General features: G+C 43.7%; 1 protein-coding gene across 1 annotated transcript; it reads right to left on the reverse strand.

Annotated features, from left to right (window-relative positions):
* Positions 1-18,650: 18,650 nt before the first annotated feature.
* IREG3 (iron-regulated protein 3) lies at positions 18,651-60,317 on the reverse strand. The gene is made up of 14 exons (XM_086496040.1): positions 60,220-60,317; positions 59,883-60,053; positions 59,449-59,671; positions 59,307-59,370; positions 58,191-58,315; positions 58,003-58,092; positions 57,724-57,909; positions 57,573-57,647; positions 57,390-57,491; positions 57,194-57,296; positions 19,605-19,751; positions 19,413-19,519; positions 19,199-19,312; positions 18,651-19,109 (listed from the first exon to the last, which is right to left on the reverse strand). The coding sequence occupies exons 1-14, from the start codon at positions 60,300-60,302 to the stop codon at positions 18,822-18,824; spliced, it is 1,878 nt and encodes a 625-aa protein (XP_086352166.1). The 5' UTR covers positions 60,303-60,317; the 3' UTR covers positions 18,651-18,821.
* Between the last annotated feature and the right edge of the window lie 11,772 nt (positions 60,318-72,089).

The following is a 72,089-nucleotide window of genomic DNA, read 5'->3' on the forward strand; positions in this document are numbered from 1 at the left end:
GAGTTGTGTCACTTTCACCCGAGATGAGCTAGCATTGATAGTTGAAGGCACCGACCTATAGTTAAAGAGAGAGAAAGATATTTACACAACACAGTTGGCAGAGAAAGATGCAAAAATGACACGGCTTTCTATAGCCACCCAAACACCCCAACCCTCACAGGTCCGAATGGACAAAAGTATTCACCGCTTAAGCCAAGACGTTCAGAATCTGACACAGCGACTGAATCCTCTGTCTGTACAAGGGACACACATCAGTCACCTTGTCTTGCATCCAAATTTGGTCCCCTTGTCTACTTTGGATGCATCTTCATCTTCCCAATGTCCAGTTTGCTACAAGAATTTTGATGGATGGAGTGGATACTATACGTTGACATGTGGTCATTATTATCACTTCATCTGTCTTATTCGTTTGATGCAAAACAGTAGTCGATGTGCAATCTGTTCACATCAATAAAATCCATGTTTGAATAAGATGGCTTGCATAGAAAGTAAAGAAGGATTTCATTGCTCTACCTTTCTATGCAAGCCATCTTCGTGTATAATCTTTCGACATCTACATATCATTGTGCAAAGTAATGGTGATATTAGAGCACACATGAAAAAAAAGAAAGAAGGCATAGAAACCTCTCTCTCTCTCTCTCTCTCTCTCTCTCTCTCTCTCTCTCTCTATATATATATATATATATATATATATATATATATATATATATATATATATATATATATATATATATATATATATATATATATATATATATATATATATATATATCTATATCTATCTATCTATCTATCTATCTATCTGTATCGTTCTTTCAACCACCAACAACATATGGTGCCTTCGAAGCCAACTCCTAATCCTTATAGCCATGGCAGTTACCATGACATAGACATTGGAAAACCAGAGGCATTCAAAGGCAACATTCGCTACTGTTGGCACCTCACATTGTAGGAGTTTTCCCAATGTTTTACAAGAAAGGTGCTTTGAACTCATATCTTGTATAAAGAGAGATGTCAATCATGTTTTTTGAATTTAAGAATCTTTGAGGAGTTACGCTTCAACCAAAATACGTCGATGGACTTGAAGAAGGTATATAAGCTGAGTTGAACATACTCATATGAGGTAATTTCTTTTGCTCACAATGTTGAAAAGAAGATTTAAGCTCTAACAAAATAGGTGCAAGCCTTTATGACTCCATATATTTTTGTTGATCCTCACATAGCCATATGAATTGCTAATTGCACTCACTTATCTCTTTGATTTTGTATATCATCCAATCATGATCTACCTTTTTTAATGTAAGTTCATATCCTCAATCTCAGCACGATAATGCACGATCACGTCCACAACACACTCATCTTAGTGATTTCAGTGTAGGCATCATGGACATGTCATCCCCAAATTTCTTAATACTTTGGTAAACTATCTACAGGATATTTGGATGTGGATGAACATCAAGATTGAAGTTGTTGGAATTAGGGTTGCAAGGATGCACACACAGCTTGGAGAAGATGAAAAATCTCAAGGCACACAACAAAGAGTGTAATGCTTAGTGCACAAATAGAAAGATAAGTGAGCCCTAGAGTGATAGATGTATATAATGTGCAAGGTGAAAAACCTCCTAGTGAGGGAAAAAGTTCCCCGGTGGTCCTAAGTGTGCTCACACATATCACTAGCACATATGTGATAATAAACGCCCACTAGGAGTGACGCAGTGAAACGAGAGCTGGGACATAGAGTATAGGCAAGCACCATGCCCTAAGTACATGATCAATCCACAAAGGGAAGCAAGCTCAAATCTTTGAACTTCTCATGAGCAATGCTTTTGTGAGAAAATCTACAAGGTTTTCATGTATCGGCACATAAGCGAAGCAGATATCTCTTGGTGAGAGTATCTCCCTCACATAGTGTTAATTCACCTCAATGTACTTTGTGCGATCATGAAAAATTAGGCTCCTTGCAATATGCCAATGCACTCTTATTATCAGTGTATATGATCTTGGAAATGTCCTATCCAACACCCAAAATAATCCATAAGGCATCCGAGTCATACACATTTAACCGTAGCTATGAATATTACCATGTACTCAATCTCACAACTAGAATTGGTCACAATAGGTTGCTTCTTTCTCAACCATGATATGCATAAATTTGGCCTCATATTGCATACACAATAGGCATTCAATAGCAATGATGAAGAATGACATTATGACAACTTAACTTTCATAGTATTTCCATTGGAGAAGCAATAGGTTTGAAGTCCTCAAGTCCAAACTTACATAGTAATGTCTCTATGTATCTTGCTTGGCACAAAGCAATACCTCCATCACACTACTTAAAATGTATGCCCAATTAATGATGTAAAAGCGCCAAGTATTTCATCTTGAAAGTAGCATTTAATTCAGCCTTGAATTCAGCAATGTGTGTCTCATTCGGACTAGTAATAAGAAAATCATCTACATACAAAATGACAATAAGATGTATCACCCACGCATTTTATGTATATAAAGTGCTTTCAGTTGTGGATTGTTATGAAAGTCTTGTTTAACCAAATGACTGTCATCTTTCTCATACCAAGCACGAGGAGACAACTTTAACCCATATAAATCTTTCTTGCATTTGCACACTTTCTTTTCTTCACAAAATTGTGAGTGTGTGTTACATATTGTTGGAATTAGGGTTGAAGAGAAACACACACAGCTTGGAGAAGACAAAGGAAGCTCAAGGCACACAATAGAGAGTGTGTTACTTAGTGTGCAATGGAAAGATAGATCGCCCTAGAGTGATGGGTGTATATACAATGCACAGGGGAAAAAACCTCCTAAAGAGGGAAAAAATGCCCCGGCGGTCCTAGTGTGTTCACACACATCACTACCACATGTATATGGTAACAAATCCCCCCTGGAGTGATGCGGTCAACGAGAGATGGCACATGACTAAAGGGAAGTGTCATGCCCTGAGGACAGGATCACTCCACAAAGGGGAGTAAGCCCAAAGCTTTGCGGAAAGCTTCAAGCTTCTCACGAGACAATGCCTTTGTGAAAAGATCTACAAGGTTATCCTATTGTTGGAATTAGGGTTGCAGAGAAACACACACAGCTTGGAGAAGACGAAGGAAGCTCAAGGCACACAATAGAGAGTGTGTTACTTAGTGTGCAATGGAAAGATAGATAGGCCTAGAGTGATGGGCGTATATACAATGCACGGGGGAAAAAACCTCCTAAAGAGGGAAAAAATGCCCCGGCGGTCCTAGTGTGTTCACACACATCACTACCACATGTATATGGTAACAAATCCCCCCTAGAGTGATGCGGTGAACGAGAGCTGGCACATGAGTAAAGGGAAGTGCCATGCCCTGAGGACAGGATCAGTCCACAAAGGGGAGTAAGCCCAAAGCTTTGCGGAAAGCTTCAAGCTTCTCACGAGACAATGCCTTTGTGAAAAGATCTGCAAGGTTGTCCTGTGTTGGCACATAAGCCAAGCTGATCTCTCCTGCTGAGAGCCTCTCCCTGACATAGTGGTAATGCACCTCAATGTGCTTTGTGCGAGCATGAAAAACTGGGTTCCTTGCAACTGCCAATGCGCTCTGACTGTCAGTGTAGATAGTGTTGGCAGTGTCCTGTCCAACACCCAAGTCAGCCATAAGGCGTCTGAGCCATACACACTCAACCGTAGCTGTGAAGACTGCCCTGTACTCAGCCTCACAACTCGAAGTGGCCACAGTAGGTTGCTTCTTGCTCAACCATAATATACATGAACTGCCAAGCATGAAACAAAAACCACTTGTGGACACCCGCGTGTCAAAACAACCAGCCCAATCTGAGTCCAAAAAAGCATGTAAGTCTGGCGGCAATGATCCCCCCTTGGGATAAAACAAGCCAAGATGTAAAGTGCCACTAAGGTAGCGGAAAATCCTCTTGACAGCCTGCCAATGCTTGGACCCTGGGCTATGCATAAATCTGCTGACCTGTGAGACTGCAAACTGAATATCCGGCCTCGTGTTGCATACATAAATGAGGCAGCCAACAGCAGTTTGGTAAAGAGTGACATCAGCAGGATCGCCAGCATCATGTAGACTCAACTTCAAACCTGTTTCCATGGGAGTGGCAATAGGTTTGCAATCCTCAAGTCCAAACTTACATAGCAATGTCTCTATGTAACTTTTCTGACACAAGGCAATACCACCATCACACTGCTTAAACTGTATACCCAAGTAATGATGCAACAACCCCAAATCTTTCATCTTGAAAGTAGCATTCAAATCAGCCTTAAATTCAGCAATATGTCTCTCATTTGGTCCAGTGATCAGCAAATCATCAACATAAAGAACCACAATGAGAAATACATCATCCTCACGCTTTACATACAATGTGCTTTCTGTTGGACTGTTACGAAAGCCTCGTTTAACCAAATGAGTGTCAGCTTTCTCATACCAAGCACGAGGAGATTGCTTCAACCCATACAAAGCCTTTTTACATTTGCACACTTTGTCCTCTTGTCCTTTTATGACAAAACTGCGAGGCTGCGTTACATAAACTTCCTCAAATATGTCACCATTCAAGAAAGCAGTAACAATGTCTGATTGATGTACATCCCAACCAAAATGAGCTGCCAATGCACATAGAAAACGCACAGTAGTCATACGACAAGTGGGAGCAAAAGTCTCTTCATAATCTATGCCTTTTTGTTGTGCATAACCCTTTGCAACAAGTCGAGCCTTATGGCGATCGATCTCACCATCCGGCTTGCGTTTCAACTTGTAAACCCACTTCGTACCAATGGCCTTTTTGCCAGGAGGTAACTTCGTACCAATGGCCTTTTTTCCAGGAGGCAAATCACATAAAGTTCATGTGTCATTCTCTATAAGTGCATCATATTCTGATTTCATGGCAGCAATCCAATTTTCTCAATTTTGTGCTTCATCAAAAGACAGAGGCTCCTCAACATCATGTAAACTAGACACAGCCAAAGCATAACAATCTAATGCATAAGATGCATGGCGAGAGCCTGAACGAGTACGACTAGATAAAGGTGCATCCAATTTACTGTCACGCAAAGTGTGCACCAGCCATTTTGGCATACCTCTAGCCTGCTCATTTTCAGCCCTTTCCTCATCAAGTACATCATGTACATCTGCATCAGTGATAGGCTGTTCTAAAACATTTTCAGAAACCCCCATAGGCTGTACATTTGCCTCATTGGAACTTACATTCGTATTTCCACCACTGAAAAGAGGCAACAAAGTGTCATAAATGTCCTGTGAGCTTACATTACTGTCTCTACTACATGACAGCAAGGGCTGAACAGAGTCTTCCACAAACACTACATCCCGTGAAACCAGAATACGTTTTGTTTGCGGATGATACAACCTGTAACCTTTGCTTTCAGCACTATAACCAACAAAAATACATTTGACAGCCTTATCATCCAATTTTCTGCGCTGCACTTGTGGCACCAAAGCATATGCCAAACAGCCAAAAACACGCATGTGCTCAATAGAAGGTTTTCTATCATGCCATGCTTCATATGGAGTAATAGACTACAAAGCTTTCATAGGACACCTGTTAAGTACATAAGTGGCACACATGATGGCCTCAAGCCAAAAAGAATGCGGCAAAGCTTGACTTTTGACCATACATCGTGCCATTTCCGTTAGTGACCTGTTTTTCCTCTCAGCAACACCATTTTGCTGAGGTGTATAAGGCACTGTACATTGGTGTTTTATCCCACGACTAGCCAGAAATGCATTAAATTCATGAGACATATACTCCCCCCCTCGATCGGAACGGAGGGTGCCCATAGTACATTTTGAGACATTTTCAGCCATAGCCAAAAATTGTTTGAAGCACATAAAAACTTCGGACTTCGCTTTAAGCGGAAATACCCATGCATGCCTGGAGTAATCATCTATGAAAGTCACGAAGTACAAGTAATTGCCCAAGGACGGAGTTTGCATGGGCCCACAAACATCACTATGCACAAGCTGCAACCTGCATGTGGCCCTAACTGAACCATCCTTTGGAAACATAGAACGCTGCATTTTACCCAAAATACAGCCTTCACAAACATGTTTGATAGGTGCTTCAAGAGGCGGCAAAGAAGCAACCATATCAGATTTTTGCAAACGCAGCAAACTGGCAAAATTCAGATGACCAAAACGTGCATGCCAAAGTTTTGCATCTGAAATAGCCCTTGAATCTGCAACAGCATTTGCAAAATTTTGTCCACACTTGTCATACAAAGTGAGCTTATACAGCCCACGGCACAAAAGCCCAGATGCAACAATTTCATCACCACAACTGAGATCATGAACAGTACATCTGTCATCCACAAATTTGACTACAAGTCCAAGTCTAGCAAGTGCGGATACAGACAAGAGATTCTTCTTGATCCCAGGTACATAAAGTGCATCAACAAGTGTGAAGGAACTGCCATTAGCAGCAGTGAGCACAATCTTTCCAACTCCCTGAACTGGATAAGAGGCGTTGTTGGCACAAGTGGCTGAATTCCCATGAGGGACAGACTCGAGAGAGGTAAACAATTCACGATGTGAGGTAATGTGCTTTGTAGCACCACTGTCGAAATACCACACATGTGAATCTGCAGCAACTGACAAGCATGCATCATGGACAGCAGGATTGTAAGTGCACTCTGCGCTAAAAGCCCATTCTGCATCAACATCAGCATCACAATCTCCTTTCACAGAAGACTCAACAATGGCTGCATTTGTAGTGGAACCAGCATTTGCAGTGGAACCACCCTCTTTCTTCTTAGCCTCTTTGGCCTTCAACTTAGGACACGACTTGATCAAGTGATCATTGGCTTTACAATAATGGCAACGCATCTTCTTTTTGCCCTTCTCACCAGAATTGCCAGACGAAGTGCTGCCAGCAGAAGCATTAGAAACAGAATTTTTGCCACTCGCAGCAGAACCATAAGAAGTGGCTGCATTATTGTTACCACCCTTTCTTTGAGAAGCAATAAAAGCCTGTTCAACTGCACGCTGCCTAGTCCTGTTTTTTCTAGAAAGTGACTCCTGCAACAGCAATGTGTATAATGCATCAAACTTGACAACTTCAGGATTTCCTTGGGTCATCAGTCTCCAAGTACTAGCAAAAGTCTGGTAGGAATCTGGTAAGGCATCAAGAACAGTCTGCACAAGGGAACTGTCCGAAATGACTTCACCTGCAGAAATGAGTTGCTCATTGATATCCTTGACACTAGCAAGGAAAGTGTCCATATCATCTTCCTCATGCATAATCTTCGACTCTAGCTCTTTACGCAGCAAAGCAATTTTAGCATCATTGCGGCTTGCATAAAGACCTGCTAGAATATCCCAAGCCTGTTTTGCAGATTTTGCTGAACGGATGTGAGGAATAATGGTGCGCTTCACAGACAACGCAATGAATGCATGAGACTGCGCATCCATTACATCCCAACGAGCTTGTTCTGCCGTAGGCAAAACAACTCTAACAGCTGCAATCCTTGCAGCAAGACCTGCAACATCCTCAACATCGCCTACATCTTCAGAACCAGGACGTACATCAATGCCCTGCACAATGTTCCAGACACCTTTTGACACAAGAACATGTTGCATCATATAAGCCCACATAGGGTAGTTGTCCCCATCCAACCTATCCTCAGCAGCAAACATCTTGAACACATCTGTGTTGTTGTTGTCAGCCATGGTAAATGCTGCACCTGATGTGAAAACTGCCCGAAAATAGGAGAAATGGAGCGGGAACAACTTGTGCTATATAGCACAAACCGTAGAAGACTATAAGGCACCTGTTATGCAGAAAATGGCACTGACAGAAAATCTGCACAAAATGACGAAATAGCCTGTGCAGTACTGCCTGTAGTGGAAACGGAGGCCGAAATGAGCCCAAATCAAAATTCTGAGCAGACCAAGCTCTTCGAGCTTGCCCAAAATTTTTGTCGACCTGCGAACGCTCGCCAAAGCTCACTGAAATCGGAGAAAGTGAGCAGGCGTGTGCTGGAGCAGCTGGCGACTAAGCCCGGGAGGACGTGACCTGCTCTGATACCAATTGTTGGAATTAGGGTTGTAGAGAAACACACACAGCTTGGAGAAGACGAAGGAAGCTCAACGCACACAATAGAGAGTGTGTTACTTAGTGTGCAATGGAAAGATAGATAGCCCTAGAGTGATGGGCGTATATACAATGCACGGAGGAAAAAACCTCCTAAAGAGGGAAAAAATGCCCCGGCGGTCCTAGTGTGTTCACACACATCACTACCACATGTATATGGTAACAGTGTTGGCACATAAGCCAAGCTGATCTCTCCTGCTGAGAGCCTCTCCCTGAAATAGTGATAATGCACCTCAATGTGCTTTGTGCGAGCATGAAAACCTGGGTTCCTCGCAACTGCCAATGCGCTCTGACTGTCACTGTACATAGTGGTAGCAGTGTCCTGTCCAACACCCAAATCAGCCATAAGGCATCTGAGCCATACACACTCAACCGTAGCTGTGAAGAGTGCCCTATACTCAGCCTCACAACTTGAAGTGGCCACAGTAGGTTGCTTCTTGCTCAACCATGATATACATGAACTGCCAAGCATGAAACAAAAACCACTTGTGGACACTCGCGTGTCAAAACAACCAGCCCAATCTGAGTCCGAGAAAGCATGTAAGTCTGGCGGCAATGATCCCCCTGGGCTATCCATAAATCTGCTAACCTGTGAGACTGCAAACTGAATATCCGGCCTCGTGTTGCATACATAAATGACGCAGCCAACAGCAGTTTGGTAAAGAGTGACATCAGCAGGATCGCCAGCATCATGTAGACTCAACTTCAAACCTGTTTCCATGGGAGTGGCAATAGGTTTGCAATCCTCAAGTCCAAACTTACATAGCAATGTCTCTATGTAACTTTTCTGACACAAGGCAATACCACCATCACACTGCTTAAACTGTATACCCAAATAATGATGCAACAGCCCCAAATCTTTCATCTTGAAAGTAGCATTCAAATCAGCCTTAAATTCAGCAATATGTCTCTCATTTGGTCCAGTGATCAGCAAATCATCAACATAAAGAACCACAATGAGAAGTACATCACCCTCACGCTTTACATACAATGTGCTTTCTGTTGGATTGTTACGAAAGCCTGTTTTGACCAAATGAGTGTCAGCTTTCTCATACCAAGCACAAGGAGATTGCTTCAACCCATACAAAGCCTTGTTACATTTGCACACTTTGTCCTCTTGTCCTTTTATGACAAAACCGCGAGGCTGCGTTACATAAACTTCCTCAAATATGTCACCATTCAAGAAAGAAGTAACAATGTCTGATTGATGTACATCCCAACCAAAATGAGTTACCAATGCACATAGAAAACGCACAGTAGTCATACAACAAGTGGGAGCAAAATTCTCTTCATAATCTATGACTTTTTGCTGTGCATAACCCTTTGCAACAAGTTGAGCCTTATGGCGATCGATCTCACCATCCGGCTTGCGTTTCAACTTGTAAACCCACTTCGTACCAATGGCCTTTTTGCCAGGAGGCAAATCACATAAAGTCCATGTGTCATTTTCTATAAGTGCATCATATTCTGATTGCATGGCAGCCATCCAAATTTCTGAATTTTGTGCTTCATCAAAAGTCAAAGGCTCCTCAACATCATGTAAGCTAGACACAGCCAAAGCATAACAATCTGATGCATAAGATGCATGGCGAGATCCTGAACGAGTATGACTAGACAAAGGTGCATCCAATTTACTGTAACGCAAAGTGTACACCAGCCATTTTGGCATACCACTAGCTTGCTCATTTTCAGCCCTTTCCTCATCAAGTACATCATGTACATCTGCATCAGTAATAGGCTGATCTAAAACATTTTCAGAAACCCCCATAGGCTGTACATTTGCCTCATTGGAACTTACATTCGTATTTCCACCACTGAAAAGAGGCAACAAAGTGTCATAAATGTCCTGTGAGCTTACATTACTGTCTCTAGTACATGACAGCAAGGGCTGAACAGAATCTTCCACAAACACTACATCCTGAGAAACCAGAATACGTTTTGTTTGCGGATGATACAACCTGTAACCTTTGCTTTCAGCACTATAACCAACAAAAATACATTTGACAGCCTTATCATCCAATTTTCTGCGCTGCACTTGTGGCACCAAAGCATATGCCAAACAGCCAAAAACACGCATGTGCTCAATAGAAGGTTTTCTATCATGCCATGCTTCATATGGAGTAATAGACTACAAAGCTTTCATAGGACACCTGTTAAGTACATAAGTGGCACACATGATGGCCTCAAGCCAAAAAGAATGCGGCAAAGCTTGACTTTTGACCATACATCGTGCCATTTCCGTGAGTGACCTGTTTTTCCTCTCAGCAACACCATTTTGCTGAGGTGTATAAGGCACTGTACATTGGTGTTTTATCCCACGACTAGCCAGAAATGCATTAAATTCATGAGACATATACTCCCCCCCTGGATCGGAACGGAGGGTGCCCATAGTACATTTCGAGACATTTTCAGCCATAGCCAAAAATTGTTTGAAGCACATAAAAACTTCGGACTTCGCTTTAAGCGGAAATACCCATGCATGCCTGGAGTAATCATCTATGAAAGTCACGAAGTACAGGTAATTGCCCAAGGACGGAGTTTGCATGGGCACAAACATCACTATGCACAAGCTGCAACCTGCATGTGGCCCTAACTGAACCATCCTTTGGAAATTTAGAACGCTGCATCTTACCCAAAATACAGCCTTCACAAACATGTTTGACAGGTGCCTCAAGAGGCGGGAAAGAAGCAACCATATCAGATTTCTGCAAATGCAACAAACTCGCAAAATTCAGATGACCAAAACGTGCATGCCAAAGTTTTGCATATGAAATAGCCCTTGAATCTGCAGCAGCGTTTGCAAAATTTCGTCCACACTTGTCACACAAAGTGAGCGTATACAGCCCACGGCACAAAAGCCCAGATGCAACAATTTCATCACCAAAACTGAGATCATGAACTGTACATCTGTCATCCACAAATTTGACTACAAGTCCAAGTCTAGCAAGTGCGGATACAGACAAGAGATTCTTCTTGATCCCAGGTACATAAAGTGCATCAACAAGTGTGAAAGAACTGCCATTAGCAGCAGTAAGCACAATCTTTCCAACTCCTTGAACTGGATAAGAGGCGTTGTTGGCACGAGTGACTGAATTCCCATGAGGGACAGACTCGAGAGAGGTAAAGAATTCACGATGTGAGGTAATGTGCTTTGTAGCACCACTGTCGAAATACCACACTCAGAAACTGACAAGCATGCATCATGGACAGCAGGATTGTAAGTGCACTCTGCGCTAAAAGCCCATTCTACATCAACATCAGTAACACAGTCTCCTTTCACAGAAGACTCAACAATGGCTGCATTTGTAGTGGAACCAGCGTTTGCAGTGGAACTACCCTCTTTCTTCTTAGCCTCTTTGGCCTTCAACTTAGGACACGACTTGATCAAGTGATCATTGGCTTTACAATAATGGCAACACATCTTCTTTTTGCCCTTATCACCAGAATTGCCAGACGAAGTACTGCCAGCAGAAGCATTAGGAACAGAATTTTTGCCACTCACAGCAGAACCATAAGAAGTGGTTGCATTACTGTTACCACCCTTTCTTTGAGAAGCAATAAAAGCCTGTTCAACTGCACGCTGCCTAGTCCTGTTTTTTCTAGAAAGTGACTCTTGGGACAGCAATGTGCATAATGCATCAAACTTGACAACTTCAGGATTTCCTTGGGTCATCAGTCTCCAAGTACTAGCAAAAGTCTGGTAGGAATCTGGTAAGGCATCCAGAACAGTCTGCACAAGAAAACTGTCTGAAATGACTTCACCTGAAGAAATAAGTTGCTCATTGATATCGTTGACACTAGCAAGGAAAGTGTCCATATCATCTTCCTCATGCATAATCTTTGACTCCAGCTCTTTACGCAGTAAAGCAATTTTAGCCTCATTGCGGCTTGCATAAAGACCTGCTAGAATATCCCAAGCCTGTTTTGCAGATTTTGTTGAACGGATGTGAGGAACAATGGTGTACTTCATAGACAACGCAATCAATGCATGAGCCTGCGCATCCTTAACATCCCAACGAGCTTGTTCTGCCGTAGGCAAAGCAACTCTAATAGCTGCAATCCTTGCAGCAAGACCTGCAACATCCTCAACATCGCCTACATCCTCACAACCAGGACGTACATCAATGCCTTGCATAATGTTCCAGACACCCTTTGACACAAGAACATGTTGCATCATATAAGCCCACATAGGGTAGTTGTCCCCATCCAACCTATCCTCAGCAGCAAACATCTTGAACACATCTGTGTTGTTGTTCTCAGCCATGGTAAATGTTGCACCTGATGTGAAAACTACCCGAAAATAGGAGAAATGGAGCGGGAACAACCTGTGCTATATAGCACAAACCGTAGAAGACTATAAGGCACCTGTTATGCAGAAAACGGCACTGACAAAAAATTTGCACAAAATGACGAAATAGCCTATGCAGTACTGCCTGTAGTGGAAACGGAGGTCGAAATGAGCCCAAATCAAAATTCTGAGCAGACCAAGCTCTTTGAGCTTGCCCAAAATTTTTGTCGACCTGTGAACGCTCGCCAAAGCTCACTGAAATCGGAGAAAGTGAGCAAGCGTGTGCTGGAGCAGCTGGCGACTAAGCTCGGGAGGACATGACCTACTCTAATACCAATTGTTGGAATTAGGGTTGTAGAGAAATACACACAGCTTGGAGAAGACAAAGGAAGCTCAAGGCACACAATAGAGAGTGTGTTACTTAGTGTGCAATGGAAAGATAGATAGCCCTAGAGTGATGGGCGTATATACAATGCACGGGGGGAAAAACCTCATAAAGAGGGAAAAAATGCCCCGGCGGTCCTAGTGTGTTCACACACATCACTACCACATGTATATGGTAACACATATACTTCCTCAAATATATCACCATTCAAGAAATTAGTAACATTATTGGATTGATTTACTCGATTAGTGAGCTAATCATGACAACACAAAAGGTTAACTCTATGAGGTAAGCTTCTCGGCCAATGGAGGAGTTAAGCCACAATATTGGCAATCTCCACTTCCACTTCTCCTCACCTAAATCAACTCGATTACACACACTAACGATTCCAATTATGCACACATAACTAATCCCATCATGCTACACATTAATCACAAATTCACACACATAGAAGTATCAAGAATCCGTGCTCCAATCAAACATACATGGACACACAAAGAATAGTGAGTAATCACACAAGACTAGAGAGAAATTAACCACTAATTAGTTAATATCTAGTTAATCAAGGCATCAACAACAATCAATACAGAGTGAGAGGTGAAGTGAAAGAGAATTAAGAGCATTGATTAGTATTAATCAAGTCATGTGAGCAAGGATTATATACCTAGGGAAGATCTACAACCCTAAGAAGCCTAATTTCATTTACACACTGCCTTATATACCTAAGAACCCTGATTTCATTCACATTGCCTTATATACCTAGGGTTAAAATGTGCATTATCGGAGAGTCCAAGGTTTTTAGAGATCCACTTATACTGTATTTTCAATCATTAACTAAAATATTTTTTACAACTTGGAACTCTCATTGAGCCCGTAACACAGCAAAATTATTATAATGGCTTGAAATAAATTGAGAATTTACATTACATGGCCACATTGGTAAAATGTGTAACTCCAATATTTACTATTTCATTGTATCCATCCTTGATGTGTAGTTGCATCCTTGGGCCTTTAGCACATTTGATTAATTGATGTTAGCTCAATTAACATTCCCTCCTTTCCATTTTAGAGGCCATCCTCGGGCATTGGTGAGAAGTGTTTGTGGAGGCTGGAAGGTTGTTGATAGTTTTCAATGGGCTACACTTTCTTCATTGGTTGATGAATATATTGGTAACGTTTGTTCCGTTGTTGTAGCATCCTAAATGGCCAAAATTGTGGATATCTCCAGTGTGAGTTGATGATGTTGCATTGTCCATTGTAGCAGCATAATGGTGAGGTTGCTCATCATTTATTAAGAGTATGTAGAAGTGACGTAGAAAGATGAGGATCTAAATTAATTTCTAATACTTGGATGACCGAAGAGAAAAAACCCATAGTGAAAAGGTAACTTTGGGATACATGTATTATTAAAGTACTAGGGTGCTGAAGGGATTCTTTGTTGATGTACATAGAAATAACATGGTAGCAAATAATAGAGTAGCAATATGGGAAGGCTTTTTGTCTATTGTAGTCCACTCAAGATGCATAGGTGGAAGCCAAAAAGGGTGTTTAATCCTTATGTCCAATGATGCAACATCCATGCACAAAAATGAATAAAACATTATGCTATGCTAATTAGAATTTTAAGAGATTCTTCAAAAAGGTCTAGCTATAAAGAATATGACATGGATTTACAAGTTACCACCCCTTTTGAAAGGGTTTTCATTATTGAGGATATGTATCTTACAGTGCATTGTGTGTGAGTGTAGGATGCTATGCCACTCCACCTTTATTAAGCTAATAGACTTTGACTCTTATGCTCATCTCTTTCACATGAGTGACTCAACTTACATAAGCTCAAGTCTTCCAGCTTGAGCATAAGCATAATAACTACGACCCTTAGCATAGATTTTATTAAGACTTGAAGCTTTGGGACTAACACTTTGCTCATTTCATAGCTCAACAACCCAACTTTGGCTATGCCAAAGCGTATTTTTTGCACCCTAGCGACTTGAATTTTTACATTCTTGTGCTTACAACAAACTTTGATTCTAGTACAAGTAAGCTTGAATCCTCATGAATGGATTATTGAAGCACCAAGTTGTACCTATTTGATCACCTTTGACTTTGTGGCTAGGACGGTTGAGTTGTCCTTCTTCGATTGTGAAGACTCCCTTATTCATTTGATTCTCTAGTTAGGCCTCTTGAAAGGAGACTTGGATGTTGTTGTAGACCTCTGTTGACTGTCTTTTGACTAAGAGTACTGAAAGATTTAAGAATCCAAATCCTCCTATTACCTTTGTAGCTTCTTTGGTGACTTTTTTTGGCATGAGTTCTTGTTGAGCTTTTGAGATCTTCATGCAGCTTGTTTGTAAGTGCCATTGGCTACTGGTCAACTGGTAGCCAAATTCTTGTATATCCTATGTAAAATCCTTGTGCAAGAAGAAAATTCTCTAGAATCCACCTTTGAGTTGTATCTTCTGGAGAGGTGTGGAAGACTTTAGTAGTACTCGGTGTTGTTCTCTTGTATTGCCCCTTCTTAGGTATCTTAGAATGTTGTAGAGGTTGATACCTATTTGGTATTCTTCTCTCAGAGGGATTCAATTGCACTTCATATGTTGTGATCTTTGGTTTTGGTACCCATACATGTCTATTACCTTTGTAGAACTTGTGTTCTTCCAAATTGTATTGTAAATCTATCCATCATATGTGTTTGTCTTTCTATGTTGATCTTTTATCTTCAATCCACACCAGATCACTGACTTTTACTAGACTGCTCGAAATAAACACTTTCTTGACTTTCTCATGCTTCAACGAGTACTTGGGCTAATATACCTTTACTTTTTTGGGGTTTTCCATTGAGTTTCTATTTGGGTAAGTGAATGATTGACATTTTTGAAAGCTTGAATCACTTGAGGGAATTGATCCATCACGGTTCTTTGATGTAGAAGCACATGTTGTCACATCTATTATGCTAGTAGGTGGAGGGTCCACTTTAGCTTTGCCTTTGTCTATAGAATATGTCGGTGATTCTTGTGACATTTGCAACTTTCAATCCATCATTAGTGGTATCTGTAATAGTTTCTTACTACCACTTTGTAAAGGAGAGCAAAAGCATTCTACCTTCTTTGTAGTTCTTGTGTTGGTCTAACCTCTATAAGCATTTCTTTTGAAAGTATCACTTTGAACTTTACCTGCTCTTCATACTTTTGGGTGTTAATACTAGCAACCAAGTAATTTTGCCACATGGCATGCCAGAGAATCCACCTTTTCCCATGATAGATGTATGCTTGTGTGAATATGCAAGGATAATTATTTGTTAATCCCCATCAGATATTCCATTGGTGAGAATTATGATCTAAGTGTGTTTGATGCATATTGCCAGATAAGTAGATGTGGACTACAAGGCCTCATCCATTTCAGGTGGCTTCCACTTTTGCAATAAAGAGCAATGTTTATTTAACTATTAGTCCATTAAGAATCTCTCTTTAACCATTAAAAGGTCTATTTTCAATAGGATAGAGGTGCTAATTTAGATACATTTGAAATGTAGGAGCCAATAGAAGGAAATTCAAATTTTAGTGGAGCTAAAAAGAAAGCGCTTGTCAAGCTTTGAATGTATCCAATGCTAATCCCATCATGAATCCTCATCATTTTGAAAAGAATGTGAAGCTAATTAAAGGTTTCTCTTGTTTTGGACTTTGTCCACTCATTGGCACCGTCACCCTAAAGTAGAGCTATTTTTTCCTAAGTTTTGGACGTTGTCCACTCATTGGCACCGTCACCCTAAAGTAGAGCTATTTTTTCCTAAGTAGGATGTACCTCTTACTTTTTAGCTTACTTTTTAGGTTTAGTAAATACAAGGAACTACATACACCCAAGGGAGGAGCTCACTTTTGCATGGAAACGGATTGGACCCACTCTGTGCACTTCGCCTTGTACATGTTGCTTTTTTGTGCACATCATCTCTATGGATGAGCATAAAGTGTCTACATAGCACTGCACATATTATAGAAGGAAGAGCAAAACGAATTGAAGGCTAAAGAGATTGGCAGGGACGGTGTATTGCTTGGATCAAAAGATAGAATGGTTCTTTACGTTAAAGATTACAAATAAGTATTGAGCTGAAAGAAAGAGTGTACTAGAGACTTACACTAGTCTCCTTATCATATGGGCAATCCCTCGATGCAATGTTTTGTAAAACTAAGTTACTATCTCCTATTTTTCTTTTTATCTACTACACACAAAGCGACAAGTTTTGTTCCTTTTAGAATGTCCTTTATGCGTTTTTCTAGGTTTTATACATTTTTGTTTGAATCTTAAGACACCATTAAAGCGGCAAGTCCTTCATGCATATTGAGAAAGCTCTGTGCATACATTTTCACTTGAAATTGAAACACCACCAAGGGGTAAGGCATAGTTGTGGGTAAGATCCGACTCTAGCAACCCATTTATGCATAACCTACTTGATATTCATCTCAAGTTTTGGTTTGGGTTCAGGCTTGTGCTTGCTCATAATAACTTGTAAGTTGATTGTAGCTTTTGTCTCAATTGTAAAAAGAGAAATCCATTGAATGCCTAGCATCTCTATGAAAGTCCACAAAGCACAAGAACAGCTCCCTTTCGCATGCGAAAAGTATTTTTGTGTGAGGATGATATAACAAAACAAGGCCAAAACTAAATAATGTTGCGAAAAAGGGGTTGCATGGGAGAAGATTAAAGTAGTTGCAAGAGAAGAAAGCATCTCCATTGGATACTATGGTAGTGTGTCACCACGCGCACAGCTCTCGCAAGCACTAATAATCATAATAAGAATCGTTAAGCCAATGATGGGTCCTTACACATGTTTTTTTTTTTGATGTGACTGTATATCTTGACCAATGTGAGCATCATCCCTTGCAAACATCCCTCATTTGGATAATTTATAGGTGATTACAAAAGCATGAGTGATTCATCCGTATCAACAATGGTGAAGCATTTTGTTGTATGGGCGGAAAGTACACCTCGCTTATAATTAAGGAGACGAAAGCTATGCAAATCAATCTCCATTAAGTAAACTAGCTTAAGAGCAACTACCACAATATGAAAGGGCATAAGGTCTTAGATGTACGCATGAACAACAAGGGTGCAAGATCCATCGTGTTCCTTGTCTTATGTTTAGTTTTCTAGGGTCCTTGTTCACTTTTGGTCGTCCTCTAGCCCCAAGTTTACTATATGCAGCCCTTTGTTTGCCTTCATGATGGGTCCACGTTGTGGTGATGCATTGTCAGGAGCTTATTCTCGAGTGGTTGCCTTGTCTTGAATTCAGGCACAGTGTGAAAGGCTTCAACAAATTCTCACAAATGAAGATGGGGACCTGCATTTCCATGAGTAATACTAATCAAGTGCACTCTTGACAAATCAAACTCCTATAACTCCAATTTTGGCATTGGATGCGATCTACACATGCCAAAGTACGTGCAAAACGAACACACTATAATGTAATTAGCATGCAACAATATTTTGGGGTAGGATTATGTAACTTTACAGTTCTTTGTTATACTACAGCAATCCTTATTATTCAGCTTCTAAGAGCTTCCCTTAGACCAAATCAGCTTGGGAATTGAGATTGTACACAGGGTTTTACTAAGAATGAAGCTTCCTAACCAGTAATATACCTTCCCTAATTCTGAAATGCATTTAACGAGACATCAGTTGAACGCTCAAAAACACTGCAAATTACAATCTTGAGAGTCAGAAAATATAAAGAAAAGTGAGGTAGATGCTAGCATGGACTGAAACGAGAGAGAGAGCTTTCCAAGGGTCATGGTAACATCCTTTCACAAACAAGGACTCAGATCATCCTACATGAAGTGGATCCAATCGAGTAAAATTACAATCACTTCATTTAGGGAAGCAAGTTTCAAAAGATACTAAGAAAATTGAAGTAAATACAGTATTCCTTAATATTTTGTAACATCAAAGTAAAGAGACAAGAGTTTAAATAACAGATCCAATTGGGGGGGTGGGGCACTACCACCCATGTGTAATCACATGTGTGTTTTCCTACCTGGAAAGCTAATCATTCAAGGATAAGTCAAATGTAGGCAATGCGGACGTGTTTGACATCCACCGATAATATGCAACCGTCGCTCCTACTACTGCTGCCAAGGATAGAGCCGCCAGACAACCGAAGTGAGAAACATCATTGGCTATGATAGCCACACCCAGCATCACCAACTCCGCCAGACTTGCCAGAGAAACCTCAGTAGTTCCTACCGTATTTGCTTCAGAGGAATGAACTGCAGTTTGCAAAATCTGTCCACCTATTATATCATAGGTGAAGTGGCCTAGCCGTGAAAGTACCTAGTCACAAACCAAGAAGGGTTAGACAGATAGGTGCCTAAACCATATTACACCTTATCCAAGCATGAAAGAGGTACAACTTTACTCACAATTGCTGCTAGGAAAAATTGAAGAGAATGAAGATGACGCATGGAGTTGCTCCAGTAAATAAGAACTGCTACAGCCAGTAAGGAAGCTTGGAACACAAGGCCAACAGCCCCTGACTGAAAATCACATGACACAAAGGTAGTCATCCAGAATATCCTACACTTATCGGCATCTGGCATTATGAATTGATTTTCCAGCATCATGACTTCAACTCACCCTCAGTAAACCCAATTTACGAACCAAGGTAGTCGAGAGAAATGTTGCTCCAAAACCCATCAAGGCACCTATTCCGCTGAAAGCCCCAATAATGGAGGGATTCATGCCTGCTCAAAAGGCTGATGCAATTAGTAGCCCACACCACAGGATAACATGAAAACCATCTCACATCTTGTAGGAAACAAATATTACCTTGCTGTGTCAGAAAAGATGTCATGAGGCTTCCTGGAGCTAAGGCGACATTGAAAAATAAAAACACGGCAGCTAGACTGACAGGCAATGCGGGCTGCGACAGGTATTGAATCCATCCACGCTTTAACATCTCAAGGCCATCTGTTCCTGCAGTAGATGTATTTTCCAAAGTGACGTAAGACTAACACCCAGATCTCCCTATGACGAAGGAGAATTTCAATGTAAAGAGTACTCCAAACAAGTGCGTCAGTCACAGCTCACTAAATGGTTTTTGGACTTTATCAGTCAACAATCTCAGGAATCGATGTCTATTTTGCATTTGTTTTATGTCCCTCAAATTTGCGTATACCTAGCTGAATCCGAGATAAGCCCACAATCACCTTAAAAAGGAAAGCAAGCTATACACTCGTGAAAATTCCCAAGCCTATGGGCAGTTTTTATTAACTAATGGAAGGATCTTTTTCTCCGGAAAAAAAAAACTACTCCATTGGAGTTCGGCACCGCTCTCTTTTTTTTTCCCAAGAAAAAGATCCTTCTATTAGTTAATGAAACTGCCCATAGGGCTACAACCACCTCTACAAGAAAGGGCTACAACAACATGATGGGGAGACTGTCCCAATGAAAAAATAGCATATGTACAATGAGGCTAAATCAAGAGATGGGAGGAGGGAAAAGCCACACAGGCGGACGGTAGTGCCATCTGAGTACACCCTGGACCATGGTGAAGAAAGGCCCAAGACACCAGAGTCAAAGAAAAACCTCTCTGCGCCGCATGTGGTCGGAGCTGCCCTGGAGTCTCTCGAGCTGTCCTCTGAGAGTATGGATCAGCTCTAGCCAAAGATCCCGAACAATCTTTGCTGGTGGTACAGGGAGAGCCTCGAAGATGCAGAAGCAGCGGGCCCACCAGATGAACCAGAGTGTCAGGCCATTGATGAGCTCCCAACACTCCTCTCTCTAACTGCACCACTCCTGTGGAGTAAGCTCTGTGGAAGGCTGGAGTGTAGGTCGACCCCCCTGCATCACTATCATGCTGCTGGTGGAAGATAGCTCGAATTGAAGTGCCGGGCCTGTGAGAGTGGACCAAGCAGCTGCCCCCCAAGTGTACTGCCGAGCTGTGTAAAGGGCTGGCATCAACCGAAGAACACGAAGCCACACCTGCTGTGCCAAAGGACAGTCCCAAAGACAGTGACACTGACTCTCCACAAGATAGTCACAAGCTGCACATGCGGCCGAAAGACCACTATGTACAAGCCAGCTTCCACCTGCTATAGCTCTGTGAGCAACCAGCCACTGGAACAAAGTGACTCGTCTCGGCTGTTTGGAGTCCCACAACATCTCCCAAAAAACTGCCAAGAACGCAGCTGTGAGACCCTCCTCCTGCCAATGAGGTGCTGTAGCAAGGCGAGTCTCTCTCTGTGCTGCCAGTATGTGACGCCCCAGTTGAACAGTGTGCTGAAAGAAAGGGACACCCGGGTGGTCTGAACAGGAGAAAGGGTCCCTCCAGAGCCACTCTCCAGGATCCCACTGTACTCGTGCCAGGGGACAGCTCTCCCAAGCCCACAGTCTCCAGTGGCCAATCTCAAAAGCTGCAAGGTCGGGATCTATGACACAAGTCCTCCCATAGATGCCCACCACTCGGATCCTCTGAAAACAGCACTCTGACACCTGCGGGGCCTCTACTGCAACTCGGTGTAAGCGTCCCTCACCTTGTAGCTCGAAAAACAGGGAGGGTACAATCTCTGATCAAGCCCGAACTGAGATGAGAACCTCCAGTCGCGTGAAGGCTCCCATCCACCTACACGCTGCTGACTCGAGAGGTGTGAGCCACTCAGCTGGTACTGCCTTTGAGATGTTCTGACACATGCTCTGCACCCCTCTCATGCCCTGTAGTAGCTGAAGACTCTGAAGCTCCTCTGACAAGCCTAAAAACTGTAACCAATCACTTAGCGAGCGTGTTGGACCCTCTGCCATGGGACCCCAAGAAACATGAGGCCAACTACCAACCAAGTGGCCTCTCTGAGTGCTAACCATGGGGTTCCAAACAAGGGGCTGTCTCAAGCGCTCCTCCGTGCAAGTAGGCTGACGCTGCTCGAGGCCTTGCCGCAACTGCTCCCAAAATCGGAGTAAACTCACAACGAAGCGGTCCTCCAGTCTCCTGCTCAAGCCAACTTTGCACATCTCTGTGAAAATCCATCTGGTCGCCAGGGCCCTCCAGCCTGAGGCACCCTAGCACTGAGCCGCTGAAGCAAGAACTCCTTCAAGGGCTCCTCACCTGGAAAAAGTCCTCTGACGATGAACTTCCCAAGAAGGGCTCTGATGTGCTGTGTTGGGTCTATGATCCCTAGCCCTCCCTGAGAACAAGGAAAAGTGATGACCTGCCATGCCACTTTGACCCATGCTATCTGAGTGTCACGCCTTGACCAAAGGAAGTTCCTGATCAGCCTCTCAACCTAGCTGATACAAGAACTCGAGAAGATCCAACAAGAAGTGATGTACCACATAGTAGCCAACAACACCTAGTTGGCCACTACAACTCCGCCTACCAGAGAAAGTCGTGCGGAGCTCCAATGTAACAACTTCCTCCTAATAGACAGGAGGAGGGGAGCAATCTGCTGCTCGGGAGACAAGTCCAAACCAACCTAACAGCCCAGGTACCAAACTGCAATCCCTGGGGGAATCCACCTGAAACCTTCACCTGGCATCCAATCGGGCATAGGGGCACTACCAACCGAGAAAGCCACTGTCTTTCTCCACTTGATCAATGGGCCAGATGCACAACAGAAAGTCTCAAGAGCATGCTCGCACCTGTGAAGGTTGGCCTCCTGGCCATCCAAGTACAAGGCTGAGTCGTCTACAAACTCAGTGTGAAGTAGCTCATCTCTCCGAATAGGAAGTGCTAAGCCACGCGAACCAACTTGCTGTGAAACCAAAAACCTGCTCATCGCCTCAGCATAGAACAGAAAGAGGAATGGGGCAAGAGGGCAGCCCTGTCTGACCAAACGCGTGAGCATGAAACAATCCCCTCTACCATATGACAAAAGTACTTGACCATATGCCCGTCTGTACAAAGTTGACACCCCTCTGATCCAAGCATCTGAGAAGCCCACTGTCGTAGGCCTTCTCAAAGTCGAGAAGAAGAATCACCAGATCCTCACCACAGAGCCACGCTAGGGCAGAAGCCTCCCAAAAAGTAAAGGTCTTGTCAAGAATACTACGCTCCTTGACAAAACCTGTCTGAGTCCCATGTATAATGCTCTCTAGAAGACAAGGCATTTGTGCCCACACCTGCTCTGCATGCATCTTGACGCTCCGACTGAGGCTCTGCAGACAGTAGATCACGGTAGAAATCAGTGGCAACTGCACGCATGTTCTCTGGCTCTGAAGCAACTGCCTCAAAGAAAGCTCCTGTCACTCTGTCACCCACCTAGGTCCACTGAGATGCCTGTGGATGGAAAGCAAACTCATGGCACCTCTCCTCTGTGCTGACGAGCTCCTAGCGAGCCTGCTGTAACTGCTCCTCCAACCAAGGATTGTCTGGATGCTGCTCCTGCATCTTCTGTAGGGAAGCAACACCCCGTCAAAGACATTGCCGCTCCTCTCTCGCTGCAGTCAGGCGAGCCGAAGACTCCTGGAGAAAGAGTCGACTAAGCTGAGCAAGTCCTGAGGCCACTCTGCCAGCAAGAGAATCCTGCATGTCTAACCTCTCTGTCCAAAGAGCCTCACTCGCTCTCTAAGCACCGAGTCCAGCAAAACCCTCTCTGGGATGCGAAGTATCGTGCTCCCCCTCCTCTGTCTATCAGTCATTTAAGGATCACTGGAGCATGGTCCGAAAAGGTGGTCACTACAAGAATGCCTAATGTCCCTCCCAAGTCACAGAAGTGGTCACTAGTGTAAAAGCAATCTATCCGAGATAGATTCACGCCTCCGACTCTGCCGTCCGAACTAGAGAAGACCAGGTTGTCTGGGGGCCTCGCAAAACTGGAATGTTGCCACACATCTGTAACCCGCAGTCATACAAAACCTCTCCCAAGCTACCAGCTCAACTCCATGCACATTAGTATGGCTAACACCAATCCTGTCAGATGGTTCCTCCAATATGTTGAAGTCACCCCCTATGCACCATTGCTCTGCCTACGGCAAAGACTCTAACAATCTGAGACTAAAACTCTGCACGTGCACTCGCCACATTGGGCGCATAGATGTTCAGGAAGCCCACGAGACAACCCCGAACCTGCATAGTGATCCATTGAGCCCTACCTAGCACAATAATCCCTCTGCCCACAATGGCCTGCAGCAAAGAATCTGCAATAGTCATACATACCCCGCCCTGGATGCCTCCAAGTCCAAAAGCAGCTGACCAAAAAGTCTCATACCATCCACGCAAAAGCTGACTGACACCGTCTAATGCGGCTCTCACACAGATGATACTCCTGTAGCATAAACAGGTCAATCTCTCCTCCCACGAGGCATCGCTGAAGCTCCTAATGCAGTCAGCCCTCTGACGGAGAAAATGGGGCCCACCTAGTCCCTGTACATTCCATGAGACAATATACCTTCATAAGTTCAGAATAGTCTGAACTCACGAATTATAAGAGGGAATAAAGCACTCATAAAACTATAAAAGCAAGGGACACACGAAAAGAAAACAAAAACAAAAACAAACTAACTAACTAACTAAATCACTTTGATTGCTTCGAAACAAAACTAGATAAAACAAAACATTATTAACTTAAAAATGTTTTCAAAAAAGGTATGTGTAAAATAAGTTGACACAACTTACTTGGCTTAAAACAAGTACTCAACTTTAAGCGCAAGAAAAAAAAAAAAAGGAGGGGGGAGGGGGGAGGGGACTGTCGAGGGTGAAGCTGAGGTGGAGGCTGGAGCAGGGACCTCATCCTACTAAAGAGGGTCGGATCAGTTCCCCGTGGAAACCCACTGCTGCTAGGCAGGAGCATGAGGACCGCTTTGAGTGCCAGGCTGGCGCGGTGGCCCCTGCCAACGTCAACCACGAACCTGCTGCCAGCCCTCCTCTGCTTGAGCCCCAGGCTCGAAGGGTGGCTCTGTCTGTGTACTCTGTGGCTCTGCCTGCTGTTGCTAGCGAGCCTTTGAGGACTGGGATTGGGCATGTGGTGCAAGTCGGGGTCTCCTCCGTGGACAAGCCTTCGCGAGATGGCCCATCTGACGACAAATGAAACACTGATTCGGGAGGCCTGAATACTCCATGCTCTGTCGGAACCAACCCCCACTCACCCGAGGAAGTAAGATAACCTTCGGAAGAGTATGGGTGTCCCTAACCAGAACACGTACCGAGGGAATATCGGCCGCCTTGGCAGCTACTGAGGCTGCTGTGCGAGGTGTCTCCAGGACAGTCCCAATCATTGAGCCTATCCTGGACAAAAGTGGTAGGTACTCCCTCCTCCAACCAGGAAAGCAGATGGAGATGGGAAGGTCTGCCTCCTCTACCAGAACATCTGAAGCAGGGTCAAAACCATGTCTCCACTATCGAACGTGGGCTCAAACTGCTCGAATGGTCAAGGGGCTCATGGCGATGACCTTGGACACCATCTCGAAGGTCTCAAACTCGATCTGATAGTAGCCGCCTCCGAGGAACTCGACATCCAAGATCTTGCCCACCTCTGCGAGAAGGCGGGCTTGGAGAAGATCACGCAGCTCTCCTCTGCTGGGTTTGGTGCCGAGAATCTTGCAGATGACGGAGGTCGCCTGGAGACGCTCCACCTCTGCTGCGAGGCTCGCTTGCTCTGTCGGTGAAAGAGCAAGTTGGATGGTGGGCTCTGCAGGGCCGGGCGAGGGGCGGGGCTGAGGCGGATGCGAACTGAGGCAGCGGGATGGGTGGTGGGGGGGGGGGGGGGGGGGGGGGGGGGGGGGGGGAGGGGCGGGCTGGCACAAGTGGGCAAAGGCCATGGGGGGGACTGGCGCGCGGGTGCACACTGTAGGGCAGGGACACGCGAAGCTAAGCCGGGGGGGGCGAGAGGGAGAGGTCAGTGATAGCAAGGGAGGGAGCGCACAGCAGCAGCAACGAGCTCGTCGGGGATTAACAAGAGCTACTTCTTCGACACGGCTCTCTTTGGCTGCCAGAGTTGTAGTGATCAACCAGGTGTTCTTGGCTACTATTAGTTACATCACGTCTTGCTAGATTTTCTCAAGTTCCTGCATCGGCCAGATGGAGAGGCTGATCAAGAATTTTTTGTGGTCAGCGCGTGACACCCAATCAGCCCGAACCAAAGTGTCCTGGCAGGTCATCACTTTACCATGTTCTCGGGGGAGGGCTGGGGATCATCGATTCAGCACGCCAAACCAGAGCCCTCCTTGGGAAGCTAGTGATCAAAGGACTTCTTCTAGGGGAGGAGCACTGGAAGGACCTATAGCTTCATCGGATTCGAGCTCGAGTCCCTTATGCGAGCGGCCCTTGGGGCCCGTCCATTAGGTGGATTTTTACACATATGCACAGGGTTGTTGCAGGAGCCTGGAGGACCAATTTGCTGGGAGCCTTCTTAGGTCATGGGAGTAGTTGATGTTACGTGCACATCTAACCCTATGCGCACGTACACAAGCTACTTCATGACAAGGGTTCTGGCTTTTTTGTGAGTCTGTTCGCAGACCGTGCATGTCCAAACACTTAAGAGTAGATGCATATCCTCTGGTTGCACACAGCATGATCATCAACAATATCATCAGATTCCATCAGGAGCATTTTACAATGCACAAAACCTATTGTCCCTATTTTAGCCATTTTTCACTTATTATTAATAAGTGACTTTGTTGGGAAACCGGGTAGGGCAAATTGGGCAAGATAATATATAAGCAAACTAGCGCTAGAAGCTGCAGATACCACAATTGAAGTGCACCTTCTCAGCAAGACGGCACGAGGACCTAGCGTTTTCAAGCCACCAAAGACAGCCAATGTTTTTCATCAAGTGCACATCAGCCCAGCGTTTTGCCACTTGCAGATCAGCCTGGTGTTTGCAGATTCCCTAGCGTTTTTGCAACAGATACAGATTCAGCCCTATCGTTTTTGGACCAGCACCTCAGCCTAGAGTTTTGCAGATTTCCGGTGTCATAACCATTTTCTGCATCAATGTTTTCAGTTTTCAGCATATAGACTCTGCACGGTAGCCCCCGCACCTTGCAGATCTCACCTTCCCGCAGCAGATCCTCGCCACACGGTTAGATCAGCAAGCGTTTGCAGTTTCAGCCCGCTATTCGCAGATTTCAGCATTTGCAGTTTTGCAGTTTGAGCCCGCTATTCGCAGATTTCAGCATCTGCGTTTTCAGCACATCATCGTCGCCATCGCCGTCGTCACCGACATAGAGTCAGAATTCAGCAGATACAAGATTTGCAGATTTCAGCCATTAGCGTTTTCAGATTTCAGCCCGTCTCGTCGTCGTCCTCATCGTCAGCAAGTCCATTGCATTGTAGAGATTTGTGCAATCAATAGTAGACAGCGCTTGCAGAGTGGGGCCTTCGGAGGAGGGTTTGACAACATTCTGGTGTCATATTCTTCTCTATCTCTATCTCTCAGCCTCAGCACCTTCATTCACAGTGTTTATCCACTTTGTTTGTGATCACTTGCACTCTCTCACTAAAGAAACGGAACGCTCTCCCTTCCGTAAGTAAAAGGAACCCTTGAGCACAGTTCGGAGCACTCATCTTGAGCAAAGTTCAACATTCACTTCCGTTGCACCTTACGTTGGTATTAGAGCTTTGGCAGTGTCCTATATCACTCAAGGAAAGAACCACAAAATTTCTTTTGCTTGTCGCGGTCGCACGTAACCCATGTTCACTTGGGCGTGTCAATTCCAAATCGTGTTTTTGAAGAGTGACAGGAAACCCAAGAAAGAAGGGCTTGTACCGCCTCCCCTTGTTTCTCTTTTTGCTCATTGAGAGTGGACCGTGCACTTAGCGCCCGGCCAATCAACGTGAGGTGGGAAAAATCGACGTGAGGTGGGAAAAAGCAATCTTGGTGTGAGCGCAAGGTCGCCAAGGGGTGCACCCGCGGGAAAGAGAAGAGCTCGGGTAAGACACGGATTGCAAGCAAAAGAACCTCAAGAACTCAAGAACCCAAGTTCCTCGTGAACTTAAGAACCTAAGACTTTAGCGTTAGTCATTACCCAAAAGAAATGGATACTTCGCATGGAGGTGATGAGCATGAGAGTGGCGAAGAAGAATTTTTCCCACTATGAGGTTTTTTTTACCCTCCCCCTTCCCCATCTACACCAAGGATTGCACCAAATCCTATGGAGGCTTTGGTCAAGACGATGATGGACATGATGTTCCAAAAAGACGCGGAACGCGCTACCTTGGACTGCGAGCGCGAAGAAAGAAAGGCTATCTTGGATCGCGAGCGCGAAAGAAAAGCAGAAGGAAAGGCCGACTTGGAGCGTGAGCGCAAGCAAGCGTGCTTGGCGGCCGAGAAGCAACGGGCAACCTTGGAGAGTGAGCGCGAGCACGAGCGGCCTTGGAGTTAGAGCGTGAGGCGCAGAGAGACCAACGCATGCAAGAGATGATCCTACAGGTTCTCACCTCGAAACCCGAGCCGGCCAAAGATGTTGGTGGTTCATCAAGTGGCGCAAACCCCGTCACCGAGAAGTTGACATTTAGTAAGTATGACGGTAAGATGGATGCTAGTGTTATTCATTCTTGGTTGCATCAATTTAATGCTTATTTTGCAACAACTAAGAAGACGGGGAATAGCAAGGTTCTAACGGCAGCCATGTACCTTGCTAGTGATGCCATTAATTGGTACCACATGGCAAGAGGCCCAGCTCGCAGCGCACCTAGAGGCAATCGACGAAGACGCGCCCCTTTCCTTCAATTGGGCCGACTTCCAAGACAAGCTCAAGGCGCGGTTTATGCCTCCTTAGTACCTAGCGCGATTGAAAGAAGATTGACGCAATCTCAAGCAAAATGGTATGCCACTCACATCTTTTTCTAACCGTGTTTTGCAACTCGGCACCCAATTACGCAAATCTGATGATGAGCGCAAAGAAGCTTTCCTTTTTGGGTTGGACGAATATATCAAGTTTGATGTAGAAGTCTTCGACCCCGTGGATCTCAACAAGGCGGTAGCAATTGCTCTCTCCTAAGAGATGAAGCACAACAAGGGAAAGCCTAAGGAAAACAAGTCGTCTCAAAGTACCACTCGAACTTCTCAGAACCCTCAGAATGGTAAGAACGGTAAGAATGGTAAGAACGGTAACTCTTCTAGCCAATCCTCCTCTAATTCTTCGAAAAAGAACTCTTAACAATGAATCTAAGGATAAAGTTAAAACACCTACTAAACCTAAGCTAACCCAGGATGAAAAAGCCGCAAAAGGAATTATAGGAGGATACATAACAAGTCATTTATGCTAAGGAAGGTCGTTGTTATCAATGTCACGTCAAGGGTCACAATAAAGCGGCTTGTCCTAAGACAGCCCCACCTAAAGAACCTAAGGCACCCACAGCAACCACAAGCAATTTAATGAACCAAGCTGAATCTTCTCATGTCTCTGACACACACATTGATGAGTCTCTCATGAAGTGTTATGATTATGTGAAGGGTCAGCGTTTTGTCATATTGTTTGATCCAGGCAGTATGCATGATGTGATTAGTGCCTCCCTTGTAGAGCGATCCTGCGTAGAGATTAGTCAGACATCTCCTCTCGAGGTGTCTAGCTTCGCTCCCGGTATGGACTCTCTCATCACGCAAGAGTGCCTTGATATGTTGTTTACAGTTCAACAAGCTGCTTTGCATAGGAAATTTGTCGTGTTTCCTCTCTCAGGATGTGATGAGGACAACACTCTCACATTAAATGCCAAGAGTAACTCTCCCATGATCATTCGTGTTGAGGAGGGTCTCCATTCTTTGCCTCTCATTTCTCATGTGCAGGTAAAGCGTAAATTACGACGAGGAGCACAAGCGGCATTCATCTATGCCTCTCCAGTTACCCAGAGCATTCAGGCTCCAGACAAGTATTCAGCTTTGTTTACCAAGTTTAAGCACCTCTTTTTGTAGGATGATCTTCCACCTGGTCTCCCACGCGAGCAGCCAAAGAACCATCGCATCGAGCTTACGGAGGAAGCACAGCTTGTCAGTAATGCTCCCTACCTTTTGAACAAGACACAGGAAGAAGAGTTAGAGCGGAAAATCATGAAGTTGGTGGCTAGAGAATTCATACGTCCTAGTGTTGGTCCTTTTGTTGCTCCTATTTTGTTTGTCCACAAGTAAGATAGTTCGTCTCGTTTGTGTATTGATTACAGGGCATTGAATGTAAGGTGCATCGGAAGTGAATGTTGAACTTTGCTTAAGATGAGTGCTCTGAACTGTGCTCAAGGGTTCCTTTTACTTACGGGAGGGAGAGCCTTCCGTTCCTTTAGTGAGAGAGTACAAAGGACACAAACAAAGTGAATGGACCCTGAGCGTGAAGGTGCATGAGACTCAGAGATAAAGAGAGAAGAGAATACGACACCAGAGATGTTGTCAAACCCACCTTCGAAGGACCCACTCTCTATGGCAAGAACGGTCTACTTATGATTGCACAAATCTCTACAATGCTTGGACTTGCCAATGAGAGCGACGACGATGAGGGCGACGACGAGATGGGCTGAAATCTGAAAACGCTAATGGCTGAAATCTACAAATCTTCTATCTGCTGAATTCTAACTCTATGTCGGTGACGATGTCAACGACGACGGTACGACGAAGACGCGCTGAAAATGCAGATGCTGAAATCTGCGTTTTCCGGGCTGAATCTGCAAACTTCGCGGGATCTGACCGTGCGGCAATGAACTGTTGCTGGAAGGTGAGATCTGCGAGGTTCCGGGGTTGTTCTGCTGTGTCTAAGGGCTGAAAACTGAAAACGCTGATGCTTCTTGGTGTTCTGTCGCGGTGAATCTGGAAAACACTATGCTGATGCAAAAACGCTCGGGCTGAAAATTGTTCTGCTGCTGCCGGTTGTCTTGCAAATGCAAAACGCTAGGCTTCTTGGTTGGTCTTGCTGCTGCCGGGGCTGATCTGCTCTGCACAAAACGCCAGGCTACCTGTGGATGAAAACACTAGGTTCTTGCAGATGCAAAAACGCTAGCCTTGCTAATGTGGGGGATCTTGCTGAGAAGTTGCCTGTTGAGCAAGGTGCTCCTGCTGCCTCTTCTGCCAAAAAGTGCTAGCGCTAGGTTTCTATTTATACAAACTTAGCAAAATTCCCCTGCCTACTTTCCAACAAAAGTCACTTAAAAATAATAAGTAAAAAATGTCAAAAATAGGGAAAATAGGTCTATGCACTATAAAAATGCTCCTGATGGGTTCTGATTGAAATCTGATGATCATGCTATGTGCAACCAGAGGATATGCATCTAATCTAAGTGCCTGGGCATGCACGATCTGCGAACAGACTCACAAAAGTGCCAGATCACTTCCTATTCTAGACTGGCTTGACCGAACTGAACCCTGGTCATGCTGTAGCTTGTCCATGGACACACAGGGTTGAATGTGTCACGTGACATCCCCTCCTTTTCAAAGTGAGGTACTGGTACCGAACTGTATGGAGTCGAGGGAGATTGCCAATAACATCCGGAATCCTGGAAGGGACTCTTCGCCGACCCACTCTGATGCGTGGGTCGTGCGATACTTGAACTTCATAAAGGTCTGCAAAGCTTACTTCTTTGGGCCGCGCCGAAAGCGACACAAAGTCATCCGTAGTTCCTTCAATGCTTCATCTTTGTCCATAGTCATGCTTCTTCCTTCTTCAAGAATCTCCGAGGCTGAAAATTCCTGAAACCACTTCCAACACAAAAACATGAACATACCCGTTACATCTAAAGTGAATGGAAAAAATCTGGTCTTCTCAAAAGACTTTGCATGCAATGTACATGAACACAGAGACGGAGCTCACCACATACACACAAACATTGAGATCGAATGTTAGGTGCAGCGGAATGAATATTTGCGCTTTGCTCAAGATGAGTGCTCCGAACTGTGCTCAAGGTTCCTTTTGTTCTTGTGGAAGGGAGAGCCATCCGTTCTTAATGAGAGAGTGTTATGATCATAAACAAAGTGAATGGACACTGTGCGTGAAAGTGCATGAGACTGAGAGATAGAGAGAGAAGAGAAATACGACACCAGAGACGTTGTAAAACTCTCCTCCGAAGGCCCCACTCTCGTCGGCGAGAGTGTTCTACTATTGATTGCACAAACTGGTACAATGATGATGCATGTGACTGATGCAAGTTTAGGCTATGTCGACGACGACAAAGATGACGAGGCCGACCTAAGGGCTGAAATCTGCAATCTTTTATCTGCTGTCCAAAAACGCTATGGACTGAAATCTGTTGCAAATCCAAAACGCTGGTTTTGGGGCTGCTTTCTGCTGATCTTTGTCGCTGAAAATCTGCAGGTCTTAGAGCTGAAAACTGCACTTCTTTAGGGCTGAATCTACCGGTCTTTGTCTGGTGAAAATGGCGGTCTTATCTGCTGAAAACGCTAGGTCAAAACCGAGGGCGACATGGACTGAAAAACGCTAGGCATGGGGACCTGCTTGCGGTGACGCCTTGGGTCAAAAACGCTAGGCCTGGGATCTGATGGTGATGGCTACCTAATGCAAAAACACCAATGTCTCGAGTCTGCTGAGCGATGATGTCCAAAAACGCTAGGCTTGCTTGTTGGAGAAAACGTTATGTTGATGTGTCTTCTTGCTTGGAGGGGGAACCACCAAGGGGTTTTGCTTGAGAAGTTGCATGTTGAGCGGTGGAGCCCTTGCTGCCTCTTTTGCCAATTAGTGCTAGTCTAGGTTTGCTTATATACAAACTTATTCAATTTGCCCTACATACTTTCCAACAAAAGTCACTTAAAAATAATAAGTGAAAAATGTCAAAAATAGGTAAAATAGGCTAAATGCACTGGAAAATTTCCCTGAAGGATTCTGATGGGAATGCTTATGATCATGTTGTGTGCAACCAGAGGATATGCATCTACACTAAGTGACTGGTCATGCACGGTCTGCGAACAGACTCACAAAAGTGCCAGATCACTTCCTATTCTAGACTGACTTGACTGAACTGAACCCTGGTCATGCTGTAGCTTGTCCACGAACACATAGGGTTGGATGTGTCACGTGACATCCCCTCCTTTTAAAAGTGAGGCACTGGTACCGAACTGTATGGCGTCGAGGGAGATCGCCAATAACATCTGGAATCCTGGAAGGGACTCTTCGCCGGCCCACTCTGATGGGTGGGTCGTGCGGTACTTGAACTTCATAAAGGTCTGCAACGCTTGCTTCTTTGGGCCGCGCCAAAAGCGACACAAAGTCTTCTGAGTTTCCTTCGATGCTTCAACTTCGTCGAGAGTCATGCTTCTGTCTTCTTCAAGAATCTCCATCGCTAAAAATTCCTGAAACCATTTCCAACACAAAACCATGAACATACCTATTCCATGTAAAGTGAGTGGAAAAAATCTTGTCGTCCTAATAGACTGTGCATGCCATGTAGATGAACAAAAAGATGGAGTGTCAAACCGTTCACCACACACACGCAAACAATGAGATCGAATCTTTCTCTTATGATCTAAAGCAATCAACTATTGCAATCACAACGGAAATGCCCATGCTTGGTGTCATACTTTCATGTGCTCTTTCTACAACTGTGTCGTGCCAAGGAAGAGACATAGAATGTGACGTCCTTGAATGCATACCTTTCAGCTTTTCATGAACAATCCGCATACATCTGTGCTCATTCATGAGTGAAACGTGCTCAACGTACAATATGTCATGCCTAGGAAAAGGGATCACATAAAGACGCTGACGAAAATACAAGAAACAATCACGAATGAAACACTTGAACAATGCGTGCGTATGAATCATGCGAACACATAATACTTCCTGTGAGGGGTCTTTGAACCGAGGCTCGAGGGCCAACATCGGTTCTTCTTGAGGGGGTTCTTTCGACCTAGGCTCGAGAGCCAAGATCGATCCTTCGTGATTGATTGAATCTACAACGAGGTTAGCTTCGCTAGAAAAAGCATCAACTAACTCATCATCCTTGTGAACAATCACGTCATCTTCATGCAACTCATCATGCTTATGAGAAATCACATCTTGGTCATGCAAATCATCATGCTTGTCAGTGTCATCCAAATCATCGTGCTCATCATTATCATTCAAATCATCATGCAAATCATTGTCATTCAAATCATCATGCTTGTGAGAAATCACATCTTAATCATCATGCAAATCCTGTGTGTCATGCTTGGGAGAAGAAGAGACTAAGAGAGTCTCCTTTTCCTAATCCTGTGCAAACTGCGCCTGCACAATAGAAAAGAGTCGCAAGAACTATTTCATGTGTTGGTTGCTCTTTCCTTTGACGGCAGCTGCCATTCTTTCTTCGTGTTTGCGCTCCATTTCAGCTCTTCTTTCTGCGTGTCTGCGTTCCATTCCCGCCATTCTTTCTGCATGTCTTGCTTCGCATTCTAACTTCCTTTCCATAAACATCTGGTCCAAAGCCTCCATAGGAGTTAGTGCAATTGTCACCAGGAGGTGTATTTTTCTTGTTGCCTTCAATAATTAAGTACTAGATATTTTTATTTGTTTTTATTTTTACTTGTTTTCCTCGGGACCTTTGAAAAGGTACAAGTGGACATTGCATGGCCAATGTGAAACCGCTGCGGCCGAATAGGTTTCTCACATCGAGAGTCTAGGTCGGTCAGTCAGGGACTGGTCGAGCCAATTAGCTTCTAATGAATATAGAAGCCTGTGCTCGCCTACCGAAATCTGGGCCACTCGAAAAGTCACTGACAACTTTATAAGTGAGTGGGAACTAGGGAATTAACTCAAAGGGGCAAACTGGACACTTGGCAGGAGGAGGTTAATTTGCAAGACACCTCAGCAAGAGGAGGCGCCCAATTTGAGAGAGGGGCTGAATTTTACACACTAAGTGACCTACAATGTGTGTGTGAGTAGTGGGTACAGGTTTACAGCTTTAATGGAAAGCTTGCCTTCTCCTCTGTCTCATGTAGCGCGATGATTTGCTCTCGTGCATCTCTCTCGCCCCTTTGGCACATATGGTAATGCCCCACTAGTTGGGCTACTCAGATGAACATGTACAGTTCTAGGGGTTTATGCGCGTTTGCCAAGGCAAGAGCCTTCTGAACAGGAACCGGATTAGCTAATTGCTAATCCCCCACAGGTACGCACAGTTCCATCGCGAAAGATTGCGAGTTTGGAGAGTTTTCTCGCGTGAAAACTCGTCCAATTCATAGGGGAACTGTCCCATTGTGTGTAGGAGCCCTTGGGACACGCGTAGGCGTGCTCGCTCCGCTAAAAACAATCCGAAACAACGAATTACAGCCTGCTGTGTTTTTCTGCGGGTTTAGGGTTTCGCACCTAAACTGCAAGGGAACCTTGGGGGAGCCTTCGTGAGAGCCTTGGGATGCGTGTACAAGCTTTTGGGCACCCGGCAGTGAAAAACACAGAATTACAGCCTGCTGAATTTCTGTGACAGCTACCAGAAAGCTTCCAAATAGCGAGGGAATTCGTCCTAGACAGGTGCTTTTGACCTACAGGGGTTTTTACGCCGTTATGCTGCCGAAATCAGGTCGAAAACCTGCGTTTTCAGCCCTCGCTAGGTTTGGACAGCTTTGTGAAAGCTTGTGCTAAGTGGTCAGATCGTCTACCTTAATTTGAATAAAGAAATACCGAAAGGGGCGCCAGTCTTTGGGGCCTACAGGATGTCGGTCTTGTGTGCACAGTGACATTCTAGTCGTTGGACGCAACTGTGTTTTTTTCCCTTCTCAGTGCTATGTGTAAAGTTAACAGGTAATTGAAATAGTACCGCCCTCTACATTGTACATGCCGGTTATATGGTTCCATTGTCGGGATAGTCACTTTTTCTTCAAAAAGTGCAGCGTGGATTGTTGTGGGTGAAAGCAACACAGAGCTTGTCATTATGGCAAAGAACAGAGACCAAGTACCAAAAGAGGGATCTTCCTCACATGGCACAGAGAAAATGCTTCAACTCTTCCAAGAAGAGGACAGGTTGTTTACAACTCAACTGCGTTGCTGCATGGACATGTTTCAGCAGTTGGCTAACAACCCAAGGATGCAGGAGTTCTTGTAGGCTCCGACACAGGGTTTTCAGCCTCCTACACAGGGCATGACTGAGACTGAGCCGTTGCAAGAAAAGGAGATTTCCAATGCGCAGAGGACTCATGATGCTCGAGGGAAAGCCCATGTGGTTAAGCAACTAGCGGTGTCCAATGATCCAAAGCAACTTGCTTTAGCTGCACAGGAACCGTTTGTGAATGGTCAAGGGAGTAATGAACACGCTATGCGTCAGACCCTTCCATTACCTATTACTTATCCTGGTTATTTTGAAGGTGGTTCAGTGTTTCAAGCTATGGATGGACCTCATAGTTACCAGGAACGGGAAACCGGAACAGGAACGCGGAACAAAATGCCATTCCCTGTTACGGGTACTCACGTTTGAAACACGGAACAGGGATTCGCAACGGGAACTTGGAATGGGAACGGGAAACGGAGACCTAAAAACGGCCATTCCCTATTACTATGATGGACCTTCCACAGGTTATATGCCAGGGAATGTGTTCGGGACAATGCAAACAAGCATGGGTAACCCTATGTACGCGAACATGGGTGTCCAACCAGGTTTTCAGGGTGCCTATGGCCAGTTTCGAGTGCCTGGAACACAATTTGGTATGGCTGGTTTTTCGCAGCCATACGTACAAAATGCAGATACGACAGGGAAAACAGTTGATGCAAGTGTTGGAATGAACAATCATGGAGCACCACTGTTACAGGCTCCTGTTTATGATAATGTGGCTCCTTTGAGTCAGCCTAAGGATTACAAGGAAGGTGGGCAGGGAGTGAAGTTTGGAACTTTCAGAGGAACTGAGGACCAATTGAAGGCTTTGACCTTCATACAGCAGTTCGATGCAGCTTATGCTGGAGGAAACTTCACAGAATCTTCAAAGATACGCAAGGCTGCCACTTTCTTGAAAGGGAATGCGCTTCAATGGTGGACCCCATTGTTGAACCAGGGTCAAGCCCCAACAACGTGGGTCCAATTCAAACAGCTTTTTGCGCCTGCATGGCTGACAAACACTTTTGAAGTGGATGTGATGACAGAATGGCACGAGTTGAATGCTAAACAGTGTGCGAATCTGGAAGAGTACAATAAACAGTTTTGGGCCGCACTGTTGCCAGTTACCTCTTACAAGTTTGTGCCATTGTCAGAACAGATTGAGAAGTACTGTTGCGGATTGCCCAAGAAAATCGGGGACTACTGCACAAAGACTACTGTCATGAATATGTTTCAGCTCATTGAGAATGCAAGAGTGGCCATCAATCTGTCGAAGGGGGACTCCGATGGATTTAATAGCCACAAGAAAGGGTCCCAGTGCAAACAGTTTTCAGCCAAGGGCAATGTTGCAACAAAGCCTTCCGAGCCTCCCACAAAGAAGCCCTCCACTGAAGAAGGTGATACATCCAAGAAGCAATCTAAGTCTTCTTCGGGACGAGGACAAGGACAAAAAAGGCATTTTTTTGGCAAATCTTTTGAAGAAAGGAAAGCTCTTAGGCAGGCCAAGAAATGTGAACAGGAAGGACATTTTGCAAATGAATGCCCACAGAAGAAGTCACAGGATAAGGATGACAAGTCAGACCATAAAGGGAAGAAGCCAAAGCCGAGTGCAGGACTTGTTCCAGGTTTGGTTGGGGACCAGCCAAACTCAGATGCCACAGAGCTGTGCAAAGCTTGGGGCAAAGTTAGAGACCAGACAGTGCTGGTTTTCTTTGATCCAGGAGCCCGTGCAAATTTTATATCACCAGAATTGGCATCAAAGTTGGGCATTCGTGCAGAGGACATGGGTATGACAGGGGAAGCAGGTTTGGCATGCCCAGGTCATTCAGAGCTTTACTCCCATTTTGGGAAAGCTTCGTCTGCACATTCAGAGCTATGTGGATGCGGAAGAATTTCATATTATGCCACTTGAGGGCTGTGATGTGTTACTGGGTATCCCATGGTGTTACAGGTTGCATGCTATGGTGGATACTTACAACAAAAAGATTACCTTTGTACATAGAGGAAAGACTCATGTCCTTGATGTAAAGCTTTAAGGCAAGTCTGTTCCAGTTGTTTCTGCTTCTACTATTCCATCTGTAATAAAGACTCATCTTTCTGCGTACTTGATCTTTGCAAAAGAAGTACCTCAAGTTGTATCTAATTTGTCTACCTTAGATAAAGACAGGTCAACTTTTTTGAGTGGTTTCAGTGATTGTTTTTCGGACTCTTTGCCAGGGGAGTTACCTCCTAAGAGACCTGAGGATCATACTATAGATCTTGTGCTAGGTTCTAGTCCACCGAATAGACCACCATACATGGTTAGTGCAACCCAGTAGAAAGAGATTATGAGTCAGGTCAACGAGCTTTTAGAGAAGAGGCTGATTCAACCCAGTTCATCCCCTTTTTGTTCGCCTGTACACTTAGTGCAAAAGAAGGATGGTTCATGGCACATGTGCATAGACTATCGCGCCTTGAATAAGAATACCATCAAGAACAGGTTCCCCATACCAAGGATAGATGACATTCTTGATCGGCTTGAGGGAGCGTCATTGTTTACAAGAATAGACCTAAAGAGTGGGTACCATTAGATACGCATTAGGCCAGAAGATGTCTATAAGACTGCGTTCAGGACAACATTTGGTCTCTATGAGTTTCTTGTTATGCCATTTGGTCTCACAAATGCTCCTGCCACGTTTAATAGAATGATGGACAGAATTTTTAGACCACATAGAAACTTCGCGGGTACCTTCTTTGATGACATGATTGTCTACTCGAAGTCTGAAGAGGAGCATAGGGATCACTTAGCTGCAGTTTTCAATGAGTTACGTAACAACAGGCTACTCATTAATGCGAAGAAGAGTGAATTCTTTTTGCAAGAGATTCACTTCCTTGGGCACATTGTTTCAAAGGATGGGGTACGCATGGATCCCGCTAAAGTGGAAGCAATTAGGTCATTGCCAGACTTGAAGTCCGTACATGACATTTGAAGCTTTCTAGGCTTATGTTCCTACTATAGAAGGTTCATCCGAAATTTTGCTGAGATTGCTTCTCCACTCCATGCACTGCAAGGAAAAGGAGTTACTTTCAAGTGGACAGCCAAGGAAATTTTAGCTTTCAAACACTTAAAAGAGAAGTTGACTTCAAATCCGGTAATCATTCTGCCAAATCTTTCGAAACCTTTTGTGGTTCAGTGATATGCGTGTGGCCATAGTCTTGGTGCAAGTTCTAATGCAGAATGGCCGAGTAGTCGCATATGAGAGCAGAATTCTTTTGAAGACTGAAAGAAACTTGCAAGTCTATGAGAAAGAATTCTTGGCAGTAATTCATGCTCTCACTAGTTGAAAACACTATCTGCTAGGGGTTGATTTTGTTGTCCAAACAAATCATCAAACCTTGCAATATTTTCTCACACAGACGAAGTTGTCTAAGAAGCACATGCGATGGGCAAACATCTTGTCAATGTTCCATTTTCAAATTGTGCATGTGCAAGGGAAAAAGAACGTGGTGGCTGATGCATTGTCACGAAAGCCCCAAATTTCAGCAGTGTCAATTCTATACCATTGTGAACTAGACGAAATGAAGACACAATATGCTGAAGATTCAGATTTTGCAAGGATTTATGACCAGCTTGTTGATGGGCAACATCATGAGCATATATGCTTAAGAATGACTTTCTCATGATGCATGAAAAAGTTATGCGTTGCTAAACAGTTACGGCCAAAGATTTTGGTGGAAAGTCACGCTCCACCTTATGCTGGACATCATGGAATTGATGCGACAGTGAAAGGGGTTGACGCATTCTTCTATTGGCCAGCTTTGCGTCAAGATGTTGACACGTTTGTAAGATCATGTTTAGTTTGCCAAAAAGTCAAATTTGACAGGCAAAAGCAATCGGGATTGTTGCAGCCATTGCCAATCCCTGATAGGCCATGGGAATGCATAGCAATGGACTTTATCTTTGATCTTCCAAGGACGCAAACAGGCAATGATGGGATTTGGACTATCATTTGTAGGTTCAGTAAGCAGGCCCATTTCATTCCTGTGAGGAAGAAGATAAAGCCAGAACACATGGTCAAGATATTCATGAGCAATATCTTTAAATATCACGGGATGCCTCAGTCAATTGTTAGTGATGACAAGGATCCACGTATGACTAGTCTTTTCTAGAAGGCATTGTTTGAGAACATAGGCACTACGCTAAAGTTCTCTTCTTCGTTTCATCCGCAAACTGATGGCCAGTTAGTAGAGGCAAATTCTACTGTCCTTGACTTGTTCAAATGTTATGTGTCAGAGCACAAGGCAACTTGGGAGCACCATCTTCCATTGGTGGAATATACTTACAATAACACTGTGCATACGTCAACAGGTAAGGCACCATTTGAGATAGTGGAAGGAGGGAAGAAAGTCCCGCCCATTTTGTAGACTAAGGACAAGATATTTGAGGCAGACAAGTATGTGCAAGATATGGATGAAACATACAGGAAGATAAAGATTGCTCTTGAGAAGACTCGGGCTAAGCAAAAGAAAGCCATTGATCGTCACCGCCATGAACTTGTATTTTCATTTGGTGATTGGGTGCTTTTGCGCTTTGAAAAAGCCAGGTTAAGGAAAAGGAAAGGCAAAGAACGTTTGTTTCCTAAGCTCAGTATGCGATATTATGGTCCTTTTCAGATTTCAGAAAAGATCAACGATGTAGCTTACAAGTTGAAGCTACCAGAACGCTGGAAAATACATAATGCTTTTCATGTCAGCCTTCTAAGACCCTTTGTTGGTGATGTGCCAGAGAATATGCTTGAGGAACAACCTGAAGTGGAAGAATTGGATGAAATCCTTGTTCCTCAACAGATATTGGCACATAAAGAAAGAAAGGTTAGAGGAAAGGTTGCAAGACGCTATTTGGTGAAGTTCAAGAACTACCCATCGTTGGATGCCTAATGGATGGAAGAGTCTGAATTGGTTGATTCACCTCAGCTATTGCAATTGTATCTTGAAGCCTTTCAGATGGAACCCACAGTGACTTGATGTAGCCTTTTTTGGAGCAAGGCAAGAGCATGGTTCATGATGCTCAAGAGAGTAGTTAAGCAATTGTATCTACTCTTTCCATACAGAATTTAGCTAGAGAAGTTTGTGCTTTAGAGTACACTAGAAGACTTCTATGCTTGATATATGTGTCGTAGAGAGGTTGGTGGGATTGTTTAATCGTCCAACGCTACATTTTCGGAAGCATGTATATCTTGGATTCCAATCAAAGAATATGTGTAATATCAAGAGATACCGCATGTATTATTGGCATGCAAGCGAGGTCACTTGCAGTATTTCAAGGGTGGGGTGTGTCACCAGGAGGTGTATTTTTCATGTTGCCTTCAATAAATAAGTACTAGATATTTCTATTTATTTTTATTTTTACTTGTTTTTCCCGGGACCCTTGATAGGGTGCAAGTAGACATTGCATGGCCAGTGTGAAACGGCTGCGGCCGAATAGGTTTCTCACATCAGGAGTCTGGGTCGGTCGGTCGGTCGCGGACTGGTCGGGCCAGTTAGCACTGAATTCTGATGAGTATGAAAGCCTGTGCCCACCTAACGAAATCTGGGCCACTCGGAAAGTCACTTACAACTTTATAAGTGAGTGGGAACTAGGCAATTAACTCAAAGGGGCAAACTGGACACTTGGCAAGAGGAGGTCAATTTGCAAGACACCTCAGCAAGAGGAGGCGCCCAATTTGAGAGAGGGGCTGAATTTTACACACTAAGCGCGATGATTTGCTCTCATGCATCTCTCTCCCCCCTTTGGCACATATGGTAATGCCCCACTAGTTGGGCTCCTCAGATGAACATGTACAGTTCTGGGGGTTTATGCACGTTTGCCAAGGCAAGAGCCTTCAGAACAGGAACCGGATTAGCTAATTGCTAATCCCCCACAGGTACGCACAGTTCCATCACGAAAGATTGCGAGTTTGGAGAGTTTTCTTGCGTGAAAACTCGTCCAATTCACAGAGGAACTGTCCCATCGTGTGCGGGAGCCCTTGGGACACGCGTAGGCATGTTCGCTCCGCTAAAAACGATCCAAAATAGCGAATTACAGCCTGCTGTGTTTTTCTGCAGGTTTAGGGTTTCGCACCTAAACTGCAAGGGAACCTCGGGGGAGCCTCGAGGGAGCCATGGGATGCGTGTACAGGCTTTTGGGCACCCGGCAGTGAAAAACAGAGAATTACAACCCGCTGAATTTCTGTGACAGCTCACCAGAAAGCTTCCAGATAGTGAGGGAATTCGTCCTAGACAGATGCTTTTGACCTACAGGGGTTTTTGCGCCATTATGCTACCGAAATCAGGTCGAAAACCTGCCTTTTCAGCCCTCGCTAGGTTTGGACACCTTTGTGAAAGCTTGTGCTAAGTGGTCGGATCGTCTACCTTAATTTGAATAAAGAAATACCGAAAGGGGCGCCAGTCTTTGGGGCCTACAGGATGTCGGTCTTGTGTGCACAGTGACATTCTAGTCGCTGGACGCAACTGTGTTCTTTTCCCTTCTCAGTGCTCTGTGTAAAGTTAACAGGTAATTGAAATAGTACCACCCTCTACGTTGTACAGGCCGGTTATAGCAATCCTTGACATAGATGGGGAAGGGGGAGGGTCGGAAAAACCTCCAGGTGGGGAAAATTCTTATTCACCTCTCTGATGCTCATCACCTCTAAGCGAAGTATCACTCCGCTTCGAGTGATGACCATTCTGAAGTCGTGGGTTCTTGTGGTCTTGGGTTCTTAAGTTCACGAGGAACTTGGGTTCTTGTGAGTCTTGAGGTTCTTGAGGTTCTTGCGGGTCTTGAGGTTCTTGAGGTTTTCTTTCGCTTGCAAACCGTGTTTGAGAAGGATCTTCTCTTCACCCGAGTTCTACTCTTTTCCGCGGGCGCACCCCTTGGCGGCCTTGCGCTCACACCAAGGTTGCTTTTTCCCACCTCACGTCGATTGGGCGGCCGCTAAGTGCACGGTCCGCTCTCAATGAGTGAAAATAGACACAAGGGGAGGTTGGACAAGCCCTTCTTTCTTGGGATTCCTGTCACTCTTCAAAAACACGATTAGGAATCGACACGCCCAAGCGAACTTGGGTTCGTGCGACCTTAACAAGCAAAAAAATTCTTGTGATTCTTGTGGTTCTTTCCTTGAGTGATACAGAACACTGCCAAAGCTTTGATACCAATGTCAGGTGCAGCGGAATTAATGTTTGTGCTTTGCTCAAGATGAGTGCTCCGAACTGTGCTCAAGGTTCCTTTTGTTCTTATGGAAGGAAGAGCCTTCCGTTCTTAATGAGAGAGTGTTATGATCACAAACAAAGTGAATGGACACTGTGCGTGAAAGTGCATGAGACTTAGAGATAGAGAGAGAAGAGAAATACGACACCAGAGACGTTGTAAAACCCTCCTCCGAAGGCCCCACTCTCGTCGGTGAGAGTGGTCTACTATTGATTGCACAAACCGGTACAATGATGATGCATGTGACTGATGCAAGTTTAGGCTATGTTGACGACGACGAAGATGACGAGGCCGACCTAAGGGCTGAAATCTGCAATCTTTTATCTGCTGTCCAAAAACGCTATGGGCTGAAATCTGCTGCAAATCCAAAACGTTGGTTTTGGGGCTGCTTTCTGTTGATCTTTGTCGCTGGAAATCTGCAGGTCTTAGGGCTGAAAACTGCACTTCTTTAGGGCTGAATCTACTGCGGTCTTATCTGCAGAAGACGCTAGGTCAGAAGGGAGGGCGATATGGGCTGAAAAACGCTAGGCATGGGGACCTACTTGCGATGACGCCTTGGGTCAAAAACGCTAGGCCTGGGATCTGATGGTGATGGCTACATGATGCAAAAACGCCAATGTCTGGAGTCTGTTGGGCGATGATGTCCAAAAACGCTAGGCTTGCTTGTTGGAGAAAACGTTAGGTTGATGCGTCTTCTTGCTTGGAGGGGGAACCACCAAGGGGGTCTTGCTTGAGAAGTTGCCTGTTGAGCGGTGAAGCTCCTACTGCCTCGTCTGCCAATTAGTGCTAGTTTAGGTTTGCTTATATACAAACTTACTCAATTTGCCCTACCTACTTTCCAACAAAAGTCACTTAAAAATAATAAGTGAAAAACGTCAAAAACAGAGAAAATAGGATAAATGCACTGAAAAATTCCCCTGAAGGATTCTGATGGGAATGCTTATGATCATGATGTGTGCAACCAGAGGATATGCACCTACACTAAGTGACTGGTCATGCACGGTCTGCGAACAGACTCACAAAAGTGCCAGATCACTTCCTATTCTAGACTGACTTGACTGAACTGAACCTTGGTCATGCTGTAGCTTGTCCACGGACAAATAGGGTTGGATGTGTCACGTGACATCGAATCTTTCTCTTTTGATCTAAATCAAGCAACTGTGGCAATTCACAACGGAAATGCCCATGCTTGGTGCTCATACTTTCTTGTGCTCTTTCTACAACTGTGTCGTGCCAAGGAAGAGACATGGAATGTCACTTCCTTGAATGCATACTTTTCAGCTTTTCATGAGAAATCCGCATACATCCGTGCTCATTCATGCTCAACGTACAATATGTCATGCCTAGGAAAAGGGATCACATAAAGACGCCGACTAAAATACAGGAAACGATCACGAATGAAACACTCGAACAATGCGTGCTGACTAATCACTCGAACACATAATACTTTCTATGAGGGTTCTTTAGATCTAGGCTCGGGGGCTAAGATCGGTTCTTCATGAGGGGGTTCTTTGGACCTAGGCTCGAGAGCCAAGATCGGTTCTTCCTGAGGGGGTTCTTTGGACCTAGGCTCGAGAGCCAAGATCTGTTCTTCGTGATTGATCAAATCTGCAATGAGGTTAGCTTCACTAGAGAAAGTATCAACTAACACATCATCCTTGTGAACAATCACATCAACTGTATCTTGCAAATCATCATGCTTGTGAGAAATCACATCTTGATCATCATGCTTTTCATTGCCATCCAAATCATCATGCTCATCATTATCATTCAAAGCATCATGCTCATCATTATCATTCAAATTATCCTACTTATCATCATTCAAATCCTGGGTATCATGCTTTGGAGAAGACGAGACCGAGAGAGTCCTTCTCCTGAATCCGTTCAATCTTCGCCTGCACATTAGCAATGAGAGATGGAGAATGAACAACTTGCTCTCCACGAATGACAATGGGAAAGTCACTTTTGGCATTGAAAGTGAACATATTTTCCACCCAATCAATAAGAGGGTTATGCTCACGAAACCATCAAATGCCCAACATCATATCACATCCTCTGAGAGGAGAGACTAAAAATTTTCTACGGAAAGCACCTTGTTGAACTGTAAACAACACATCAAGGTACTCCTTCATGATCAAAGAATCCATACCGAGAGCGAAACCAGAGACCTCGAGAGGAGATTTCTGACTAACCTCTAGGCGGGATTTCTCAACAAGAGGGACTAATCACATCATGCATACTGCCTGGGTCAAACAATATGACAAAACGCTGCCCCGTCATATGACCATAACATTTAATGATCATCAATGGGAGGGTCATGAGAAACTTGGGACACACTCGTGTTGTCATTTATTGCATTGACAGAGGAAGTGGGTTCTATGGATTCTTTAGATTCATTAGAGTCAATGTAAGGTGCAGCGGAATGAATGTTGTATTTTCTCAAGATTAGTGATCTTTATTGCTCAAGGTTCCTTTTAGTTCTTATGGAAGGGAGAGCCTTCCGTTCTTTATGGAGAGTGCTATGATCACGAACAAAGTGAGTGGATATTGTACGTGCAAGTGAATGAGACTGAGAGAAAGAGAGAGAAGAGAAATATGACACCAGAGACGTTGTAAAACCCTCCTCCGAAGGCCCCACTCTCGTTGGCGAGAGTGGTCTACTCTGATTGCACAAAGGTGTACAATGCGTATGCAATGGACTGATGCAATGGGACTATGCCGATGACGAAGACGGTGATGACGACGGTGACTTCGTGGCTAAAAACTGTGATCTTCTATGGGCTGAATTCGGTGGCTGTGTCGGGGCTGAAAATGACTGTTTTTCTTACTGTTTCATGGCTGAAAATGACTGTCTTGGTCGGGGGTCATGCTGAGGGTGAAAACGCTGATGTTGCTGACTGTCTAGGCTGCATTTTAATGCTACTGCCGCATGCTGAAAAACGCTGGATCAGCAGTGTTTTCCATGCTTGGAAAGCGCTGAAAAGCTGAGGCCTTGAGATCCCAAAACGCTGAATCTGATGCAGTTCCTAGCGTTAGTGAGATGCTACAAAAACGTTGAGTGTTGCTGGAACAAAAACGCTAAAGCTGAGATGGTTTGGTTGCGGGAAAACTCCACGGATAGGGCTGATCTGCTGGGAATGAAAACGCCAATGAAGGGGGATGTCTGGCAATGGAATCTGATGGGAATCCCCACGAAGGAGGAGGTCCAAAAACGCTGAGGTGTGCTGGGGGGGGGGGGTACTGCTGAGAAGTTGCCTGTTGAGCGGAAAGCTCCTGCTACCTCTTCTGCCAAAAAGTGCTAACTTGGGTTTGCTTATATATTAACTTAGCAAAATTGCCCTACCTACTTTTGTTGGAAAGTCACTTAAAAATAATAATGAAAATAACCAAAAATAGAAAAATAGGCTAAATGCACTGAAAAATTCCCCTAACTGATGCTAATGGATTCTTATGGGAATTCCAATGATCATGCTATGTGCAACCGGAGGATATGCATCTATGCTAAGTGACTGGGCATGCACGGTCTACGAATAGACTCACAAAAGTGCCAGATCACTGCAAATCTAAACTGACTGAACTGACGGGAACCCAACTATGGTGCAGCTTATCCACGGACACATAGGCTTGGGATGTGTCACGTGACAGTCAAGCTTAGGACATGTTCTTTTTATGTGACCCTTAATGTGACAATGAAAACGACGACCTTCCTTAGGATAAGTGCTTTGCTCTTCCAATGTGACGTATCCTTCTGAAATTCCTTGTCCTACCTTTTCATTTGGAGTGAGCTTAGGTTTAGCAATTGTGTTAGCTTCACCCTTAGGTTCACTTTGAGAGTTCTATTCTAAGAGACTATTGGAAGATTGGTTAGAAGAGTTACCGTTCTGAGGGTTCTGAGAAGTCTGAGAGGTACTTGTGGAAGTCTTGTTTTCCTTAGGCTTTCCCTTGTTGTGCTTCATCTCCTGTGTGAGAGCAGTCGCTACCGTATTGTTAAGATCGATTGGATCGAGCACCTCAACATCATACTTGATATACTCGTCCAATCCATATAGGAATGCCTCTTTGCGCTCATCATCCGTCTTGCGTAATTGGGTACCTAGCTGCAATACTCGAGTAGAGAAAGAAATAACTGGCATACCATTTTGCTTGAGACCGCGCCAATCGTCCTTCAATCGTGCGAGGTACTGAGGTAGCATAAACCGCGTCTTGAGCTTGTCTTGGAAATCAGCCTAATTGAAGGAAAGGGACGTGAATTCGTCGGCTTCCTCTAGGTGCGCAGCTAACTATGTCTCTCACCATGCGTGGTACCAATTGATAGCACCACCAGCAAGGTACATAGATGCCGTCAAAACCTTGCTATTTCCTTTCTTCTTAGTTGTCGCAAAATAAGCATTAAATTGATGCAACCAAGAATGAATAACCGTAGCATCCATCTTACCATCATACTTATTGAACTGGATCTTCTCTGTGACTGGGTTGTTGGAGTCCGAATCTCGGCTTGCACCACTTGAGGAACTACCAACATCTTTGGTTGGTTCGGACTTCGAGGCAAGAACTTGTCAAACCAATTCTTGAGTGCGGAGCTCTCTCTAAACCTCACGATCGGCCTCCAAGGCCGCTCATCTTGCTTCGGCTACCTCCTTTCTTTTTGCTTTTCATTCTTTTCGTGCATCGCGCTCGCGTTCCAAAGTAATGCGAGTCGCTTCTTGTCGTTCTGCTTTTCTTTCTAGTTGTGCCATCGCAATGCGTTTCGTCTCTTGTTGTTGTGTCATCATCTCCAGCATCGACTTGACCATCGCCTCCATAGGATTTGGTACAACTCGTTGCGTAGATGGGGAACAGGGAGGGTCGGAAAAACCTCTTGATGGGGAAATTCTTGGTCGCCTCTCTCATGCTCATCACCTCCAAGCGAAGTATCCATTCCGCTTCGAGTGATGACCATACATTGTGATCTTGGGTTCTTAAGTTCACGAGGAACTTGGGTTCTTGTGGGTCTTGGGTTCTTGCATTCTTGGGAGTCTTGAGTTCTTTAGGTTCTTGACAAGGTGGTAAGGTACGTAAGGTACGGTACGTATTCGGTACAACCTGTACGTAGTACCGAATGGATAGAGTTGTTAGGTACGTAAAATTCGTAGGTTTTTTTTTTTTAATTCCAAAAACCTACAATACGGTCTATACTTGATAAAAAATTCATAAGTATCACTCCAAGGATGTTAGTTCACTATTCTATAAACCAAGGCAAAGCTTTCATACGAGTTCCTGATCGTGATTGCCCTCCTATATTCACCACCGCAATGACGTTCGTGTGTGCTCTATAAATGCAAGTTGTGTCGAAATGTCTCCAAAACTAGGTGTTGGGATAAGACTAAAGAAGGGCAAACCAAAAATTCCTGCCACAATAGGGTTTATTTCCACATATTACCCACAGCACTGCAGCCCCCAAACCCCCCACACAAAAAAAAAAACGTACAGTACGAATCCGTACGGTACAGTACGTCCGTACCGTACAGATCTGTACGTACGTACGGATACTACCTTGGTTCTTGAGGGTCTTGAGGTTCTTGAGATTCTTCTTTCGCTTGCAATCTGTGTTCGAGAAGGATCTTCTCTTCACCTGAGTTCTGCTCTTTCCCGCGGGCGCACCCCTTGGCGGCCTTGCGCTCACACCAAGGTTGCTTTTTCCACCTCACATTGATTGGCCGGCCGCTAAGTACACGGTCCGCTCTCAATGAGTGAAAAGAGGCACAAGGGGAGGCTGGACAAGCCCTTCTTTCTTGGGATTCCTGTCACTCTTCAAAAACACGATTAGCAATCGACACACCCAAGTGAACTTGGGTTCGTGCAACCTCAACAAGCAAAAAAAAAATTGTGGTTTTTGTGGTTCTTTCCTTGAGTTATACAAAACACTGCCAAAGCTCTGATACCAATGTAAGGTGCAGCGGAAGTGAATGTTGAACTTTGCTCAAGATGAGTGCTCCGAACTGTACTCAAGGGTTTCTTTTACTTACGGAAGGGAGAGCCTTCAGTTCCTTTAGTGAGAGAGTGCAATGGACACAAACAAAGTGAATGGACACTGCGCGTGAAGGTGCATGAGACTGAGAGATAAAGAGAGAAGAGAATACGACACCAGAGATGTGAAACCCTCCTCCGAAGGCCCTACTCCTATGGCGAGAGCGGTCTACTTATGATTGCACAAATCTCTACAATGCTTGGACTTGCCGACGATGTCGATGACGATGAGACGGGCTGAAATCTGAAAACGCTAATGGTTGAAATCTACAAATCTTCTATCTGCTGAATTCTGACTCTATGTCGATGACGACGGTATGACGACGATGCGCTGAAAACGCAGATGCTGAAATCTGCGTTTTCCAGGTTGAAACTGCAAACTTCGCGGGATCCGACCATGCGGCGATGAACTGCTGCAGGAAGGTGAGATCTGCGAGGTTCGAGGGTTGTTCTGATGTGTCTAAGGGCTGAAAACTGAAAACGCTGATGCTTCTTGGTGTTCCGTCGCGGTGAATCTACAAAACGCTATGCTGATGCAAAAACGCTAGGGCTGAAAATTGTTCTGCTGCTGCCGGTTGTCTTGCAAATGCAAAACGCTAGGCTTCTTGGTTGGTCTTGCTGTTGCCGGGGCTGATCTGCTGTGCACAAAACGCCAGGCTGCCTGTGGATGAAAACGCTAGGTCCTTGTAGATGCAAAAACGCTATCTTCTGCCACAAAGTGCTAGCGCTAGGTTTCTATTTATACAAACTAAGCAAAACTGCCCTACCTACTTTCCAACAAAAGTCACTTAAAAATAATAAGTGAAAAATGTCAAAAATAGGGAAAATAGGTCTATGCATTGTTCTGACTAAAATCTGATGATCATGCTATGTGCAACCAGAGGATGTGCATCTAATGTAAGTGACTGGTCGTGCACGGTCTGCGAACAGACTCACAAAAGTGCCAGATCACTTCCTATTCTAAACTGGCTTGACTGAACTGAACCCTAGTCATGCTGTAGCTTGTCCACGGACACATAGGGTTGGATGTGTCACGTGACATTAAACAAGATGACCATCAAGAACAAGTTTCCGATGTCTCGCATTGAGTATATCCTTGATAGGCTCAATGAGGCAAAGGTTTTCAGTAAAGTCGATCTCAAAAGTGGATACCATCATGTAAAGGTATTCAAAGGCGACATCTACAAGACCGCCTTACAACCGCATCAAGGGCAATGGAAGTATGTTGTTATGCCTTTTGGATTGACAGGTACCGTGGGTACATTTAACCATCTCATGGTAAGCCGTTTTGGCGATATGGTTGGTGTATGTGTGTTCATCTTTCTTGATGATATTCTCAATTTTTTTTGCATCGTGGGAACAACATGAAAAGGATGTAGAAAGGGTACTAACCCGTTTGGATGAGTATCAGTTATACATTGCAACTAAGAAATCTGAGTTTTTTCTCACTGAAGTTACTTATTTGGGTTATATCATTTTTGCAGAAGGCGTCAAGCTAGACCCTGCGAAGGTGGAATAGGTACGTAATTGGGATTTGCCCAAAACTGCATATGATGTGCGTTCTTTTCTTGGTTTATGTCAAGCATATAGTTCGCGCATAGAGAATTTTGCACCCATTGCCTCATCTATGATTGATATTTTGAAAGGAATAAAGACTCACCGTCAGCACGTGGATTTACCCGAGGCAGCCATTGAGGCTTTCGTAGCTCTCAAGGTTGCGGTGACAGAAGCGTTGTGTCTTATCCTTGCCTCTTGGGATGACCCCTTTGAGGTATGGACAGATGCGAGCAATGTCTCCATAGGCGCTGTGCTTTAGCAGCATGGTCGTCCAGTAGCTTTCCTTAGTCGGAATCTCAATAGTGCAAAACAGAACTATTCGGTTTATAATAAAGAACTTTTGTCTGTCATTCACTCTCTTAAGCATTGAAAGCATTTTCTTTATGGTAGATAGTTTACAGTTCGCACAGATCACCAAGCCATCAAGTGGCTCCACTTTATGCCTAGTGCACATTGGAGCACGGTGGTCATAATTTTTTGAGCAATTTGGAGGTTTGATTGAGTATGTGCCCGTAAAAGCTAACCTTGTTGCAGATGCGTTAAGTCGCAAAGGACGCATGCTCAACAGGCATTCTTCTCAGCGAGAACCCTCAAGCGCCAAAGCTTCCCCATAGCCTAGCGTTTTTGGACCCTCAGCACCTCCCCATTCCCTGGCGTTTCCATAGTAGTGCATCGCCATCACACCTGCAAGCCTAGCGTTTCTGGATCGCCATCAAGCCTTGCAGCAGCCAGCGTTTTTCAGCCATAATTGACGCAGCAGATTCAGCCTAGTTGGTTGTAGATACACCTCATTTTCAGCCCCGAAATTCAGCAGTTAGAAGATCGCAGATTTCAGCCCTAAAGTCGTCGTCGTCGTCATCGGCATAGTCCCAGGTTGCATCAGTCCATTGCATCGTCATTGTACCACTTTGTGTAATCAATAAGTAGACCACTCTCGCCGACGAGAGTGGGGCCTTCGGAGGAGGGTTTTACAACATCTCTGGTGTCGTATCTCTCTTCTCTCTCTATCTCTCAAACTCATACACTTGCACGCACAGTGTCCGTTCGCTTTGTTTGTGATCATAGCACTTTCCCATAAGAACGGAAGGCTCTCCCTTCCATAAGAACTAAAAGGAACCTTGAGCACAGTTCGGAGCACTCATCTTGAGCAAAGCGCAAACAATCATTCCGCTGCACCTAACAGAACACCACTTTGGAAAAAATAGAAGGATTCTTTTATTGGCCTAAAATGCGAAAAGGTGTGTTTCATTATGTCACACAGTGCACTATTTGTCAAGAGGTAAAAGCTACTCGGGGTAAGCAGCAAGGCCTCTTGCTTCAGCTGCCTATTCCCGATGGACCTTTTCAAGATATTTCCATGGATTTTGTGATTAACCTTCCATCTAGTTTGCATTGAAGGAACACTCAATGTTTGACAATTATTTATCGTTTCGGCAAGTTTTGCATGTTGATTCCTTGTAAGGCCACAGTCACCGCACTGTTGTTCATCAAGCATTAGTACCCCCTCTGTGGTTTGCAAAAATCAATTGTTTCAGATAGGGATGTTAAGTTCATGTCAAATTTTTGGCGCGCACTCTTTGAAAATTTTGGCACTACGTTGAATTTTTCATTGGCTTTTCATCCACGGTTAGATGGTCAGACAGAGATCTACAATCAATTGGCTTTTGATGTTTTAAAGTCATATGTGCATGATCAGCAGTCTCATTGGGAGCTCTATCTCCCATTGGTTCAGGCTATTTTCAATGACTCTTTCTCCTCTACCATTGGTCGCACTCCGTATAGGCAACTTTTGGCCGTCCATTCCAGTCACTTTTGACTCGCTCGGTCAATCAAATGCATCATGCTAATGCTGAAAGTCAGTCGTTGGATGAGATTTCTGAGAGTGTAAAGCTTCGGCTAAGCAAGGCTCAGGAGTCTTATTCACGACGGGCTAATAAGCATCGTCAAGATGTTTCAATCAAGGAAGAGGATTCACTTGCACTCTCTTACTAAAGGAACGGAAGGCTCTCCCTTCCGTAAGTAAAAGGAACCCTTCAGAGCACTCATCTTAAGCAAAGTTCAACATTCACTTCTGCTGCACCTTACAGTTGAGGAGTGGCTTACAGAAGCATCAGCCCACTTGCATCGAGGAGCGCTAAAGGCAGCCTCTTTTTTGGACCCCATGGTTAGCACACACAGAGGTCACTTGGTTGGTAGCAAGCCTCACGTTTCTTGGGGCCCCATCCCATGGCAGAGCGTCCAGCCCGCACTCTCAACAACTAGCTTCAGTTTTCAAGCTTTTCCAAGGAGGTTCAAAGCATATAATTACGAGGCATGAGAGGGGAGCAGAGCATGTGTTAGAATCTTACAGAGACTATACCAACTTAGTGGCATACCCCTCTTGAGGCAATGGCTCCCACATGGATAGGGTCCTTCACACAGCTGGAGGTCCTCATTGCAATTCGAGCCAGCTATGAGTCAGTACCACACATGTTCTTTGAGGTGCAGGGAGATGTTGGGGCAGCTTGAAAGACTTGCATCTCAGCCACCTGTTCTTGCACCTTAGGCACATGTTGTGGAGGCTACATGTTCTCCGTCAAGTGTACAGGTGTTTCCATTGACTCTGCAGTATGAATCACCTGTGCTCGAGTCTTAACAGGCTTTTGAATATGATCCAGTGACCCAACTTGCTGAGACGGAAGAGGAGGTTGCAAAAAGGCCAAAAACCTCGGGTTCTGCATTACTTGTGTGAACATAGCCACAGCAGTAGCCAACTGGGTCTTGAATATATCATCATCCGTCTGTGGTGGTCTAGAAGACTCACCCACTTCATGTGTCTGTTGACCCTATGAAGAGGAAAGCTCTTCAATCACATTATCTGGTCTCTCAGCCATAATTGCAATTTCCTGTGTCTGGTCTATGATCCCTTGTGTCTTCAAGCCCAAACTGACCAAGGCTCACTTCTATGGGAAAAAGTGATTTAATCCCGCGGATGGAACCATGAAACCGGCTTGTACTTTCAAAAAGGGCCGTAGACTTTAGACTTAAACCTTATTTGCTTTCACCCATTTAATTTGTCGCCCACTTTACCTATACTTTCAAGACACAACAAAGGGGAGAGGGATACAGGCTGCTAGATTGCACCTGTATGAGTAGATCGACACCAGGTAGGCCCAGATTGGCCCCTAACTTAGGCGCCCCTTTTGGTATTTCTTTATTGTTTAAAAGAGGGAATAAACGTTGTGGTTCCCTACAAGCTGCCCCACACAAGCTTGGCTGAATTTTAACTGTTCCTGCCCGATTTCGGCAACATAACTGTACTAGGACACTTCACAGTCAGTATTCCCACGCATTGAATGACTTTCCCGACGCATACGGGCACTTTGCAAAACTTGGCGAGAATCTGCAGCACGCTGAATTCTCTGTTTTCATCCCCGAAAATGCGCCAGACTACCTTACAGCGGTCCCCTCGCGTCCCCGAACCTCCTGGGGGTATTAGGGACCTTTTAGGGCCAAAACCTTAAACCTGCAAAAATACACAGCAGGCTGTAATTTACTGTTTCGGGCTCCGTTTCGCGTGCCGGTCGCATCCATAGCAAGTCCTTGAGCTCCCGCACCTGTAGAGCTACTTGCCCTTTGAATCGGACAAGATTTCTAGCGTGAAACCTCTCCGACTTCACCTGTACCTGCGGGGGATTAGCCGCTAGCTAATCCAGTACCTGCGCAAGAGGCTCTTGCCTCGGCAATCGCGCATGAACCCACACAAGTGTACATCGGTCAAATGAAAATCCCACTAGAGGGGTATAACATACTGCCATAGGGGAGAGAGAGGGCAGTGCATAGCGTGCAGGGCATCACTCCTGACACTGCACTGTACATAGGAGGGAAAGGAAGCACTCCATAGCTCTTAACCTGTGACAAAATCTACAAATGAGCCTCTCCCAGCTTAAAATTCAGCGCCACTTCTTCCTTGAGGAGGCAAGTGCACAGAAATGTGCCACTTGGCGCATTTACAAGCATTTTCCCGTTTCGGGTTCGCTGCTTAAAAATATCTTGACCGGTTGCCCAGTTGACTTCGCAGCAAAGTAATAAAATGTTCCCCTAGTCATACCAGAGGTAATGACGCGGACACATTTTCAGGTCCCAAAATAGCAGTTCCCTAAATTTTAGGAAATGCTGCCATTGTATCTTTCTAGGTCATCTGACCCCCTTTGTACACTGCAGCCACACCCAAAACTGAAATGTAGCCTCTGTAGCAAAGGATTCCACTTTGGCTAGTCAATGACCCCACTTTGGCTAACCATAGTCTTTGTCCAACCTTAGTGCTCTCTTGCCCTCAGGCCTGGACTCCCTCCGAACAGTTCCACACTAGCTATGCAATGCAGGGCAGTTAGATTTCCCGAGGGGTGTTTCCAAAAAGTAAAAGTAAATAAATAATAAGAAAGAAATCAACAAAAAGGATAGATAGTAGTCACACGCTGGTGACAAGATGTCACGTGACACATCCAACCCTATGACAAGGTGTCACGTGACACATCCAACCCTATGTGTCCGTGGACAAGCTACAGCATGACCAAGGTTCAGTTCAGTCAAGTCAATCTAGAATAGGATATGATATGGCACTTTTGTGAGTCTGTTCGCAGACCGTGCATGTCCAGACACTTAGATTAGATGCATATCCTTTGGTTGCACATAGGATGATCATCAGATTTCCATCAGAACCCATCAGGAGCATTTTTACAGTGCATCGACCTATTTTCCCTATTTTTGACGTTTTTCACTTATTATTTTTAAGTGACTTTTGTTGGAAAGTAGGTAGGGCAAATTTACTAAGTTTGTATATATAAGCAACCTAGCACTAGGGCATCAAGCAATTTATTGCAGCAGGCTTCTCAGCAAGAACAAGGACCCCCTCAGCCTGGTGTTTTCAACAAAGGGACTCCGGCGATTTCAGCCCTGGCCTTTGGCGCTTCCAGTAGCATTGTAGGCACCAGCGATTACAGCCTTATTCAGTGTTTATGGACAGCTATCCTCAGCGTTTTTGAACAGCCATACTCAGCGATTCCACAGCACAATTTCAGCCAGCAATACAGTGTTATTTGCAGCAGATTTTCAGCAACAAAACAGCCTCAAAACAGTGTTTCGTCAACAGCCAGTGGCGTTTTTGAACTAGCAAGCAATCAAGCATTTCCAGCCTTCAAGTACACAGCAAAGATAAAGGTCGTCATCAGCACCGCAATCTTCAAGCATTCAGTTTCCCGCATTGCATCATTTAGCTTCAACTTACACTTGTACCAGATTTGTGCAATCTATAGCGTAGACCTCTCGCGCCATCGAGAAAGGGGCCCTTGGAGGAGGGTTTGACAACATCTCTCCGGTGTCGTATTCTCTTCTCTCTCTATCTCTCAGCCTCATGCACCTTCACTCATAGTGTCTATTCACTTTGTTTGTGATCACTTGCACTCTCTCATTAAATACGGAAGGCTCTCCCTTCCCTAAGAAAAAGGAACCTTGAGCATAGTTCGGAGCACTCATCTTGAGCAAAGTTCAACATTCACTTCCGCTGCACCTTACAGGAGAGGGTACAGAGTTTCAGTAGAGGCACCACATGTTGCAGAGTGCTATTTCAGAGGATCCGAGTTGTGGACGTCTTGGGAGGACTTGTGCCACAAATCCTGAACCAACAGATCCCGAGTCAAGACACTGGTGCTTGTGGGCTTGGGAGAGTCGTCCTCTGGCACAAGTGCAGTGGGAGAGGGTTCTGGCGAGATCCTTTCTCTTCAACCGATCACCCAAGGATTCCTTTTTCCCAATACATAGTTCATTTGGGACGACACATACTGGCAGCATGGATCGAGGTTCGCCAAGCTGCAGCGCTTCACTGACAAGAGGAGGGTCTCACAGCCGAGTTATTGTCAAGCTTCTAGGAGCAGTTGTGGGAGAGCAAGCAGCCAAGGAGAGCTACCATGTTTCGGTGGCTAGTTGCGCATAGGGCTACATTTGGGAGTTGGTTGGTGCACAACGGCTTCTCGGCAGCCTGTGGCCATCCTTTGGAGAGCCATCGTCTCTGTTTGTGGGAGAGGCAGCTGCCCATAGCACAGCAGGTCTGTCTTCGGGTTCTTCGATTGATGCCAAAACCCTTTCCACAACTCAACAGTACACTTGGGGTGTTGCAACCTGATCCACACTCACGGACCCTATACTCCGCTTTGAGTTCGCTTCCACCAGCACGATGATTGGTGATTCAAGGGGTCGACCTACAATTCAGCTTGCCAGAAAGCTCATCCCCCAAGAGTGGTGCAGTGACAGAGTGGTGTTGGGAGCTCATCAACAGCTTGATACTCTGGTTCATCTGGTGGGCCCCTTGCTTTCACATCTTCGAGGTTTGCCATGTTCCATCGGCAGAGACTGTTCATGACTTTTAGCTGGAGCTGATTCATACACTCAAGGGTCAGTTTGAGAGACTTCAAGCCAGATCCGATGTCACAAAGTGATGACGTGGCTGCCCGCTCTGCAGGAAAATCAGAAAACCCTAATTTGCTGAAACCCTAACCCTAAAAATCAGAAACCCTAAATTGCTGACGTGGCCTGACCATGCCCTAGGTCAAACCAAACCCTTCCCGAGAAATTCATTTACTTGTTTAAGAATTTCTTCTCCTACTTTGTTGCCTATCTGAACAAAAAGGAAAGTAATGAAAACAAATAAACTGGTACCAAATGATTTTGGGCTCTTACTAGCTGAATGTGATTGACTTTCCAACAGCTCACGGACTTTGGAAAGTTTCGGTCGTTCAAGCACACCCTTGGATAGTTGGTTAGTACAGCAGGCCAAAACTATCTGCAGATAAAATCCTAATTAGAGGAAAGTGTGTATTAGGCTTGTCAGGTCTCAATCCTTGAAGCTGATTTTGCAGAATCGAAAAACACTCACCATGATGGGAAGTGATGCAATCATAATTGCAGCAGCTATTTTCAAGCATGTAATAGGGCTAAACATGGACAGTAAGATGCCATACAAAGAAGTTCCTGTCATCTAACACACAAATCACAATGTTACCTTCAGATCCATCAAAATAAGTTACTATGGAAATGATTCCAGGCTAAAACCACAAACCTCACAGAGGTAGTCAACTCTACAGAGCATAGCATTGGCATCTGCTAGCGCAATGGGCCGATTAGCCCCAGCTAACTGCATTTCAAATTAGTTAAGAGAAATGTAACTCAAAACTCATTGAAAGTACAACACAAGAAGTTAAAATTCATACCAATACAACCCAATCCCGTTCAAAAGCAACTCCGCATGCCAGTCCTGTTAATCGCTCAATAGCTTGCATTGCAACCAAGATAAGAAACCATGGCTGCAGAAGAAGAGAATGTGTGGAAGAGCCTAGACTTGGAGACTTTTTCAGGGCATATATTATTGCACCTGCCGAGATTAACTGAGCCACTGTCTGCGCCATAATGATCATCAAATATTGAATGTTACTTGTCCTTTGCACCAAGAGCTCAATGCAATCAAACTACATACGTCAAAGGTGAAGTACCTGCACAATACTAAGGGTATTGAAAGCAAAAACCCGAGGAAGTGAATCCATTTTGGCACCCACCCAAGGGCCACATGCAAAAATCACAAGCTGTTCACGAGAAAATGTCACTTGCAAACCATTACTGTGACATGATACGGATAACAAACTGCAGAAATACAAAGAGCAGAGGTGTAAATTTGACCAACCTTGCTGACAAAACTGATGACAGCCACAGGTAATAAGCTGTTGTGAAGGAGAGCAATAGCAGAGGGCCAAGCAAAGTTCCATACTTGCTCAATGAAATTTCCAGAGAAAAAGGTTGTGTAAAGAGCTGCAGTTCACAAGAAATCAGTCGAAACCATAAACAATGGCCCACATTGAGCCCAAGGGTCGAAGAATAATGTGGGTGTAAAACTATCTCAACTTCCAAAAAACGGATGAGGCAAAAGGTGGCAACCAGATAAAGAAGACGCAAGCAACATAACGAGTTCTCACACTGTAGACATGCCCAGTAAATCAATTGCAAAACTGACAAGTAATAAGCTGACAAAGTACCATATCACAAACTTTGACAAGGACTAAACTTTAACAAATCTCGACAAATGAACCAGTAAACATGATGTAAGCCTAATTTCAAAAGGGCTGGCACCAGTGTTCGGGAAAAGTGTGCCTTAGCTTAGCCTTGAGCCGGTTGGAAGATCAAAACAGCTGGTTGAAGGAGGGAGAGAAGGAGAAAATCTGCTTGGAAAATTCAAGGAAGTAGAGTTAAATTGTAAAAAATGCCGGTTATTTAGAAAAAAATTCTCTTTGAATCCACCCTAAAGAGAATTTTGAATGTTTGTGAAATTGATTTTTCCCAAACACTGGCTGGCACAGGATCTTTGCACTCTGGCAGTCTGTGATTTCTGCCTTTGCATCAAGAAGAAATTGAAATGAGATTGTACTTTGCGGGACGTGAGTTCAAACTGAGAGCAGCACTACTGTCTACCTACTTCCTCTCCGACCAGTTTGTCCTGCAGTTAGAAAACTTGTAGGTACAGCATTTTCTAAAATATCAGTGGAATTGATTGAACCTTAAATCAAGTAATAATCCACTAGTCAAGTGATGTTTCGACGGCGTCCAGACTGATGAGCATAAACACTGTCTCTCAATGATCACTAAAATGAAAACTCGCTGTTCTCGCTCAATAGCCAAAAAGGCTCCTAATTTTCAAATTTGTATACGTTTCTTGTTCACCCTATTCTGACATAAGATACAATCCTTTGGCTATAACTGCAAATGATCTGTAGAGTTTCTTGGCAATAGAAGATGCTCGACATACCAATGAGACCTTCAGGATGAGCCGGTGTTGCTGCCAAAGCTTCCTGCTCTTGAATAGACTGTACCTAGAATGGATGATCAACAAAAGGAGCACTCAGCACACAATATTCTAGCTTCAAAAAGAAGTAAATTGCGCTAGCTACCTGTAGAGTAGGAAGAGCCAATAAAACTCCAGCTTCCGTGTCAGACTGCCCAGCTGGATTATCCTCACTTGCGACCTTTGAGTCTGCTTCTAGTAAGCCCACAGACTGGCTTGTTTCATGGCTATGACTATCTTGTGACATGTTCTCATCTGTACAAGTGTGGTTTACATCAAGAAAAAGCTCTTGCACAAAATTTTTGGTGATAAAACTCCTTCGATTCCCTCTATTAAAAAAAAAGCACACAACGATTATAAGTAAGAAAATTCAAGAAACTCCAAACACACTTTTGCTCAATATTGAAAAACTTCCATCATACTTCTATCCAGTATTTTCCTTCAATGGGCACATGTGCATTAAAGAGATTTTTGCATCCAAGTAAGCTAAAGAACCGGGACAACCTTTGCTACCCAGAAAACCTGAAATGGAACCCTTACCGACTGAGCTTGTGAGAAAAGCGAGACCGTAGGCATGTGTGAACAAATGTGGTCCTGTGGCAAGGACTGAAACAGCAGTAAGGTCCCAACCGAGTACCAACGTACAATGGAAACGACATGCTGCAATGGAAAGCAATATCCACGGCCATGGCTTCCCGGCCCACTCTGAACCTGTGCTATCGAAAACATGCGTCCAAGAGCAGCTCTCTCTCCTCTCTCTCTCTCTCTCTCTCTCTCTCTCTCTGGGGTAGCACTGTGTGTGTGTGAGAGTACGCGGTTTTCCTGGTTCGGGGGTCTAGTTCTGAAGAAGCGAGCTCGAGTGACTTGCGTCCCTCACCATCCGTTCGCCTCTCCTTGACAAAAATAAGAGCTCACATTGCACCACGTCGCGAGAGTCTGAGAGACGGTGCATTTTGACATTGCTAGGCTAATGGTGATGTTTAATCACTCCACCTGGATATGCTCGGACCTGCCACCTAGGAACAACCTGCCACGGTCAATTAGGTCTCCCCAATTTCAGTAAAAATAAACATTATTTCAGAACGCATTAAGTGCTTAAGTGAAGGGTAAGTTTAGGAAATGAAAAGAGCGATGAAGGTAGAAAGTCAAAAGACAAATGAAAGAGGAAGGTAGAAGGACATATGAAAGTGGAAAGTCAAAAGATCTTGTATGTCCATATAAAGAGGTGATCAACTTCACATTGGTAACTTGTGTTTCTCTTCTCCCTTTTTTTTTTTAAACGTTTTCTTCTCTTTAACGTGTTCTCTCTCTCTCTCTCAATATTGTATACGTCCATCATTGCCCGTTGCTATGTACTACAAACTAGCGCATCGTTTTTGTTCTTGTTGAGGGAATCTTTGAATTATGGAGACATTCTTGATGTATAACAAAAGATAAATAAAGAGGTAGTAAGATGCCGAAAGAAGACACCTAATTCTTGAGTAAAATAGCGTATTCCACATTGGTGGAGGAGACGGGCTCTCTCTCTTCCATAATCATGCAGCAATTCGTTGCTCATCACGTCCTTCTACATCTTAACTTTGGTCATCTTTCATCACTTCTTTGCCCACATGAGTCACCCAATTTCACCCCATCGGGCTCCGTTCCCCTCAAAGTCCTCATTATGAGGATACCTCAATGCATCTGGAGTTTTCTCGTGCAACTCCAATGGAACGGATAATCCAAGTTGTGTCTAGCATGCTGGTTCAGGTCAACCATACTAATCAAGTCCTTCTAAGTTATCTATCCACAAAAGGCTTCCACGCACATAAGCCTGACCCCAAGGTGCGTCCCAAAGCCTTTTCAAGCCTTCCAACAAAAGATGTTTGGACCTGGTTATACCATTTTGAGAGTGTTGCTAGCTATCAACAATGACCTAATACCCATAAGGCAATGAAGGCTCACACTCTACTCGAAGGCGTAGCCACCACGTGGTTTATTCATCAAGATTATGCCACCAAAACAAATTGGCAACTCTCAGATCTTTATTGATTCAAAATTTTGCTAATCACAATGTCACGCAAACTACTCTCTAGCAGCTGAAGCAATAGCAATTGGAACCAATAGCACAATTTGCAGTTAATCTAAATCAACTATTGTTGCATGTTGATTGCACCATGTCTGAAGAAATGAAGTTGTTCTTCCTTTGGCCTCTCCTTTGTCAGATCTATCCCAGCAATTCGCAATCAAGGCCCAATACAGATTGCACAACGAATTGATAGCATAGCACACGGTGAGGAAAGTAACATTTTGGTGTAACAACCGGTTCATCAGCGGCAAGTGGCTGATCATCAGCCTACCCCCATGGACATCGACATCCAAAATGCCCAAGTCGATAATCGCCATGATCTGCCAGTTCAAGACACAAAAGGTCGCCCAAAATGTTTGTATTGCAATAATTATGGGCATATTTGTAGGCATTGTCGGGGACTACAAACAAATCATCAAGTACAAAATGCTCAAGCCCAATTAGTTGATGCAACGACTTTAGCGACACTTCCAAAAAACATCTAAGCGAGTGGAAAATGGAAGGTCAGCCCCACAGATTCAAGCTTCAGCAACTTTCGGACACATAGTGTGTTCAATGTTAGTCCAAATCCAGGGCACGCCCCATGAGGCACTTTTAGATTCGGGTAGCACCATATCCTCTGTTAGCTAGAATTTAGTGGAGCATTTAGGCATTCCCACAAGCACAACCACTCATATCACCAACTTTCATTTTTTGTCTACTAAAATGAATTTTCTCTCTAATATTGGCAATTCTAGTGAGTGAAAAGAAAAATAGTAGAAGGGCCAATTATGTAGAATGGATAGAGGAACGTGTTCCTGAACTAGAGAGTTCCAAAATTTGAATGCATTCTTCAGATTGCAAATGAAATTTGATAAGGGTTCAATTAGAAAGCTTCCAAAAGCGAGAAGAATAACCAAAAAGTAGGAATGGGAGCCAAGGTGTTATTATCCACACATGCCAACCTAAATCTATGTGAAGATAAGGGATGTTGTTCACAAGCCTCTCATGCAAAAGAGAAGGTGAGAAGAATAGCTTCAAAAATAGAAAACTGCTTTTACAGAACTTAGAGTGAGTATTTTTTTGGAATAACTCAAAAAAAGGCACATCCGTACAAAGAGCCAATCAGGCTTATTAGAAACGGCGAGATGAACAACTTTGTTGCTCAAAGTTATTTCATTTGAGGACCGTACTTCGTTTTGTTGCAAGGCTACACGGAAGAGAGCAAGAAAACTTATGTCTTCTTGGATCTTGAAGCTCCATACAATCCTCAACCAAAAGGAATCTCTCCATGCTCTCTCTCTCTCTCTCTCTCTCTCTCTCTCTCTCTCTCTCTCTCACACACACACACACACACACACACACACATACATGTCTCTAGAGCTATGGCTTCTCAAGCTTTTACATAATTACCTTGGGATTGAGTTCAAAGAGGTGTTTTAAGTGAAAAGTCTAATCGCAACCTCTCTTAAATTTTAGAGCTTTCATCTCTTCAATTCGTGCACTTAAAAGTGCAATTAGCCAATGTATTGATCAACAACTCTTCTTAAGAAGAAGAATTAATTAATACAAAGTTTTTTTTTTTTGGGGGGGGGGGGGGGGGAGGAGTCGGCTCTAAAAAGTCTGGCCCTCAACTTCGCCCTCAGCTAGTGTCGAATGAATACAAAGTCCTTTTGGGGGGGGGGGGGGGGGGGGGGTCCAAAAATTATGGCCCTCAACTGGTGTTGATTTCTCTCTCTCTCTCTCTCTCTCTCTCTCTCTCTCTCTCTCTCTCTCTCTCTCTCTCTCTCTCTCTCTCTCTCTGTGTGTGTGTGTGTGTGTGTGTGTGTGTGTTTCGGTATATGTATGTGATGTGTGATTGAATCTAAGTTAATGCTTTCTTTGCAATTGTCATGCTCAAATATGCTCAATGTTACACAATTGATCGATTTGTAATTTTTGTTGCACTTTAATTCCAATTCTTTGACATCGGTATCATACCATATCTAGGTTATCTCTTTCTGTTTTGAGAAAGGGTAGTTCTAGGATTGACCATGAAGGGTTGAACCTTTTAATTAACCATTGTTAGTGAGTATTGAAATCTATTAACCCATGTATTTTGCAACTTAAACACCTTGGGAGCTATCGTATTAATAGTGGACATTTATGGGGTTTGCATTTGGTTTTTACCACTATTGAGCATACAAAAAGCTCGAAAGGATTTCGTTAGCTTCAAGACGGCAATGTTATGACCATGCTCTCTATCTTGGTTAATGAAAAGAGTGTAAACCAAGGGTGTGTAAGATCCGAAGAGCTTTTTCTTGCTTCACAAAGGGGAATAGATGTGATTGTTCACATGAAATAGATATATATCAGAAGGAACTTCTAATTCACAAAGCACCATCACTTATGTTTGAACACAATCAAGAAGAGGAGAGAGTGTTGGCTTCACCAGTTTGGATTTGCACAATGATGATGCAACTATTGATGGAAACAAGAGAGAACTCTCCTCCGAATGAAGAAGATAGTCTTGTGTCATCTGATGCAGATGTACGTCCTAAGAGATGAACCTCACCATTGCCTCCCTTTGGGAGGAGAAGATCTTCAAGCTCTCATTCTTCTCGTCATTTTGAGGAGAGTGATAAGAAGCCTAAAAAGAAATGAAGAAGAAGAAACCATCTAGCTCTTTGTCATCAGCAAGCTCATCTAGATCCAGGAGTTCCTCCTACTTAGACGAAAATTCTCATAAAGCATGTTGTAAATAAGGATGCAATGAAGCAGACACATCTTAGAGAAGATGAAGAAGCTCAAGGCACACAACAAAGAGTTGTTATTACTTAGTGTGCAATGGAAAGATAAGTTAGCCCTAGAATGATGGCCGTATATACAGTGAACGGGGGAAAAACCCTCCTAGTGAGGGAAAAATTGCATCGGCAGTCCTAAGTGTCTTTACACGCATAACTACCATATATGTATGGTAACAATTTTCCCATGGGCATGATGCGGTGAACGAGAGCGGCCACATAGTGTAGAGGGAATTGTCATGCCTTAAGGACATGAAAAATCCACAAGGGGAGTAGGCCCAAAGCTTTGCGGAAAGATTCGAACTTCTCACGAGAGACAATGCCTTTGTGAAAAGATCTGTAAGGTTGCCCTGTGTCGGCACATAAGCCAACCTGATCTCTCTTGCTGAGAATCTCTCTTTGAGATAGTGATAATGCACCTCAATGTGCTTTGTGTGAGCATGAAACACTAGGTTCCATGCAACTGCCAATGCTCTTTACTTGTCAGTGTAGATGATGTTGGCAGTGTCCTTTCCAACACCCAAATCATCCATAAGGCGTCTGAGCCATACACACACAACCATAGCTGTGAGGATTTCCATGTACTTAGCCTCACAACTAGAAGTGGCCACAGTAGATTGCTTCTTGCTCAACCATGATATGCATGAACTGTCGAGCATGAAACAAAAACCATCGTGGACACTCGCGTGTCATAATACAACCAACCCAATGTGAGTCTGAAAAAGCATGTAAATATGGCGGCAATGATCCCCCCTTGAGATAAAACAACCCAAGATGTAAAGTGCCACTCAAGTAGCGAAAGATCCTCTTGATAGCCTACCAATGCTTAGACCCTGGGCTATGCATAAATCTATCGACCTATGAGATTGAATATCTAACCTCGTGTTGCAAACATAAATAAGGCATCAAACAACACTCTAGTAAAGAGTGACATCGACAAAATCATTAGCATCATGAAGACTCAACTTCAAACATGTTTCCATGGGAGTGGCGATACGCTTGTAGTCCTCAAGTCAAAACTTACATAGCAATGTCTCTATGTAACGTGTCTGACACAAGATAATACCACCATCACATTGCTTCAATTGTATGCCCAAGTAATGATGCAACATCCCCAAATCTTTCATCTTGAAAGTAGCATTCAAATCAGCCTTTAATTCAGCAATGTGTGTCTCATTTGGTCCAATGATCAACAAATCATCCACATATAGAACAACAATGAGAAGTACATTATCCTCACGCTTTACAGACAAGGTGCTTTCTGTTGGACTGTTATGAAAGCCTCGTTTGACCAAATGAGTGTCAACGCCAAGCACGAGGAGATTGCTTCAACCCATACAAAGCTTTCTTACATTTGCACACTTATCCTCTTGTCCTTTCTTGACATAATTGTGAAGCTATGTTACATAAACTTTCTCAAATATGTCATCATTCAAGAAATCAGTAATAATGTCACATTGATGTACATCCCATCCAAAACGAGCTGCCAATGCACATAGAAAATGCATAGTAGTCATATGACAAGTGGGAGCAAAAGTCTCTTCATAATCTATGCCTTTTGGTTGTGTATAGCCTTTCACAAGCCTTATAGCAATCAATCTCACCGTCCGAACTACGTTTCAACTTGTAAACACGCTTTGTACCAATGGCCTTTTTGCCAGGAGTCAAATCACATAAAGTCCATGTGTCATTTTCTATAATTGCATCATATTTTGATTGCATGGCAGCCATCCATTTTTTTGAATTTTGTGCTCCATCAAAAGATAGAGGCTCCTCAACATCACATAAGTTGAAATAGCCAAACCATAACAATCTGATGCAAAAGATGCATGGAAAGAACCTGAACGAGTACGACTAGATAAAAGTGCATCCAATTTATTGTCATGCAAAGTATGCACTAGCCATTTTGGCATACCTCTAGCTTGCTCATTCTCAACCCTGTCCAGATCAAGTGTATCATGTACATCTGCATCGCTTATTTGTTGTAACATTTTCAGAAACCCCCGTGGACTGTACATTTGCCTCTTTGGAATTTACATTCAAGTTTCCACCACTGAAAAGAGGCAACAAATTGTCATCAATGTCTTCTTAGCTTACATTATTGTCTCTAGTACATGGCATCAAGGTTTGAACAGAATCTTCCATAAACACAACATCCCTTGAAATCAAGATACACTTTTTTTGTGTGGATGATACAACCTGTAACTTTTGCATTTAGTACTATAACCAACAAAAATGCAATTAACAGCCTTATCATCTAATTTTCTGTGTTGTGTTTGTGGCACCAAAGCGTAAGTCAAACAACCAAAAACATGCATGTGATCAATAGATGGCTTTTTGTCATGCCATGCTTCATATGGTGTCATAGACTGCAAAGCTTTCATAAAACACTTTTTAAGTACATAAGTGACACACATGATAGCCTCAAGTCAAAAAAAATGTGGCAAAGCTTGAATTTTGACCATACATCGTGCCATTTTCATAAGCGATCTATTTTTCCTTTCAGCAACACCATTTTGCCAAGGTTTATACGGCACTGTACATTGGTGTTTTATCTCATGACAAACCAAAAATGTATTGAACTCATAAGACATATACTCCCTCCCTCGATCTAAACGGAGGGTGCCAATAGTACTTTTAGAGACATTTTCAGCCGATGCCAAAAATTGCTTGAAGCACATAAACACTTTAGACTTAACTTTAAATGGATATACCCATGCATGCCTGGAGTAATCAAATCAATGAAAGTCACAAAGTACATGTCATTGTCCAAGGACGGAGTTTGCATGGGCTTACAAACATCCCGATGCATAAGCTGCAATCCGCATGTAGCCCTAATTGAACCATTCTTTGGAAACATCGAGCATTGCATTTTACCCAAATATACAACCTTCACAAACATGCTTCATAGGTGCTTCAAGAGGCGGCCAATAAGCAACCATATTTCTACAAACGTAATACCAGATACAACAATTTCATCATCAAAACTGAGATTATAAATGCACATCTATCATACACAAATTTCACAACAAGACCATCTCTAGCAAGTACAAATTTAGACAAAAGGTTTTCTTTTTTATCCCAGGTACATAAAGTGCATCAATAAGTGTGAGAGAACTGCCATTCACAGTAGTCAGGAATGTCTTTCCAATTCCCTTGATCAGATAAGAGGCATTGTTGGAAAATGTGATTGTATTTCCATGAGGGACGTGCTCGAGAGAGGTAAACAAGTCACGGTGAGAGGTAATGTGCTTTGTAGCACCACTATCAAAGTACCACATATGAGAATTTGCAACAAATGACAGACATGCATCATGGACAGAAGGATCATAAATGAAATCTGCACTAAAAGCCCATTCTGCATCTACATCAACATCACAATCTCCTTTCACAGAAGATTCAACAATTGCTGCACTTGTGGTGGAACTGACATATTTCTTCTTAGCCTCTTTGTCTTCAATTTTGGACACTGCTTGATCAAGTGATCATTAGCTTTAAAATAATGGCAACGCATCTTCTTTTTTCCTTTTCATCAGAATTCCTAGAGGAAGTGTTGCTAGTAGAAGCATTAGAAACAAGTGATTTACCAATCATAGAAGAACCATGAGAAGTGGCCACATTGCTGTTACCACTTTTTCATTGAGCGACAACAGAATTTTGTCAACTGCATGTTGTTTAGCCCTATTTTTTTTTCTTGCAAGTGACTCTTGCTATAGCAATGTGCATAATGCATCAAACTTGACAACATCAGGAGTTCCTTGGGTCATAAGTTTCCAAGTACTAGCAAAAGTCTAGTAAGAATCTGGAAAAGCACCAAGAACAATCTCCACAAGGGTACTATAAAAAATGACCACTTGAAAAAATGAGTTGCTCATTTATAACCTTGATACCAGCAAGGAAAGTGTCTGTGTCATCTTCCTCATGCATAATCTTTAATTCCAGCTCTTTACGAAGAAATGCAATTTTAGCCTCATTGTGGCTTTCATAAAGACCAGCCAAATTATCCCAAGCCTGTTTTGCAGATTTAGTTGAACGAATGTGAGGAGTAATAGCATGCTGCATAGATAATGCAATCAGTACATGAGCCTGTGTATCTCTTACATCCCAATGAGCCTGCTCAAACCCGTAGGCAAAACAGCTCTAGCAGCAACAATCTTGCCACCAAAACCTACAACATCCTCAAGACCACCTGTATCCACGAAACCATGATGTACATCAATGACTTGCACAACATTCCAAACACCCTTTGACACAAGAACATGTTGCATCATGTAAACCCTGTCCCATCCAATTTATCCTTAACAACAAACATCTTGAAAACATCTGTGTTGTTGTCAACCATGGTGAAGGCTGCACCTGATGTGAAAACTACTTGAAATGAGGAGAAACGAACCGGGACTAATGCGTGCTATATAGCACAACTCAAAGGACACTATAAGGGACCTATTATGTAGAAAACGGCACTGCAAAAATTTTGCACGAAAGGAGAAAATTGGCTGCCCAATATTGCCTGTAGTGGAAACAAAGGCCGAAATGAGTCCGAATGGAAAATCTGAGCAGTTCAAGGTCTACGAGCATTCTCGAAGTATTTTTCAACCTACTGATGCTCACCAAAGCTCACCCAAATTGAAAAAAGTTAGCAGGAATGTGCTGGCGATGCTGGCGACTAAGTACGGGAGGATGCAGCCTGCTCTGGTACCAATTGTTGGAAATAGAGTTGTAGGAAAACACACACAGCTTAGAGAAGACGAAGAAGCTCAAGGCCCACAACAAAGAGTTGTATTACTTAGTGTGCAATGGAAAGATAAGTTAGTCGTACAATGATGGGCATATATACAGTGCACGGGGGAAAAAACCTCCTACTGATGGAAAAATTGCAGCGATAGTCCTAAGTATGTTCACACACATCACTACCACATACGTATGATAACATAGAACACAAGAGGAGAGGGCATCGATGATCTCATGCTACTCGGAAGAGAGCATCACCTAAAATAGTTCGAGAAAGGAGGTAAAGACATAACCTTTCTCTCTTTCAATGGAACTTTGGCAATGTGGACAAAGTTGTAAGCTTTATCCCCAACAATTTGATGTGACCTTAAGGGAAGAATTTTTTTTAGATTCATCCAAACTCTGACATGTTTCTATGCATCCCGGGGAGGTCACCTAATAGAAATGTAACCTATCACGTGAGTTCATATTTAAAGTTCTTGAAACTTACAGAAATATATATACATAAGGGCATTATTTTTTCAAATTTGAAAAAAAGTTACAGATTTTAAAAGAAAAGGGTATATCATATTCCTTAAAAAATTCACAGATAAGGGGTTTTACAAACATGTCTTGAATACACGTGATATGGTAGTTTTACACATAGTGAACCCCCCGAGCTATGCATCTCCAAATAAATGTCAAAAGTGGGCAAGCCTACGCTCCAAGGAAGAAGCTTGGAAAATATGCCAAGTTGCTATCATGAAGCATTTCTTATCTAATGGGACTTCGACCACGTGCTTATGGTGTGGCAAATCCTAAAGCTTGATGCTGGAGAGAACATGCAACGATATGTGGGTTTTGGAACCTACATCTCAAAACTATGGTATGCAAGCGCATCAACTTCTCAGAGCAAAAGTAGCAAGTCTGTGCTGGGCTCCTTGAAGATAAACTATATCAATACACAAGACCCTGTACCATTTCGGAGGTTATCCACCAGACAATGGTAGCCTCCAACATCAAATTCCAATATATGGACAAGGGTTCAAAACCAAAGAATAAAAGAGATAGGAGAAATGACAAAATTCAAATAAAATGTTCCTACCAAAACTAGGAAGCCTAAAGACAAATCTGGTAAGAATTGTTTATCTCCCAAAGATATAGAGTGTTATCATAAGGATAATAGATGTTTCAAATGCAATGAACAAGGTCATTCTTGCCGTGCATGCCCTCAAAAGCATGCAAAGAAGGAACTCCCTAAAACTACAATGGTACCTGTTTAGAAGATAGCGGTCTTCCACCTTGAAGTCCCTTATATTATGCATGGGGAAAAGTGAGAGAAAATGATACACTCATCCTCTTTGATTCTAGTTCCACACACAATTTTATATATGTGGGATTAGCATTAAAGCTTGGGATACATGCTCATGATATGGGAAAGACATATGCTGAAAAAGGACACTTTGAAGGCCAGGAGACTCTAGTGAAACCTTTGATTGAAAAATTAAGGCTTCATGTTTGAGGGTATGTGGCCAAAGAGGATTTTATCATCTCTCCACTCAATAATGAGGATGTGTTTCTTAGAGCACCATGGTTTGATTGTATGGCTGCTTCCATCAAATTTCCAAAGATGTTGGTAGCATTTCAGCACATGGGTAGAGACATCACTCTATGAGTCAATGAGAAGTGGCACACCATTCCCATTGTATCTCATGACTCCTTTGACAAATCAATAAAGAATCATATTTCTTCTTACATGATATTTTTCAAGGATGTTCCTAAGAATAATGTCGTCTCTTCTAATGGTTCATTAAAAGTAGAGAGTGATTTCTATTAATTTCTAAATGAGCATGCTGATCTTTTTATTGATGACAAAACCCAAGACAGTTACCTTCTAGAAGGGGGGATGATGTTCATAAGATTGAGCTCATAATGAGAATCTCTCCTCCTAACAAACCTCCTTATCAAGTCTCACTAGCTCAATAAGAGGAGATTATGTCAGAAGTCAATGAACGTATACAAAAAGGAATTTGCAAGACCTAGCTCTTTGCCATTTTGTTCTCCTGTCTTATTGGTGCACAAGAAGGATGGTACATAGAGAATGGAGTGTCTCCACCCATCGAGCTTAACTTTTTGAACGAGCTAAAATCCGAGCAAATGATGACATTGCAATGTCTGCCAATGAATTTTTAGATAGATAATTTTGAAGCAATGTTTATACTACAATGCACTCTATACTATTACCTTGGTTTTAAAAAAACACCTACAATTAAAGTATTTGAAATTAACACAAGAACAAGCACACTAGAAACCTATGCTTTTCCTAATGATGACTGAGGAGAAACGGGTTCATAAAATGTGAAGTCCCCCAACAACTCAAATTCGTCCACAATGGAGCTGGAGCATTCCAATGAAACTTGAGTCTACATTCGCACAAGCCAACATAGTGTCAACAAACTGTTGCTATACTGTAAACAATGTCAATTTTAGCCAAAATGTTGAGTTGTGGCCATTAAACAATCACAAACTCCAAAATATCGATATTCATAGCGGCACATCACATAATTTCACGAACACTTCTACCACAAAGAACTTGACAATATGAAGTTTTGTCAATAAACATCGATGGACAAAATAATTTGTTGTCAATACATTGAATCCGTAAAATTTATCATCTAGCTTCCCAAAATCATGCATTGTGAATTCTAGAAAGCCAAGGAAACAAACTTCTACATTCATATTTTCTAATCTTTACATATTCAAACGCTAGTGTAAATTGCTAACACCATGTCAAAAGATTTCCAATGCATCGATCGCCAAAAGCACAATAATCACCAAAATGTCCATAAATAAAGTAATGAATCATGCAGCTGCATGCGATCATCTACCACTAAGAGCTTGGAACAACTCAAAATTTGTTACGGCAGCTTGGGTGGATAAACTCATGTGTTATTGAGTCCAAATCAAGAACTTGCAAATACACAAAATATAAGTGCTTGCAGGGAACAAATGCCAAATGCTTGCTTACTCTTTTCTGAAACCATTCATAGGTGCATCAAGGGAATTCTACCATTCACAAGTGCATCAAGGGAATTCTACCATCGAGACTAATTCACACCGAGTGCTAGAGATCCCTTTGTACTGACATAAAATGTGTGAGCCTCATTGCATATCACAATAGCTTCTCGAACCACCTCACCACTCAAG

Source organism: Adiantum capillus-veneris, chromosome 22, assembly GCF_014529385.1.
Source record: "Adiantum capillus-veneris isolate H3 chromosome 22, ASM1452938v2, whole genome shotgun sequence".
In the NCBI taxonomy this organism is placed as follows: domain Eukaryota; kingdom Viridiplantae; phylum Streptophyta; class Polypodiopsida; order Polypodiales; family Pteridaceae; genus Adiantum; species Adiantum capillus-veneris.

What these genes read in the sequence shown, in the direction of transcription:
- IREG3 (XM_086496040.1), bottom strand. Translation starts at nt 60,302, where the DNA reads ATGTCAAAATGCACCGTCTCTCAGACTCTCGCGACGTGGTGCAATGTG. An exon ending in TCATCCTGAAGGTCTCATTG is followed by an intron (nt 58,316 to 59,306) that starts GTATGTCGAGCA and finishes TGTGAACTGCAG; the next exon opens with CTCTTTACACAACCTTTTTC. An exon ending in ATACCCTTAGTATTGTGCAG is followed by an intron (nt 57,910 to 58,002) that starts GTACTTCACCTT and finishes ATTATGGCGCAG; the next exon opens with ACAGTGGCTCAGTTAATCTC.